The 71,023-nt window shown below is 51.0% G+C and overlaps 1 long non-coding RNA gene across 3 annotated transcripts; it reads left to right on the top strand.

Moving 5' to 3' along the window:
* Nucleotides 1–34,953: 34,953 nt before the first annotated feature.
* LOC139706242 (uncharacterized) lies at nucleotides 34,954–40,260 on the top strand. 3 transcript variants are annotated; one of them, XR_011707873.1, is made up of 3 exons: nucleotides 34,954–35,020; nucleotides 39,285–39,387; nucleotides 39,536–40,260. It is a non-coding gene; the product is annotated as an uncharacterized lncRNA (long non-coding RNA). The 3 variants fall into 3 exon arrangements; XR_011707874.1 differs by lacking the exon at nucleotides 34,954–35,020 and adding an exon at nucleotides 35,027–35,157; XR_011707872.1 differs by lacking the exon at nucleotides 34,954–35,020 and adding an exon at nucleotides 36,818–37,033.
* The last annotated feature ends 30,763 nt before the right edge of the window (nucleotides 40,261–71,023 follow it).

Here is a 71,023-nt window from a genome sequence, read left to right as displayed (position 1 = left end):
CAAGAACTGACCTGATGCTCCTTTCATCCTGTGACTGCAAATCTCTAGAATTTCACTTCATTGTCTCTATCCATGACCATAGGGGAGAAAGAATGGAGGAACATGCACAGTAGATTTCCAATGGGCCAGGTCTGGAATTTTTAAATCTCCATTAAAGAGAACTGGGTCCCTTTATTGCAAGGGAAGCTACGAAGTGTAGTCTCTGTGTATACCCAAGATTTGGGTGGACAGCTAGAAGTCTCTGCCTTGGTTATTGTCAATGTAGGCTTCTGTACCCAACTAATCTATCAATCAGATGAGTGTATGGCAATGTTTTCAGACGTGCAAAATCTAAAAATTATACCTTCCATTGACCTTTTCTTATGAAGATACTAGAGGATATACTCCACCAGAAAGAGAAATTAAATCAAAATAGCATGGGATCCAGAAAACAAGGAACAATAATTGTATATCTAGAGAGCTTTTGATCCATAGTATAGCAAACGTTTGGAGCTCTCTCCAAGAAATAAAGTAGACTGATAAATTTTACAACAGAGTGAGAGTGTGAAAAATTGTAATAAGGTACATTTTGTAGAAAATTGTTGAAAGATTAGATATAGTCAGAACATCAAAGAGAGCTAATTAAATTTTAAAATGAGACAATTACTAAATCTAGCAAAATAAACAATTTTACAATAAAAAATGTAGTCAAAAACACTATGTAGCTCACAGGAAGCAATCTTTACATAATCTTCAAACTGAAAACAGTGATGATATGCTTAATCAAAAATTGAGATGTAATTAGGAGAGGTATGGAGACAGGGTATAAGTAGCTAAACTTCTCATAGTAAGATGTAGAATAATGAGGTTGGACTAAGTTATTCAATGGTAACCACTGTGAAATCAAAATGGCATAGCTAAGAGTAGTTTGTGTCTTACTGACACCACACTCCTCATATTGACCCTCAGAGGTTCTGTTCCATGTGATCATTCAGGGATTCAGCCTGAGGTTTCACCAATCTGCAGCACACCGTCTGAACACAGGCAGAGAGTGACAGGACAGAGAGACCAGAGATGCAGCCATGAGCTTTTAATTTCTTTTACTGACTGAACTTAGAAGTGATGGTCATCATTTCCTCTTACAATTTCACTAGCCAGAAATAGTGACCCTGTTTAACTAGCCAGGGTAGGCCAGGCAATGCATTCTTCCAGGTTCTCTGAAGGGGAAAGGAACTGGTAATATTCATCAGGGGAAGTTTTTAAAACCATGTAAGATGAATAATCATGACCCCATTATATGCATTTTTAAATGTGAATGTGAATACCAGAACATGTAGAAAGCTAAAGCAAAAGTTGAGGCAGGTTTCCAAGTTTGCCCCTAGAGAGGCAGGCAGGTAACTAGCCCTGAGTGTGACATAGGTCACAGAACAATAGACTGAGTGGGTCTAGGAAAGTCTCCTAGCATCGTTTGACTTTTGAAACTGCATTATTGTTTCTTATTAAATTATTTGTAATTTATTTTTTAAGTTGAAAAACATCTTAAACGACTCTGACAAAGGTATTCTCAGTAATCTCATCTGGGATCATCCCTGAGGTCAGTGTTAGAGACTGGTCAGCAGTTTGAGGAAGGTCCTTTCTTGACTGCTTGGTCCTTCCCTGGGTGTCTAACTGCTCCTGATTCCGGAGATATGAATCTGCTTGCAGATCCCAGGTGCTGTCTTACCGCCTCTTCCTCTTTCTCAGACTGTGATTCCTTCTTGCTCCTGTTGACCTTACACTCCTCACTCCAAAGCTTATTCTCCTTGTGAAAACAAATACAAAACACAGATGCAAAGTGCTCTCCTTCTATTGCCCCAGTAGCAAAACCCTACCAGTCCAAGGGTTTTCAGCTTATTCTGATAGCTTCTCTGCAACTTTTTTTTAGAAAAATTTGGTTAAGCCAAGCACGGTGGAGCATGGCTACAATCCCAGTGGCTCGGGAGGCTGAGGCAGGAGGATCTCAAGTTCAAAGCCAGCCTCAGCAATTTAGCAAGGTCCTGAGCAACTCAGTGAGACCCTGTCTCTAAATAAAATATATAAAGGGCTGGGAATGTGGCTCAGTGGTCAAGCACTCCTGGGTTCAATCCCTGGTACCAAAAAGAAACAGAGAATTTTGGTTAAGTTTGGAATTCCACTTAAGAGCACTTCTGTTTACCTTCTCTGCTATTCATATAGCTTTTAGAAGTGTTCTTTTAATATCAACGCATTTCTGGGTACTTCCTTGGCCTATCCAGCCAGGCTTCCCCTCCTCTTTCTTCCCTGTCTTCTCCTTCCCCTTCTTTAATACACTGGCTAGAGGGAGCCTCCATGATGTGCATTTTATCATGGCATTTTTTTCCTTTTTTTTTTTTTCTGTTACTGGAAATTGAACTCAGGGGCACTTGACCACTGAGTCACACCCCCAGCCCTATTTTGTATTCCATTTAGAGACGGAGTCTCCCTGAGTTGCTTAGCACCTTGCTTTTGCTGAGGCTGGCTTGGAACTCGCCATCCTCCCACCTCAGCCTCCTGAGCCACTGGGATCACAGGCATGCACCACGGCGCCCAGCTTCGAGGTGTTCTTAGCAAATCAAGCCAGGCCCCTTCCATCTGCCTCCACCCACTGCATCCCGCTCTCTCCCGGCCCACACCATCTCTGTGCTCCAGCCAGGCCCCTCCACTTGTGGTTGACTCAACCTGCCAGAGACCAGGAATCCTGGGCCTCCTTCATGGCTCCTGCTGGGCTCCCTGCCTGGAATGCCCTTCGTTCCCTGCTGGATGGTCTCCCCGATTTGAAAGACATTGCAGACCCTGGCAGCCTGGAGTAAGGGAAAGAGGCCCATTAGAACGAACAGTGTGAGTTCACACCACTCAGTAATTTGAACCTTGGGAAAGTCACTTAGCTTTTCAGAGCTTCAGTTCTTTTAAGGTTGAAATATTAGGGTTGCTTTGGATTGCCGTTAACATCTCATCCGAGTTCAAAGCTAGTCCTTCCCACCCCACCTTGAAATCACTTTGAACTGTTTTGCTGTTGTTGTTTTTTGGGTTTTGCTTTGTTTTTTTGTAGCACCAGGGCTTGAACTCAGAGGTATTCTATCACTGAGCTGCATCCCCAGCCCTTTTTATTTTTTGAGACTGGCTCTTCCTCAATTGCCCAAGCTGGCCTCAAACTTCCAATCCTTATGCCTCAGCCTCCTCATTGGCCTGTGCTGATGCCCCCAGCAGTGTTTATAGTTTAATGTAGAAAAGGAGGATTCTGGAGCTAGCGTCAAGCAGCCTGGCTTCAAATCCCAGCTCCACCCCTTACTGGCTGCCTGACCTTGAGCAAGATACTAAGTCTCTCTGTGCCTTGATTCCTCGCCATATAAATGGGAGGCAGTAAGAACAGCAATTGTCTCAGGATCGTTGTGAGAATTAAGTGATACATATAGTAAACATGTCATGATATATACAAAATACTCTTTAACAGTTCTAATAAGCTCTTACTAATTATACCATTAGTCTTGTTAAATAAAAATTAGAGGAAGCCGTTCTTCTGGACTAAGCTCCTATATTAGACCCCAGCAGACTAAAGAACAAACAAAGTCACTCACACTTAAAGTTCCACATCACCAAACCAAAACTAAGTTATCTGACTTTCCAGAGAAGTCAGGAAAGAGAAATAACTGCCAAATTTCCCAAAGGGGCTCCTCCCCAACTCCTCATCCCCCGACCCTTTCCCGTGCCAGAGACTGAGCCAGGGCTTGAGCACGCTAGGCAAGCGCTCTGCCACTGAGCTACATCCCCAGCCCTGCTTCAGCCTTCACTAAAATGATCTGAAATAACCTGACGTTAACCACTCAGGTACTTCCTATCCCCTCCTTGCAAGGCAAGTAAACTTGAAACATCCAATGCACTCTTTGCTTCTGTTTTTTTTTTTTTTTTCCCCAGCCCTTCTCTGTCTACAAAAACAAACTCCTCTGTTGTGCGCTCTGCTCATTGAAACACTTATTCTATTTTATGGAGCAAAGTGTTGCCTGATTCTAGAATCACAAAAAAAAAAAAGTCAATTAAGATCTTGCCATTTTGACCGGGTGTGGTGGGGCACACCTGTAATCCCAGCAGCTTGGGAGGCTGAGGCAGGAGGATATGGAGTTCAAAGCCAGCCTCAGCAAATTAGTGAAGTTCTAAGCAACTCAGCAAGAACCTGTCTCTAATAAAGTATTGAAAAAGGGCTGGGGATGTGGCTCAATGGTTAAGCACCTCGGGGTTCGATCCTTGGTACAAAAAAAAAATTGTAATTTTGTAATTTTGTCTTTTGACCAACAGTCAACACTTCCAAACTGAGGTTTGGAGAACAGGGCCATCCTTTTTCCCAATCTCCAGTGCCTGGGACTCTGCTCAGCATTTAGGGGAAACAAATTTTTTTTTCCTAATGGAACAAGGGGATGAATAAGACAAACCTACAATCACATCCGGTGAGTTAGTTTTCAAGAGCTTTGTCCAGGCCCCGTGAACTGTCTTCCCTGTCAGACTGTGGCTCCTTCCCCTCCACACCGGCCTTTCACACAACATTTAGGAGACTCAAAGGTAGAGTTGAGGCAAGGAAAAGGAGGGGACCAGGGCTAGAGCTTGTTTCAAGCTCGATTAGTTCAAGCTTCTTGCTCTGAGATGACCACGGGTGTAAAAGACTATGAATTAAAGAAATTGAGCCTTGGCACATTGACGCATGACTGTAATCTCAGCAGCTCAGGAGGCCGAGACAGGAGGATCGTGAGTTCAAAGCCAGCCTCAGCAACAGCAAGGCCCTAAGCAACTCAGTGAGACCCTGTCTCTAAATAAAATACAAAATAGGGCTGGGGATGTGGCTCAGTGGTGGAGTGCCCCTGAGTTCAATCTCAGGTACCAGAAAGAAAGAAAGGGGCAACTCATGCTACATTGAAAAATAAATTATTAAAAAAAAAAAAAAAAAAAAAAAAGCCAGCCTCAGCAACTTAGTGAGGTCCTAAGCAACTTAGTGAGAACCTGTGTCTAAATTTTAAAAATTCAAAAAGGGCTGGAGTTGTGGCTCAGTGGTTAAGTGCCCGTGGGTTCCATCTCTGGTACCAAAGAAAGAAAGAAGCCAAAGAACATACCATGCTTGTAGGTCTTGGAGCGGGTGAACACGGACTTCTGTGAGGACAAGCTATGGCCTTTCTTTGGGGAGACTTAGCAAATACAAGGAAATGCCCAAAAGGCAGGTCGCTTTTCCCCCAGGCCACTACCTAGAGATGGAGAGGGGGTAGTGGGAGAAAAGCGCCCCTGTACGCCCCGCACCAACCTGGAAAGCACCACTGGTGGTGGTCGTGTAGGTGGGGGGACTTTATTTCCTCCAAATGTTAAAAATCCAGGTAAGAACCAAGGAGGGTGAGTGACAAGGGTAAAAGATAGTAGAACTGGGGGACTGGTGGGCAAGGGCCCCAGGGAAACAAAATGAGGGGACAGGCTCAGGGAAGGCTGGGAATTAGGCGAGTGTCCAACCTGAGCAGGTGCCTGTGCCCGTGCATATCTATTGCAGGTTATTTAATAAAGAGCCGCCAAAGTGAGTGCGATTCCATTGCTGATGCACTAATGCCTGGCAGTTCTGCATCTTAACCTCATTGCTGGGGCTCCAGAGGCCCCCTCCCCACCCCCGCCTCCCCAGCCCAGTGTCCCCCTGCAGCCACTGGGGCGGAGCAACTCATTTTGCTAGAATGTCATCCATTTATCAAAGGACAGGATTAGCCCCCTCCTCCACATTCAGAGGCAGAGGCTTCCTCTTTCTAATTTCGACTGGGCAACAGCTTAGGTTATTAACCTACTGAGATAATCCTCCAGGGTCTCCCTCTCACGCCACGCTGCCTCCCTCCCATGTTTCCCAGCATTCGCTCCCGACTCGCTGGTCCTCTAGGGCTGAGGCACTTAAACTTTTTCCACCTTCAGATCTTTATATGTAGATGAAAGATATCCCGCTCCCCGCTCATATCCTCTGCCAGAGGGGGCTTCAGGGGCATCAATGGGGAGCCAAGGGGCTGAGGAGCGGCCTCCAGGAAGAGGGGGAGACTAGGGTACCCCATTTGAGGAAGAGAATGAGGGGAGGTGGAAGGGGTCTTGAAGCAGGAGTCTGGAGACCAGGGCTCAGGAGCTAGTTCTGTCACTCACTCACCCTTGACCTTGACCCAATCAACCTCGCTTCCCTAGGCCTCAGTTTCCCTGTGTCTGACATGAGAGGGGTAAGCGAACTAGGGTTTTGAGGCCTTAGGAATGTCCAGGGGATAAGTGGACACCCTCCACAATGAGTGAATTGGCTGGTTTAAGATAATAAAGGGAAGGAGACCAAGTCAACCTACAGGTATAAACTGTAAGCTTTCAAATTTTTAAATATCAAGATTTCACCAACTAGATCTGCTGGCTAAACCAGGCCCATGATTGCAGGATTGGAGCAGGACAGCATCTTATAGTGCACCCATCTCCATGAACAGGGCCTGTTGGAAAAGTGCTCCAAGAAGATATATATGACTTGGAGTCAGGAGAATCAGCTCAATAGTCAAAACTAAAACAAAAACAAAACAAACAGCAACAACAAACACCCAGGATAAGAAATGTTTCTCTAAAATTCAAGAGTACTTCTTTTTCTTCAAGGACAGGCATCCCTGTCTTCCTGTCTTTCCCTATTTTCTGGTTAGCTGTTGCTGCATAACAAGTCACCCTAAAATGTAGTGGCTTACAACAAGAAGAGTATATTTTACTCAGGAACCTGCACTTAGAGCAGGGCTCTACAAGGACAGTGCCTCTGTTCATAGCACCTGGGTCTCAGCTGGGAGGATTCATGTGCCTGGAAGCTGGAAGCTATGCAGTGCCGCATCTGGCTTTTACCAGCTCCACACAGACAATTGTCAAACATGCAGAAAATCAAGTTACACACTGGTTTGAAATCAGCCCTCATGGGCTTAGTTACACCCATAAATCAATAAATGTTATAAACAAGGGCACTTTATTCGGAGAGCACGTCTACCAGCATGTCACTCTTGGCCAGACTTCTCTCTCTCCCCTCCTCCTCCAAGGCATAGTTAGCTTGGGCTTTCTCACAACATGGCGGTCTTGAGGTGGTTAGGCTTCTTACAGGGCGCTAGCCTTCCCCCAGAGCGAGTGCTCCAGAAGAAATAGAAGCTACACACCATCCAGAAATCCCACCGCATTCTCCAAAGGATATGAAATCAGTATGCTGAAGAGATACCTGTACTCCCCACATTGACTGCAGCACTAATCACAAGAGCCAAGTTATGGAAGCAAATTCAGTGTCCATCTGAGGATAAACGGATACAGAAAATGTGGCGTATGTACATAATGGAATACTATTCAGTCACAAAAAGGATGAAATCCTGTCACTTGCATCAACATGGAGAAACCTGAAGAACATTATGTTAAGAGAAATGAGCCAAGCACAGAAAGACAAATACTGCTTGTTTTCACTCTAAAAAAAAAGTTGATCTCATGGAATTCAAGAGTGAAACTTATATTTTTTCCCGAGAATGAGGGAGGGAAGGACAGGAAGGGGTTGGTCCATGGGTACAATGACCAGGTCTGATTGCACACTTGTAATCCCAGTCACTCAGGAGGTTGAAGCAGGAGGATCGCAAGTAAGAGACCAGCCTGGACAACTTCACAAGACCCTGTCTCAACATAAAATTAAAGGGGGTGGGGACGTAGCGCAGATATAGACTGCCCTGAGTTCAATTCCCACTACCAAAATAAAGGGGTAGGAGTGATAACAAGGTTACAGTTAAATAGGAGATGTTCTACTGCACATTTGCATGACTGAAGTTAACAATAATGTAGCATATATTTCAAAAAAGCCAGAAGAAAGGATGTTGAATGATGTGACTGTTGAATGATGTGACTAAAATGAAATGATAAATGTTTAAAGTGATAGATAAGCTAGGTACCCTGATTTGATCGTTATACAACACATACAGATATCAAAATATCTTCATGTATCCCACAAATATGTTCAATTATTATGTGTCAATCAAAAACTTAATGAAATAAAAATACTACGTGGTAGGGCTGGGGTTGTGGCTCAGTGGCAGAGCACTTGCCTAGCATGCCTGAGGCACTAGGTTCTGTCCTCAACACCACATAAAAATAAATAAAGATAAAAAAAAAAAACTCACTATGTGGCTCCTTATGACTTAGCCCCTGAAACTCCCCAAATGTCATATCTCTCACATTCTGTTGGTTACATGAATCACCAAGACCAACCCAGATTGAAGGAAAGGCATGAGACTTCACCTTTGGGAGGAGTAGCAGAGAACAGGAGGCCATCTGCAGTCTTCCCTTAGCATAGTGATGTAGCAGAAGTGACCCAACAAGATGGCAGGAGATTCAAGCCCTCTTCCTGCTCGACTCCTTCCCTCGTGTGTGCCTGAAGCATTTAACACTCAGACCTCCTTTTCTGCATGTGGGGAAGGAAGGAGGCTAGGAAGGAAGGGAGAGAGCAGGAAGGGCTGCATCAGTCACCTGGATCCTACCTACTTCTCAGGGTTATCCTTAGGAGCAAGTGAGGTCATTTAAAAGTGCCTGTATGTAACTTAGTGATGTAGGATACAAGAAGCTGGACACCCAAGGAATTTTCAGGAAGCAAATTTATTGACTGCAGAGTCCAGAGAGGCTATCGCCTAACATTCCCTGGACCAAGAATCTGGAAATTCTTTGAACTTTATATCCACTGGGAAGAGGGGCTTGAAGGTTTACATGACAAGTGCTTTTTGTCCTATATATTTTTTAGACTAGACAGAGGTTTTTATATGTGGGTTTTTTTTTTCTGCAAACCTGGCATTTACAAAGAGTACCAACCACAATGCCCTCTGAAGAGACTTTTGTTTTGCTGACATCCTATATAAAAAGCTTTCTGACAGAAGAGGAACTTCTATGTTACAAATATGGTGGGGTTTCTGCTTAATTATGAGCATCTGCTGGGTGGGGGGTCTCTGGCCTGCTTCATTAGCACCGTCCAGATTCAAGGCTGTGTGGCAATGGTTGTTCAGGTGTGTGCTTTAACTATTGTGCCCACAGGATTCATAACTCAAGCCAGGAAATTTGCAGAGTGAAAAGGAATGCTACTGCTAAGGACACAACAAGTGTTGTCAGGACTGAGCCTGGCCTCCAGTTTGCCTGGTCACCAGCTGTAAGAAATATGCCCGACTTCAGAGAAGAAAGTGAGCGATATGAACAGGATCCAGTTACCTGGTGGAGAGCAGCCAATGGCGGGGGGGGAGGGGGGGGTGAAATAAGGAAAGATCCTGGGAAGAATTTAGCCAGTCAGAGATCGAGCTGACAATCTTCAAAGGAATAAGACAGACTCTAAATAGATATATCAAGAAGAAAAAAAAAAAGGAAAGCAAAATTTTTTTTGGTCCTCTGGTTCAAATCACTTTCATTCCCAATGTCAAGGAGCGCTGGGGTCCTTCCTCCACTCTCACCTCTATCTGGTCATCTGTCCACTGTGCTCCCTCTTCCTGAGAATTCCATCAAGAATGCAGGCCTCCTATCATCCCCCACCCCCAAACCCTTTGGTGGCTCTTCTCACCTACACAGGTTACCTTCACCTCCAAACACGGTGCAAGGTCACCTTAGTCTGGTCCTCCTCCCACCGGTCTCTCCAGCCTCCTCTTGAGCTCCCATTGACCTCACACTTTATTTATATTCCAGAAATTCCAAGAAATCTGTATCTCCTGGAATGTGGTGAGAGGGTTTCTACCATGTGCCTGGCTTTTGGCCATCCTGTCATCCTGGAATGTTCTTCCCCCTTGACCTTGCTACCCCAACTCTCCTTGTGATTATGGCCACCACTCAGGGGTCATTCCTTAAGGAGGCCTTTCCAGATGCCTATGGCCAGGGTCAACACACTCCCTGATGCTCACTGAACATCCTGGCTATGTCTCTGGCCTTGGAACACTGGGAAGGTTAAGGGCACAGAATGCCTAGTTTCAAACTCAATTGCTCTTGGTAGGTTCCTTAATCTATGCCTCAATTTCCCAATGTGTAAGCTGTATTTTCACAGGGGCTGTTATGAAGATTAACTATGCTAATATTATTACACACTTAAGACAGTATTTTTCTTGGAATTGTTCGGAAAATTAACTATGCTAATATAATACACATATCACTTAATACAGTGATCACTTGATACAGAAATAGCAATTGTCAATAAATAACAATTACCAATAAATAGCTTTGTCATCTCCTGAGGTGGCCTGCTTCTGGCTTCCCCAAAGGCAAAGCCTGGGTCTACTATGTCCCTATTCCTGGAGGTGCCTAAAAAGAGTTGGTGGAAATGACCTGAGCTTAGAAGCTCTTGCAGGATTTCAGGGAGATTCTCTGCTCCAAAGAGGAAATCTTACAAGTCAGAGGTAGACCATCAGAATAAGGAGAGTTTGAAACTTCACTCCCAGCTGGTGAGGGGGGTGACTTTACCTTGAGGACAGTGGCTTATCCTCTCTCTGCTCCTTCTCCTTCCAGATCTCTAGGAAAACTCACCCAGCCCCACCCTTCCCTGCTGCCCTAGGCATTTCTCCCACTCTCTACCCTTCTTTCCCAGGGAGCTCCCTTCTAGGAAGGGGACAGACAGCTTTGTCACTCAACCTCCAGAACCACACACGTGCCTAACCACAGAAAATTTAATAAACCACCTTGCATTTGTAGCTGTAAGCCAGGGATGGGAGGGTCACCCTTCAATTTCGACTTCCCTTTCTCTGGCTTCTAAATACACCCAAATGAAGATTTTTAGGAACAAACCAAGTTATACATAAAACATTTAAAATTCCTAAACTGACAAAGTGATTTAGCTTTGTAAAGGGCACTTGAAGTCTAAGTATTACGCATGCTTCAAATTTTCCTCAAATTTCCACTTGAAAAAAAAAAAAGGAATTTGAAGAGCTCCAGAATTCCCAGACATTTTCCTACTTAAGCTGACCCAGGAGAGACAGGCTGCATCCATGAGGCCGTCTGTCCCATAAAGAGTATCTTGGAACTGAAAAGGCAAAGGAGACATGTCCTTTGTGTCCAGGCACCAGCCTCTCTGGCCACCTTCGTCTCTTTCCGCCTCTGCTGACCTTTATGAGGAGAAGGGGGTATATGCAGCTGGGGTGGCCTCTGCAGCGTCAAGCTCCCGGAAGGCCAAACATCTGGGCAGCTGGAAGACTCTAGTTTCTCCAGCCCTTCTCCATTCCAAAGTGGACACTGACACCCTTCTCTCCACAGACCTCTTGGCAAATGCCCAACCATCTTCTGAAGAGATCACGCTCAGAAAAGTGCACCATGAGTCAAGGAAGTCCAGGAGAAAAGCCAGCCGGGCCACCAGGGTCCTTTCAGAACAGCTTTAAATAACAGCATCACCAGCTCCTGACAGCTCTTGAGTCCAGGGGTGGATCCAGAGCAAGACAGGGTGAAGTGCTGGTCTTTGTCTCAAAATAGATGACAGGATGTGCTCAGAACTGTACCAGCAGAGCCAGGCTCAGTGAGGCACTCCTGTAATCCCAGCAACTCTGGAGGCTGAGGCAGAAGGATCACAAATTGGAGGCCAGCCTGGGCAATTCAGTGAGACTCTGTCTCAAAAATTAAAAAAGATGGGAAAGCCAGGCTTGGTGGTGCACACTTGTAATCCCAGCAGCTTGGGAGGCTGAGGCAAGAGGATGGTGGGTTCAGACAGCCTTAGCAACTTAACAAGGCCCTACACAACTTCTGCAGACCCTGGTTTCTAAATAAAATATTTTTAAAAAGTTCCAGGAATGTGGCTCAGTGGTTAAGTGCCCCTGGTTAAGTGGGTTCAATCCCTGGTACAAAAGTCAATAAATAAGCAAATAAATAAATAAATATACAAAATAGAAAGGGCTGGAAATATAGCTAAATTGTAGAGCGCCCTTGAGTGTACACACACACACACACACACACACACACACACACCTGAATCATCAGGAATTTGAGCTTAAAGTTCCTGGTAGTCAATTAGTAGACACCTTAGTCCATTTAAGCTGCTACAATCAAATGCCTTAGCTTTAAAATTTTGTAATTTATACACAGAACTTTTATTGCTCACAGATCTGGAGACTAGAAAGTCCAAGATCAAGGCATTGACAGATTTGGTGTCTGGTTAGGGCTTGTCCTCTGCTTCAAAGATTTAGCACCTTCTTGCTTTATCCTCACATGACTGATGGGGTGGAAGAACAGGCTGGTTCCCTCAGTCCTCTTTATAAGGGCACTAATCTCATTCATGAGAGCTCCACCCTCATGATCTAAGCACCTGCCTAAGGTCCACACTGGGGATTAAGTTCCAACATTTGAATCTGGGGGATACTGACCTTTGATCATGGCACTGGGTGAAATGAGGACCACGAGAGTAGGGGCAGATGCTTATCTAGTAGAAACCCGCTGTAATGGGAGCAGAGAAGCCGTAGGATCCTATAGTCTCTTGGTCCTGGGCTTGAATCCTGGCTTTCCTACTTATCAGTTATGGGACAAATATTTTTTAAAAAATGAAAGCAATTTTTTTTCTCTTCTGGTTCAAATTATTTTCATTCCCTTGAGTAAATTACCTATCTTCTCTAAGCCTCAGCATCCTTATCTGTAAAATGGGTGTGGTGATAATCATCATGCCCACACCCTGGGTGTCTATGAGTACTAAATCCAAATGGGTTTAATACAGAGCTTGACATACACTAACTGCTCCTTAAATATTACAATATTACAACCACTGTGGTTATTCCCAAGATTTGGGATCCCTTGGACCAGACTCTAAGCCAGCACCTACCTACCTGCCTCTCCATCCTGTTGAGAGCCACAGCCGAAGGGGCCCCAGCAAACTTCCAGCTGCCAGCAAACTTCCAGCTGCCGGCTGATGATTGGCTCACAGCGGCCCCAGCAACATCTAGCTGATTAGCTCCTCTGTGGTGATGCTCATTGGGCTGTTTCCCTGCCCTTTCAGACCACGGAGCTGCTCATTGGGGGACTTTTTTGGCTCTGCCCACGTGACCCAGCCAATCGGCCTCAAGAGCAGGAGGATTGTGGGAGGTGGGGAGAAGCTGGTGTGGGAGAGGCTTGTGAAAAGCCGGTGGTGGCAGTTGAGGCTCTGAGGGTTTTTCCTGAGAGGCTGTTTTGTTTGGCGTGTGTGGTTCTAAAAATAAAGTTAGTTTCTTTTGACAAGTGGCTCCTGATTGTGCCCAGCCAGACTGCGGCACCATCCTACCACCTCATCTCCATCACCCAGTTAGGAGTCCAGATCCTTCCCATCCAACAAACATCTCAAGAAACTCATGTGAGTCCTCCAACTGGCCACTCCCAGCTCTATCTTGGAGCCCAGGTTTCACCATTTACCTGTGTCCATTCTGTCTCTTTGCCCCTTCCAATCCCAGTGAAGATGCTGACCAGGACCCCAAAGACCTCTAGGCAACTCCCCAACTCCAAAAAAGGGCTCCAGCAAGTCACAGCAGTAATGAGATGGAAGATTTGGGCTAATCCTGAACCAAATGAGGGTCTAATTCCTGCTGTAAAAATCTGTCAGCTGCTAGTTAACAGTTCCTCTGGCCCTGGGCTTGGGGGTGGGGAGGTGGCCTCTGCTTGCAGAAGCAGTTGGGCCTGTACCTAGGGTGTTGTTTTTCTCCCTGTTCCTTGTTTTTTTCATTTTTGGAATGTGAATATAAACTTTATGGATGGGGCCTGGTCTCTGTTCACACCGGGTGCTAATAACCCACAGCTGAAATCAGGGGCGCAGAGGAAAACGGGGAGGTGCCTCAGCCCAGAGGGCTACAGGAACCAGGAGGGGCAGTGAAGGGGCTGGAGAAAGGGACCAGGAGGATATTTAATATTGAATTTGCTTTTTTTTTTTTTTTTTAATGTGGAAACTTTTAGACACAAACCGGCCCCTGTGTTTAAGTCATTAAAACATCTTTAAGCATTTTCTGGTTTGAGTTTGCTCTGCAGCCGTCCTGGTTCCTGGAATGTATTTTATTTTTCTTTTAAGTTGGTGAAAGCAGAAGGAGATGGGGGTGGGGTGGCAGGGGGGAAAAGTGCATTTCCAACAGATTTTTCTTTTTCTTGTTCCTGGGGTGGGGAGGAGGGCGGAGAAGGAAAGAACAGGGCTCCCAGTGTCTGATCCTTAATCCCCAGGAATCCCGCTCAGTCTTTTAGGACCGATGCACTTGCTGACACAATCTGCCTTCTCCGGGCCTCGCAGGGAATCGTTACAAGCTGGGGTAAAGTCACCCCAGCCTTGGGGGAGGGCGAGGACCGGCCTACAGGGCAGGGCGCGGCGGACGCGGTAAGAGGCAGACCTGGGTCTCAGGGTCCGCTGCGCGGTGCCACCAAAAGACCCCGCCTCCTCCACGCCCCAGCGCACAGCGAAGCTCTGGTGGCGGAACCTCACGCACTTCCGCTGGACATCCAGGCGGAGTGTCTGCCTGGGCCGGTTCACACTGGGCACGGACGGTGACTAATGCGGCCACTCTGAGGATAGGACACCATGTGAACGTGGCGGCAAGGGCTGAAGGGGAGGTCACTACGCCTTGGCCAGTGGTGGGGGTGGGGGGAATCAGTGGCGGCTTCCTTGATCTCAGGACCTAGAACCAGCAGCTGCAGCGCCCCCCCCCCTCCGCCCCAGTGCTAACAGAGGAGGCCCGGATCCGGATTCTTGGGTCATTACTGTCTGGGCCAAAACTCAAAAAGAGGCAGGCAGAAATTGGCCTCTGAGATCCGTGCAAAAGCTGCTTTTGCGGAGCCGCTGGAGCGGGAAGAAGGGTAGGGACTTAAGTGGGCCACGTCTCAAAAGTGGAGCCGTTGCCCCGCACTACTCTCGACTGGAAGATTGGCACCCCCAGGATGGCGCTCCACCCGAGCACGCAAGGGGTGTCCGAAAGTGCCGATGTGGAGTGATCCCGTTAGAACTTTCTCTCCCCGCCCCTGTCCCAGCTGCTGCCCCAACTCTTCCCTCCGGGAACCCTGGTCCCTTCGCTTCTACACTAAGTAATGTGGAGGTCCAAACACCTTTGGGAGAGGGAGGGAGGCGCAGTTTTCCCAAAGAGGTTCTTTTTCACAAGATTGAAACAATAGAATGGAGATGCCCCTAAGAGGTGAGGAAGGGGTGACAGGCTGGAAGGGGTCCCGGGAAGCTCCAGGTATTGCTGGGAAGTTTCCTCTCCACACACAGAGCACACTGTGTGTCCAAAGGAAACTTCATTCAGAAACTTTGGGAAAGCGCTCTCCTAAACCATTGCTTCCCGGGGTGGCTAGGAGGTGGTTAGGAGGAGATGGTGGAGGAGACACCTCCCTACTGCAGGCTTGCATGACTTTCAGGTGGGCCAGACGCTGGCTGGCACAAGGGTGGGAGAAGATCTAGAGGCAGAGGGGAGACGCCAGAGTCTGCCTGGCACTATGCTAGGGGTGGAAGAACGAATTGGGGTCCTGGAGGAGCTTGCAGCCCCCAGGCAGGGACTGAAGTCACCTATAAGTGAAGATGAAGCTGTTGCCCTGGAACCTCACTGCCTGGAGACCTCGATTCCAACCCTATGTGGTGACTGGGACTTAGCTGTGGCCTTATCAGGACCTAACTCTTGCAAGAATTTATAGGTCAGAAAACCAAGATTCCACCTGCTGGGTACCATGGCACCAATGCAAACAGTGTGTCCTCACTCCCACACTGTGCAGGTCCAGTGTCTGCAACAAGGCCTTGGGGCATGGATACCATGTGTCCTGAAGGCCCAGAACCCACGCTTTTCTTAATTCTCCTGCAAAAAGCGTGTGTGGGGTGGCTTCCATCGGGAAGAAGCTTTACCCCCTGCAAGCCCCCTCCATCTGGCCTTCACACTGCTGGAGCTGGGGGTCAAGGGGGAGACCTCACACCTGCAGGGAGATACAATGAACCTGAGTCCTGTCCACAGTACACAGTGGGTCCCCTGTGCGGGCTGTGGGGATCTCATGGGCGCTTTTCCCAGGACCCAGAGCCCCGGGCCCACTGTTAACCTCAAAGGCTCCCAGAAAAGGCGGCCCAACGGGTCCCCGGTCCCCTGCGCAGAACACAGACAGCCTGCCTTCCGACGAGGCTCTCTCCCGCAAACGGGCGGGCCCTGGCAGTAATTTGGCTCTGAAAATTGGTGCCACAGAAGCAGCTGAGAGCTGGCAAGGCCGGCGCCCCCGCGGTCAGCGGCTGTCAGTCGGCATTAAGAAATGCAAAGCCGAGCCACCGCGCAGCCGCGTCGCCCCTCGGCCCCCCCCCCCCCCGCACGTAATTGGTGTCAACTGTTTGATTGCGATAATTGCTACTGTCTCGGGAGGTGGCATCCAGGCCCCAGTGGGACGGAGCGTGCTGCTCGCCCTCGAGGGCCTTTCAGACCCTAGGTTCTACCGCAGAGGGCTCCGGAGACCTCGGCCTTCGGGCTCAGGGGACTCGCCATTCTTCCTCCCTGTCCCTGAGAGAGAGGAAGGAATGGGGGAGCCAGAAAGGCTGTCCCCTTGCCCCCTCCAACAGCCATAACTTCTTTTTAAAAAAAAAATATTTATTCTTAAGTTTTAGGTGGACACAGTATCTTTATTTTACACTTATGTGGTGCTGAGGATCGAACCCAGTGCCTCGTGCATGCTAGGAGAGCACTCTACCACTGAGCCACAACCCCAGCCCCCTTACCTTCTTATGGAAGGAGGAGAAACAGGCAGGTTTAGGCCTGCATGCTTTACCCCAAGTCCCACATTTCCCACCCCTTAATAGTCACAGTTGCAATTATCTTCGTGGCCATTATCTCAGCTGATCCTCACCACAGCCTCTGAAGTCAGTTTTATTAAATCCTACTTCACAGGTAAGAAACCGAGGTTGGGGTAGGAGCCTTTGAGGGTACATGCCTCCTGTTATGTACCTAGTGAGAGGCAGAGCCAGGCGTGAGAGTTAGAACTCAATTCCCCAAAGCCCTACCTTCACTTCAGGCCCCAGAGGAGGAGTCCTGGCAGTGACACCCTGAGAGTGGGGTGCTTGAGCCCGCGGGCATAATGCCATCTGGGGGTAGCCCTACTATCATTTCTTAAGAGTTTGGAAAAAAGAAAATGATTGCGCTGGGGATATAGATCAGTTGGTAGAGTGCTTGCCTTGTATGCGCAAGGCCCTGGGTTTAATCCCCAGCACCAAAAAAAAAAAAAAGAGGGGGGTAGGTGGGGGTAATGCTCATCCAGGCCAGCGTAGGAGCACTCTGGGTTCCCAGACAGTATTTCTTGAATTTGAGCTGGACAAACCTTTATTGTAGGGGCTGCCCTGTGCATTAGAGGATATTTAGCAGCATCCTGACCTCCACTCACTAGATTTATCGCATGCTCACGCCTCTTCCCCAAGAGGGAAAGCCAAAACTCCTCCTAGAAATTGCCAAACATCCTAGAAAAGGAGGGAGACAAACCACATGCAGTTGAGAACTGCTGGTCCCAGGCCAGGGAACAGTGGCCCAGGCCTATAATCCCAGCTACTCAGGACGCTGAGGCAGGAGGATCATAAGTTGGAGGCCAACCTCAGCACTTAGCAAGACTCTGTCAACAATAAATTAAAAAAAAAAAAAAAAAGAACTAGGGATGTAGCTAGGTGGTAGAGTGTCCTGGGTTCAATTCCCAGTCGGACAGGGGAGGGACAGCTGGGCCCCTGTAGGAGCCAGGTGTCCTGAATCTGGCAAATAAGTGCAGCCCAACTCATTCAAAGAAAAATTTCCACATCACTTGCTACATATAAGAAAAATGCTAGATACAGAATAAGTAAGTCGAAGTCACTGCTTTCAAGAGAAAATAAGGTTTAAAGTCAGGATTTTATTTCTATTTCATTTTATTTGTGTATTTATTTACTTATTTTTGAGGCGAGGTCTTATTATGTTGCCCAGGTTGGAGTCCTCTTGCCTTAGCCAGGACTACAGGTGTGTGTCACTGCCTCCAGGTTAAGACACAGTTTGGGTTGCCATGTCAGAGGCAGTACAGAAGTTAAGGGGGCCAAAGCAGAGCTCCTACAGCAAACTGAGTGGTCTAGGAGGGCTTCCCGGAGGAGGCAGTGCTTAAGCCAAAGGATGAATAATAGATGTCCTTTACACATAAAGAATGACAGTGATTAAAATGCATTGCTATTTACCTGTGCTTTCTTAACTTACCTGGAACAGGAAGGGTTGGGAGCTTAAACTTCTAGAATATGGAAGTGCAAAAGATGCAAAATCCAAATGGAGAACGAGGGTCGTGTCACCATATACCAGCAATCTTGTGTCAGCGTTAGTATACTTGTCCTTAGAAAAACAAATCGCAACACGTGTGCTGTGTTCACAGTCATTACTGCAGTTATGGTTGAGTTTCCAGAACAGGTAGGTGAGCTTCTCCACAGCACATCTCTGTTGCTTCTCCTGTAATGAAGGTCACACACTCCATGATGGTCCATCTACAGAGCTCTCCTGGATACAGGCAGGAACAGGGGGATGCACCAGAGCAACTCAGCTGTGCTCTGTTTTGAGAGTGAGTCTGTAACAAATCTTCGAATGGTGAGAACTGGCTTCAGTTAGCACTTGTGTCAACTTTTCTGTAGATCTACACATCCCTGCCTTCAAACAGCAGATTCAAGAATAAACAATGACGCCCTATGATGACAAAGATAAAGTTACAGACCCAAGCTGTCATGCTCTACGCAAGTCATTCTCTAAAACTTGCACATTCATTCATGTGCTTCCTGCCCCATGGACAAATTAATCCAATTTTTCTAGTATCAATCAATAACTTTTGTCTTTTTTTTGTACTTTAGCATTTATTTTCTTATTTACTGCTATGATTATGCAGAGTTGTACAAAAGAACATTTTCACTATTTGGCTTTCTTTTCTGGTTATTTAGTTGTCTATTTTCTCATATGAGGGGCTCTTAGAAGTGATTCCCTTGAGATGTCTAATACATGAGTACCCTACTGGTCTAGGGGGAATGTCAGATCCAGAATGCCCCGGAGGCCACCCCTTCCCAGCCTCTATGACTGCCCACAAGACTGGCAGCCTGCCTTACCCCGGGGCCAGCAGATAGCCCAGCCCTCAGCATGGACTGTGCTCCCTCCCAGATGCCCTGCTGGGCTCTCTCCCGTACGTCCCTCCCACAGCAGCCCCCACCAGCCCCCGCCAGCCCCCACTCTTCCCTTCCTGTCTTTTCAGCCCAGTTTCTGGGGTGACTGAGTAGGGAAGATCTCAGAGAAGTGTGACCTCAGGATTGTCATACTTGAACAAAGGCCCCTCCCCGCAGGATCCAAGAAAGCTGTTCAGATTTTCAACATATTGGGGAAATGGAGGCCCAATCATCCAGCTAGTCCATTGGTCAGGGTAGAACTGGAATTTAGAGCCAGGCATGGTGACACATACCTGTGATCATAGCCACTCAAGAGGCCGAGGCAGGAGGATTGCAAGTTTGAGACCAGCCTGGGCAACTTAGCAAGACCCTGGCATGCATGAGCCCTGGGTTCAAACCCCAGTAACACACACACACAGCGGGAACTCAGTATTCCCAGGCTCCAGGCCTAAGTCATTTGACAATAGTCAACCCTAAACTAACAAGGACAGGTCAATGGTAGAACTTCTGTCTTCAGATGCAGGCCTCCTGGGTGAACTTTCTGACTGGGAGGACTGTCCTAGGGCCCTGCTCCAAACTCCTTAGACTTGGGCCTGCTTATGGTGCTCCTCTCAGAACAGAAGAAGGGGCTGATGACATTTGTTTTTGTTTTGTTCTTTTTAGATATACATGACTGTAAGGAGTATTTTGACATATTGTATAGATATTGGGTATAACTTATTCTAATTAAGATCCCATTCTTGTGGTTGTACATGATGTGAAGTTACACTGGTCATGTGTTCAAATATGAACATAGGAAACTGACGTCCAATTCATTCTACTGTCTTTCCTGTTCCCAACCCCCTCCCTACCCTTCATTACCCCTTGTCTAATCCAATGAACTTCTATTCCGTTGTGTATATATACTACATTTGCTTTATCCATTCATCTGTTGAGGCACCTAGGTTGGTTCCATAGCTTAGCTATTGTGAATTGAGCTGCTATAAACATTGATGTGGTTGTGTCCCTGTAGTGTGTTGATTTTAATCCTTTGTATATGACCAAGGAGAGGGTCAAATGGTGGTTCCATGCCAAGTTTTCTGAGGAATATCCACATACTGCTTTCTATAATGGTTGCACCAATTTGCAGCCCCACCAGCAGTGTATGAGTGAACCTTTTCTCCCACATCCTTACCAACATTTATTGTTACTTGTATTCTTGATAATTATGATGGCTTTTTAAAAAATACCATTAACTCATCAAACACAAATGGGCCCTACTATGTGCCTGGCCTTGGTGCTAGACCCTGAGGACACAGAAATAAGTCAAGGTCACTATCTTCAAGGAAACAAAGCCTCAAGACGCGTTGTATGGAAGACAGAGTGATAAAGGAGCTGGAGCAGAGCTCCTGCTGCAGGCTGGGCAGTCTAGGAGGGCTTCCCAGAGGAGGTGGTGCTTGAGCTAGAAGGATGACTGATAAGTGGCTGGTGAAGAGGGGTGGCAGTGCGGGTATGTTCAGAAGAGAATCCTACTCAAGGTGGCAGCTTCCCCTGGGGACCTGTGGGGACCCCACCATGTCAGGCCAGTTCTGCCCTCCCCATCCGAATCCAGCTCGGGACTCACCTCCAGGCAGCCCACCTTGGTTTTTCTGATGCTCCTGGGGTCCTTGTGCTGCCACCCACAGGACTGGACTCCTAGGCGTTATGTTTCTGCCCTCAGTGCAGGGTGGAGCCCTGAGCTCAGGTGACCTTCCCCTCTTTCTCTCCCTCCTCTCCCTCCTCCTTTGTTCTTCTTCCCCTTCCTTCTTCCTGCTTGGCCTTGTCATCCCGTCTCTCTCCTGTTCCCCAGTGTATCCTGGGAGCAGAGTCTGATACGTGATGGAATTCTCTAGAACAGGTTTCAGGTGCCCTGCGGCCCAGAGGGATCAGCCTTTCCCTGGGGAGCCGGGGTTAGTATCCAGCGAGACCATGGCCTACCACTGAGCAGGGGTGTGCAGCTGAGGGACAGAGACAGTGTGGCCCGAATGGCGAGGCTGCCCTTCCATTCTGGGGGAAAAGGCAGATCCAGGGACCCTGGAAGGGAAGGACCTTGCGCTCGGTGGCGTCTCGAGCTCCACTTCTAGGAAGCCCCTCCCCCAGCCGCCTCCCAGTTCGCCGGCTGCCGAGGCGGCTGCTCCCATTTCCACCAGCAGCGGATCCATTAATAGCATCAATTTTATTTGCACCAGTCCCTGCGCCCTCCCCGCTCCCCAGGGGCGCCCGATCCAGAATGCCAGGCCCTGCTTCCTTTTCTCCTGGAACACGCTGACTCCCTCCCTCGGCGCCAGGGGAGTTGGCAGGATAATAACCTGCGAGAGGAAAACTCTCTCCTCCCTGCCTTCTAATCTCCAGCCCTCACCAAATTAGAAAAGGCATCAGAAGCCCATCGGGCGGACTGCCGGCAGGGAAGGCACGCCATTAACCCCGCGGCCTCCTGCGGGCCAGGCAGCCAGGGAGGAAGTTGCAGGTACCCCCATCCTCTCCAGCCCCCTGCCTCTCTGCAGCAACCACCGCCACCTCTATGTCCCCATGTCTGCTCCCATCCATTGGCATGGACTCTCCTACCCTAGTGTCCTCCTCCGCCTCTTCCCTCATCCCCCACTCCCATCCTTATCAACCTTCCCAAGCCCCTGTCAGTTGCATGGATTCCTAGAATAACCAGGGGACCCTTGGCCTCCAAACCAAGTCCTGAGGCCCAGGGAAGGGACTGTTGCTATCCTGTTCTTCCTTGAGGACGGAGCTCAGCTGGCTCTTCATTTGTCCACTCAGCAAAGATGGACCGAGCTTCTGCCCACTTCGGGCTCTGTTCTAGGCTCTGGGGACACAGTGGACAGAACAAAGCCCCACGCTGGTGGGGCCCACAAGCTACCTCTTCCAGGAGGTTGCATCTCCTGGAATCCGCCCCGGAAGCACAAGGAAGGGTCGCCTTCTCTGTCCACACCAGCTGAGCACACACTGACATCAGGGCCCCATCTTGCTCAACTCTGCACCCTGAGCTCCCCGTTCAGGGCAGGATCGGATTAGATATTCAACCTGTCTCCACTGAACAGTCACAGCTGACACTGTGCAGCCCTTGCTGTGTGTCCTGCACGAGTGCTAAGACATACTGTCACCATTCCTATTTTAGAGGAGGAAACTGAGTCCCAGAGAGGTTAAGTGACTCGTCCAAGTTTTCCAATCAGCAAGTGATTCAACCCCAGGCTGTCTGGTTCAGAGACCAAGCTCTTAACGACTCACCAGGAGGATGTTGGGCTTCTCTGTCACCTGTCCCCATGCCCTAAGGGCAGGAGGTTCCTCCTTCCACCTGATATCAACCTCAGTAACCAGAACACCACCTTGTGCTGTCTTTTCTACCTCTAAGGAGATGAAGTGTGCAGATAGCAGCACCTGACCACTGTAAGGTCATCTCACCAAGCCCAGGACACACCTCAACCCCTAGAGAAAGCACCCAGGAAATGTTGGTAGGTGGACCGATTCTCTTGGGTGATGTAGCCAAGCCAGGACAGAGCTCAGTCTTGGTCCTTCTACAGCTCACTTTGTGACCTGGGACGAGCCAGCCCCCTCTCTGAGCCTCAGCCTCTCCGTGTAGTTCCAGGAGTTGGACTAGATGGTCTTTAGGTTACTGTCCTCTGAGGAATTCTAGCTTTGATTTCAAATTACAAAAGAAAATACTCAGAGCATCAGGCAGATGGTCCTTCCCAGCCGAGACAGGTAATAAGGTGAAGAGTGTCTACACAAGGGCCCAGGGAAGACACCACACCTTCAGGAAGGGACTAGAAAACCTCCAGAAAGTATCTTTCCATGGAATCCGGGAGAGGGGAGCAGGGAATGGGAATAGCCCTGAGCCCTACTCTGTGCCTGGCCCGTCAGCACGTGTTCTCAACACTCAGCTTTCCCAAAGTAAATGTTCCCACGTCCACTTTATTTTTATTTTTGGAAGTCCCAGGGATTGAACCCAGGAGTACTTTACCAGTGAGCCACATCCCCCCATTCCTTTTATTTTTATTTTAACAGAGTATCACTAACTAAGTTGCTGAGGTTGGCCTCCAACTTGGGATCCTCCTGCCTCAGCCTCCCAGGTCACTAACAGTGTGCCACTGTCCCAGGCCTGGCAGGCCTACTTTGCAAGTGAAGACACTGAGACTTCTCCCTAAGGTCACAGAACATGTGACTATCTGGGGGGGTGGGGTGGGGCAGGCATGTCTGACTCCTGGCTCTGCCCGGGTCATAGAGCCACCTGTCCCAGCTGCCCTGGTGTGCAGGCGCCTGGACCTACCTGTGTCCTCTCTCTAGAACACCCAGGTGCACATGAAGAGGTAGAGAGGGTATGGACAAGGACATTGTGCTCACGTTACTTCTCTGCCTGGATGTATCGCACACTATCAAGAGCCACATCAGAGTGTGTGTGTGTGTGTGTGTGTGTGTGTATGAGAGAGAGAGAGAGAGAGAGAGAGAGAGAGAGAGAGAATATACAAGCGAGATGGGGGCAGGATGAGATTGGGAAATCAGAAGAAAAAGAAAGGAGTAGTCGAAGGGCAGAGGGAGGGTGTTAATATGCAGCATAAGAACGGGGACAATAATAACAATAATAATAACAAGGGTAACACAAACCTTGGGCTTTTTTTTTTCCCCAAGCTGAATGCGAGCTGGATCAGGGCTGAGGGGATTAATCTCTTAAAAAATAAGTGCCGCGTGAGGAGACAGGCAGTGATTAAGGCTTTAACTGATCAGTCTGCATCTGACAGTGAACCAGCTATTATCTTAACGGAATCAAACGAACATTCAAAGCCGTGCTCAGCCCCAAACATGAAAGGAGATGTCATCTGCTGGCAGCTGGCAAGCCGCAGGGGGAGCCCAAGGGGAGAGAGCAATGGAGGGAGAGGAGAGGAGAGAGGGAGAGAGGAGAGAGTCGTGGTGAGGGAGAGGGGAAGAAGAAGAAAAGAGAGGAGGCACCCGGAGAGGTTTCGCAGAGGCTCCGCTGCCCCCCTTACACACACACACACACACACACACACACACACATACACACACACACACACACAGCACCCCCAGATCGCAGGTCCTAAGGCAGGTGACAAATCGTGGTACTCCTCAGCTCTGAAGCCTTCAGTGGCTCCCCACTTCCCAGAGGATGAAGACAGGACACGGAAGGCCCAGGCTCGGGGATGGGGCCTGGAGACTCCTGCCGAAACTCATCCCCTGCGGAGCCCAGACCCGGACTCCTGCCCCTTTCTTTTCTCTTTTACTTTGGTTCAGTAAATACTTTTTAAATAAAGGAAAAGGAATAAGAGGAAAAAAACAAGTTGAAAGGGGAGAGGGGCGCTTTTTCTAGGCCTTGAAACTCATTTCCCACTTAATTATCCCCAGAACCCAGCAACAAATGTCTCCATTCTTGGTCAGATTGTCAGAGGGTTAGGGTGGACCTGCAGGCCCCACGGTTTGTAAGAGGCAGAGCTGGGATTTGAACCCAGGCCTCTCCAACTGCAATCTCCCTGCTCTTCTCACCAGATAAGGGAACCAGGAAGAGCCAGGGCAACCAGAAGAGAGTCCTGAGGGGCTGTCACTCTCCCGCCTGTGGCTCCTTGTGGAATGGACAGCCCTCCCTTCTCACCCCACTCTTCCAAAGCGGGCCACTGGGGGACTCTGGAATCTGCTTGCCCCAGGCCCCTAGACTCTGGGCTGGGCACAGTAAGTGTCAAAGGAGGGAATGAAGGAAGGGTGTGGTCCAGGGCAGGTCCCTCAGGGGCTGACGGACAGAGCTACCTGGTCTAGGGCCCAGCCAGCCCCACTCCTAGGGGGGCTCTGACCACAGGGTGGCCTGGGACAGGAAGGGTGAATCCTCACTGTCAGAGGGGACTCCAGGCCTGAGGCTACCTAAGAGAGAAATAGTGAAAAAGGAGAGAGGGGGGGGGAGAGAGAGAGAGAGAGAGAGAGAGAGAGAAGGGACTTCCCTGAAGAGTAGACGCATGGACTCCCATAGGCCCCATGGCGGACAGTTCATCTGCTAATGAGGAACTGACCCTCAAGCCCGTGTCCCTTCTCTTACTGAGGCTCTCACTCACTTGCCAGACAGCTGTTTCTCAAAGAAAATAGACGTATGGTCCCCCTCTTTCCTCTTTGTCACACTCGTGGGTTCCTTCTCCCTCATGCACACACACACGCACACACACACAGACACTGTCACAAACACAATCTCACACACTGTTTCTCACACACACATTTTCTCTCTCTCTCTCTCTCTCTCACACACACACACACACACACACACACACACACACACAGAGCCAGCGCTGGGCCCTTGCTCACAGTCGGCCACTCTGGGCCACAGCTAAGTCCCCAGCATTGTTCTTTTGGGTCTGGGAACACTAGGTGGGATCCCGTCACCCCTGGGGGGGCACAGCCCTGTGCTTCCTGGTGTCTGCCCCTCCCCAGACTAAGCCTTCAAGTGTGGCCCAGCAGGGAAGAGGCCAGGGCAGAAGCTGCGGCCAGCCATGGTAGGGCAAATGGGCAGGAGAGCGGGGTCCCCCTGGAGCCTGAGGCAACCCTCTCTCCCTTCCCTTCCCTCTGCCTCCACCCTGGTTCAGGACATGCCCATTTCATACCTCCGTCACCTTCTCCCTGTCTTTCCTCCACCAGCACCCGCCTGCCGGGGGCGCTTTCTAAAACACAGCCCAGATGGCCTCCCACCCTGAGGCCGTCGACAGCACCCCTGTGCCTGCAAGGCTCAAGTCCAAACTGCTCGAGCGGGTCTCAAGTGCTCCCTGGGCCTGCGCTGCCCCTGCCCCTCTGCCTTAGGTCCCACGGTGCTGCCCCCACCCCCAGGGACATCCCCCCCTGTGCAAAGTCATTCTCACTCTGAGTCTGAGCACAACACATGTGTGTTTGTGCTTTACACCTGCAGTCACTGGTCCCATCCATCTGTCCCTCCTTCCACGCGTCCCAAGCCCCCCTCTCTTTAGAGATTATGAGGCTAACTCAACTCTACTGAGTAATTAGCACATACACGTTCATCATATTCTGGTCCCTCTATAGGTAAGAAGTCATTTACTCTTCACCCAAGACTGATGAGATACATTGTATGGAAAGGAAACTGAGCCTGGCGGTCACTGGTCACCCAAGCCAGTAATCCCAGCAGCTTGGGAGGCTGAGGCAGGAGGATAATGAATTCAAAGCCAGACTCAGCAAAAGCAAGGCACTAAGCAACTCAGTGAGATCCTGTCTCTAACTAAAATACAAAATAGGGCTGGGGATGTGGCTCAGTGATCGAGTGCCCCTGAGTTCATTCCCTGGTACCAAACCAAACAAAACAAAACTGGGCCAAAAAGAGGCTAAACAACTTGCTAAAGCTACATAGGTCTATCCAGACAGTGACAGAACTAAGATTTGAAAACAGCTTGATTCCAGAATCTATACTCTAACCATTTTACTACCCTGCCCCTCAAAGATGCTTCTCTCTCCTCAAAGCCCTTGCTAGACTCCCCAGCCCCCACCTCCAATCTCTGTCCTTCAGCTTCTTCAAGTCTGTGTTATCTGAACCTCTCATGGGCTCCTTAATTACGCAATGCCTTGAATCAGTACTTTGATCTCTGCGTGTGTTAATTTTATCCCATGAACTAGATTATTTATTATCAGGAGTATAAACTGTTTGCCATCAGTCACCCCCATCACCACCACCCGTTACCTAGCATAGTGCTAGACAGATGGGTTAAAAATAAAATCACAACAGCTAACGTGGGAATGCTAACTATGGGGCAGGCCCTGGTCTAACTACTTACCATGATTGATATCTTTATTCCTCACAGATGAGAACACAGATGGAATATTGGAATACTCCAATGTCACACAGGCTGGCTACATGCCTGTAATCCCAGCAGCTCAGGAGGCTGAAGCAGGAGGATCACAAATTCAAGGGCAGTCTGGGAAACTTAGTAAGGCACTATGCAACTTAACGAGATTCTGTCTCAAAATTAAATATATATATATATTTTTTTTTAAAGGACTGGAGATGTAGCTCAGTGGTAGACGGACCGTGAGCTCAATTTCCAGCACTGCCGAGAGAGAGAGAGAGAGAGAGAGAGAGAGAGAGAGAGAGAGAGGACAATTTTTCATTCCCCCATTGAGATGTGGAGTTCATTTCCTTTCCCTTTGAATCTTTAACCAATAGAATGCATGGATGGGAACATGTGCACTTCTGAGGCTAAGCCTTAGGAAGACCTGGAAGTTTCCACCTGTTTGCCTCTGGGGACCCTCTGAGCTGCCCTGGAAGAAGTCTGGCTAGCCAGTGGGAAAGATAACCTTGGGGGAGAGGTGGGGCTGTGGGTGCCTGCAGAGCAAGAGACCCACCTACTCCAGCTTCTTGGTCAGTCCTGCTGATGACCACAGCCCTGGCCCCTACCTGGCTGTAACTGCCATAGAGACCAGCAGAAGAACCACCCAGCTGAGCTCAGCCAGTCACATGTGTGGGGAGACACCTGGGGGTTCGAAAGATGATGGGTGTTTTATTGAACAGTAGTAGAAAACTAAAACCAGTAGGTCCTGTTATTATTCCCTCTGTTTCCAAGGAGGGGATAGATGGAAGGTCATAATGGCTGCATGATGACTTACCCAAGGTCACGCAGCTCTGGAAATGGGTGCAGGATCCTCTGCCACTTGGAGCATGGGGGAGGTGAACTGTTCCCACAGGACACCCTCAATGACCAAAAGCAAGAGGTCCTTGTGGGCGGGGTGTCCAGAAACCACCCCTGATGAGCAGTGCAGCCCACTTCGCTCTGGAACTTCTATTTCCTGCCATGCACACAGCAGGAAGAGGATCGAAGCTGCTTCCCAGCTGTACACTGGGAGGACAGGGAAGGGGTCATAGTGGACAGGGTGGGACAAAAAGCACGAGTCAGATCTCCCATGGATCTCATTTCTCCTGTAGATGCCCACAGGAGCTTTTCTTTGAAAACTGTGTTCTAGTTTGAAAACCACCGGACGGGCATTCTAGGATTCCACAAACAAGTGATGGAATAAACGGATAGGTGGGATCACACTGCTTGGTTTCTGTCTCGGCAGCAGTGATGTGGAGTGGACTGGAGGGAAGGAGTCCACGGGGCACAGCAACCTGGGATGCAGTTCCTGAACCTCACAGCAGAAGAGTGGGGGGGGGGGGGGGGTTGCAAAAGAAAACCACAGGGACCAGAAAGATTGGAGAAGGGTGGCCTGGGTGGAGGGTGGCTGGGGCAGCAGCCTGGGTGCAGCACTCACCTAAGCAGCCACTGTGGCCTCAAGGGTGAAGCTCCCAATCCTGGAACATCAGGCCTGGTTTCAATGCCAGCTCTGTCCTTGACGAGGTCTGGACAGATGGCACTATGTTTAAACTCTGTATACGAGTCTCTGTATTTTTATCTATAAAATAGAACTGACAGTACCTCTGTCATACAGTTGGCCTGGGGCAAATGAGATAAATCAAGGAAAAATACATCCCCGTGGTTTGCACTTAGTGAGCGCTGGCTGAGTGGTAGCTCTGGGGACCACTGTGGAAGACCGGAGTGACGTGGCTTAGCCAAAGCTCCAGGAACGTGGCTAACCCTGGAGGTCCCCAAACATTTCCTCCCTGTGCCCCCATGTGACACAGGGCATATGCACTTGGGGAAGGCAGGTGGGAGGAGTAGAGCAGAGTTTGGGGAGATGGGGCTTGGGGTGTCATGCAGGGAGGAAGTAGGGATCTAACAGGTGCCCAGCTCCTGCTGGGCCTCCCAGGACCTGGGACCTGAGCCTTAGTCTGCAGAGGAGAAAGGGCAAGGGCTGGGTAAGCAGAACCATCAGGAGAGGGTTAATGAGTTCATTCAGTCCCTTGAAAAGTCTGGAGATGAACCTGACAGGGTCAAGTGCCATTCTACACCAGATCCACCAGGAGAGAAGTCAGCGTTTGGATAGTGAGGTCCCCCAGGGCAAGGCAGATACGATCCAGGAAGGGCTCGACAGCTCATGGAAAGTGAGGCCAGGCCCACCGGTGACACAAGACAGAGCTCTCAGGTAGAGACAGCATTCTGAAGTGGCCACAGCCCGGTAATTGGCTGCCACCAACTAGTTGTGACCATGGGCAAGCTGCTGGACTTGCCCATGCTGAGTGCTGTGGTGTAGGTCATGGTTCCCAATCTCGGGTGCTTGCAATCTAGCTGAAGAGACAGACATTCAGAAAAGGTTTGCTGACACTGCAGGTGGCTGATGACACACCCCCTTGTAACAGGAGGTCAGAGCCCTGAGCTGGAGCTAAGGAGAATATCAATGCGGGTTCTCAGCATCTGGGTTTGGAGAGATTAGAGGGCAGGCAATCAGAGGAAAGAGAGTGTGGAGACAGGGATACAGATGGCCTGTCCCCATTCTCCTCCCACAGTAGGAAGCAGGGTTGTGGGGTGGGAGTTAGAGTTGGGGGATCCTTGGGCATCAGGCAACTTGAATGGAAACAGAGAAATCTGAAGCTCTGGCTTCCTCTATTCCTTCCAGGGTGAGGCAGGGGCAAGGGGCACAGAGGTGAGTCAGGAGGACACTGGGCCTCACAGGTGCCTCTGCAGAGACTGTGTCCACTCTGATAGCCCCTACCAGCTGCCCCAGCATCCCTGAGTCCCCAGGGTCAGGCCATTACAGGCGAGATTTATCACAGGCAGGTGTGCTCCAAGACGGTATATTATCCAGGATTATGAACTGTAACAGGATAATCTCTCTAATGTAATTCAAGCTCTCGACATGGCTTATGGCTCCTTAATGTACCTCAGACTGAAGAATTACAGGAACATTCTCCCTCCAGCTCCCCATGTCCCCTCCCTCCCTTCCCTGTCAACCCCTAAATGATTTAGGCAATTGCCTGAAGCCAGATCTTGGCATTTAGTCATAATTCAGTGCAGTTCAGTAAACATGACGGGTCAGGAACCTTCCTGCCTACCTCTCTCCCACAAAAGCCTCTCTCCAGCTCACCACAAGGGACAGGCTGGATGCAGGACAATCCATGACCCTCAGGACCCTGGGACTCATCCCAAGATACCCTCTTGGCACCAAGGCCTGGGCAACCAGGTTAGGCCTTGGGGGTCCCCCATCCTGTATGATATCTCCCTGACTTTCATTGCCCTCTAGACTAAGAAAACAACCCCAGAACCACAGAAAAATGGCAGAGCCAAAGGGACTTCAGGATTCTGAGATCTAAGTCAGTGAATCGACCTTATTAGCTCATGCAACTCCCGTGGACGGTTCTTTCATAATAGTTGATAATGTTTATTGAGCACTTACTAGGCACCAGGCATTTTTTTTTTAAATACTTAGTGTCATTCATTCATGTTATGCTTCCAACAATTTTAAGTAGGTGCTATTATTCCCATTTTACTGATAAGAAAACAGTGGCTCAGAGAGGTGAAGTCGAGGCCACAAATCTATGAAATTGTCACCTGGCACATGAACCCAGGAATCTGACTCTGGAGCCTGCGTTGCCACCGTCTGCTCTATATGGTGCAGTCTTGGTGTCTAAAGGTCAGCGCTGGAATCCAGATCCTGGTGTCCTCCAGTCCCAGCCAGGATTTCCTCCATCTACTGAGCACCTGCTGATGCATCAAGGAAACTGGAGAGCAGGATCTTCTTCCTAGACAGCATGGGTATATTTTCACGGTGGCCCTTGCATAGGGTCATCAGAATCCAGGCTTTCCATCAGCCAGCCACTGAGAAAGTGAGGAGCTCTTTCCTCTGGCCACCCAGCACTGCACTCCTCTTCTGCTGCTGCAATCTCTGCGCCCAGGCCTCACCTTCCCCATGACCTTAAACAGGAGCCAGGGGCTCCTCCGACTACCAGAATCCAAAGAAGGCAAGAGAAATCTCCCCCATGGTAGGAGGCCACCTCCGGTTGGGAAAAGTCCTTCTAAAATCAGCTCAATAAAAATAAGGCAGTCATTGGTCTTTCCCGAAGGCTCTTCCTGACCTTGGGCAAGTCACTTGGTGACTTGAACTTTGATGATTCATTGTTTTCATCTCTAAAATGGACTAATAGCAGCAAGACCTAAATTAGAAAATGAAGTTTGTTTTTTTTTTTTTTTTTTTTTAAGTAGTCCCTACTTGCAACTATAATAGTCCCTCCCACACACCCCTCCAGTTGAGCGGGTCATTTTGGATCTCAGCAGGATTTATTTGAGTCCCATCTTCTCCCCTATATCCATACCTAGTAAGAACAGAAAGCCCGGGTGAATTGTCTATCTCTGATCTCTGACTCTGACACAGATTAGATCCAAAGTTATACTGGTCACCCCGGATGCAGAGACTCTGACATTTGGGAATCTGCCCTGGGAGAGAAGGCTGTGCATTCAGAGGCCCTCAAGGGATACTGGGATCGACATTATTCGTTCCTTGACTTGTGTCAATGCATATAACACCTGGTGCCACAGAGCGAGCTCCAGCGGAGGAGTGTGTAGACAACCTGGTTCTGATCCTGCACCTCCCTTTCCCTGAACTCTGTTTCCTCATCTAGGTTCGTCCAGGGAAGGGCCCCAGGTTCTGTCTACACACTCTGTTGGAGCTGCTCTGTGGCTCAGGTGTTATATGCATTGACACAAGTCAAGGACGAATAATCCATCCCTCTTCGGGGCCTCTTCCTTCTCCCTTTCTGTGGTCAAGGACCAGGGCTTTTCTTGCCCAGAACTCCGCTGAGACCTGTTATTTCTGGAAGTGCCACCAGGGGGAGCCTTCTTTTGGCTGTGTGGGGTCAGGGAGGAAGACAGCTCAAGTGAAGGCTGGGGAGTTTTCCAGTCCCAAGGGGTCCCACCAAGACCCAGACTGAAATAGGAGATTGGAGGACCTTGGGGGGATCTTTGGGAGACAAATAAGCTACAAAGAGCACACTCTAAGCTCTTGAAGGACTGAGACCTTGCCTTATGTGTTAATTCTTGTCTCGTGCATGGTGGGGTTATCTCATTTGATATTCAGTCTTATTCATGAGTCATATAGGGCAGGTGGGATTGCCTGTCACTTATAGTTGGGAGAACTGAGGGGCATCCAACCTAGGACAGATGTGCTGATGGCCCAAGTCTCTTAACTGCTGGCCCCGGTCTTGCTCTGTGCATCCTGGCCTCTCCCAGGGTCTTGGCCCAGGCTGGTGCATCAGAGACTTTCACAGACACTTCACAAATGAATGAGCCCTGTGGACAAGGCTGCAGCCTCCCTGGGGTAAGCCTTCTCTGCTCTGTGCTGCTCTGCAGGTGCACAAAGCTAAGGGACACGTAAGCCCCATAGTCTAGCCTTCCCTCATCTCTTACTATAGACTCACTCTCAAGACAGAGGGAGACGTTCACTGGGTCCTATTTCCCTGTAAGGCCCAGGCAGGGCAAGTGATGAGCGAATTCCTTCAACAGAAGTGAGTGCCTTGTTGTGGGAAGTCCTGCTCTAGGGCAGAGACTGTTTTTTGGAGGGGGATGGGATACTGGGGATTGAACTCAGGGGCACTTGACCACTGAACCACATCCCAGCCCTATTTTATATTTTATTTAGAGACAGGGTCCCACTGATTTGCTTAGCACCTCATTTTTGCTGAGGCTGGCTTTGAACTCCCAATTCTCCTGCCTCAGCCTCCTGAACCACTAGGATAACAGGCATGGGCAACCACCCCTGGCTAAAACTGAGACTCATTTCAAAGCCTCCGTCTCTATAGAATCTGCAATCTAGGAGAAAGAGATAGGCAAGATATGCAGCATGCCAGACAGCAAAAAATGCTACTGGGAGGCTGGGACTGGTGGTGCACACCTGTTATCCCAGTGACTTGGGAGGCTGAGGCAGAAGGATCACAAGTTAGAGACCAGTCTCAGCAATTTAATGAGGCCCTAAGCAACTTAGACCTTGTCTTAAAATTTTAAAAGAAATTTAAAAAGACCTAGGGATTTAGTTTCATGCTCAAGCATCTCTGGGTTCAATCCCCAGTATCCAAAAAGCTACTGGGCCAGGCAGGGGCCTCACATCTGTAATTCCAAAGACTCAGAAGGCTGAGTTGAGAGGATCAGATCAGAAGTTTGAAGCCAGCTTCAGCAACTTAGTAAGACCCTGTCTTGGAAGAAAAAAATAAAAAGACCAGGGGATGTAACTCAGTGGTAAGGAGCCATTTGTTCAATTCCCAGTAACCCTTTCCCCAAATACTTGGGAAAAAGAAAGCAGGGCAAAGGAAATGGACCACCTGTGTGGGTAACAGGTGGGGTGTTGGTCAGACAAAACTTCAAAGCAGGATGGGCAGCACATTAGGGTGCTGGGGAAGCATTATTTCAAGCAGAGGGGACAGCAGTTCAAAGGCCCTGAGGCTTTGAGATCCAGTGTGTGGATCTGCCTGTGCAACAGTGAGGGGGCAATGAGGCTAGAGCAGAATGTGGGTGGCCGGGTAGGAGGAAGGACAGGGAGGTGATGAGATCAGTAGGGTCTGGTAAGGAACTGTTCCTGAGTGAGATGTACAGTCACTGGAGGATTCTAAACACATAAGAGGGACAAGATCTGACTTTTGTTTTAAAATGAAAACTCTGGGCGCTCTGTTCAGGATGGACTAAGAAAAAAGAGGTGCGGAAGGGACCAAGTTAGGTGTTGCAATGTCTCAGCAAGAAAAGATGGTGGCTTGGAACAGTGAGCTCAGTGGAGTGTGGTGAAGAAAAGCAGCTTCTACACATATTTGGAAGGCAAAATAAGGTTTGCTAAGCATTCAGATGAGTTATGGCAGGAAAAAAAGTTGAGAGTAACCCCCAAGATTTTCTTCTGGAATAACTGGGAAGACAAGTTATCCTTTCCTGAAATGAAGGAGACTGATGGGTGCAGGACTGGGGGTGGGGGATTTGGGGGCCGGACAAGGGTTTGAAATTTTGAAGTCATGCAAGCTGAATTTGAGGTGCCTACTATGTGTTCAGGTGGAAAAAGGAAACTGGACTTAAAGGAGGGCAGGTCAGCAGAAATTAATGGTCGAGCTAAGAGAGCAAAACCGAAGCCTCCTGTCTTCCCACTCCCAATAGAGCCCTTTCCATAGTAAGAAGAGCACTCTTTCTTGTGTTGGAGAAGTTAAATACCTGCGCTCAAAACCTAGGGCGCAAGAGGAAATACGGTAACCCCCGCGCATCGACCCGGGCTTGCCCAGCGCCAGGGCTAGAGGAGGTCGGAGCAGAGGGGCTGCGCCCGCTCGGAGGAGGCTGGCTATCTTGGGGAATTTGGGCGAGCCCCGAGGGGGCCAAAACCTCCGCAGTCATCCTGGGCGGAGCGAGAGCTGCTTGAGATTCGGGGCGGATCTCCACCGAGGTCTGGGTTTTTTCTCTCGGCAGCGGTCTTGACTCGTTTCCTGGAGCCACCGTCAGATATTTATTTAACCTCGCAGTTCAGCCTCCTGGGGGCCAGCAGAGAGGGATGGAGGCAGGGTGGAGAAGGCTGGTGGAGAAGGGGGGAGGGGAGAGAATCCTTTTCCTCCCCGCTTGCCTAATACGTGTAGTCCCTCCTGGGGCACCCAGACATCCGGGGGTCAGCCAGCCCCTTGGATCCCAAGTGTCAGCGTGAGGAGCCAGGAACCACGGAAGCCCACCCCGTCGATTTTAGAACGAAGAAACCGAAGCGAGGAGTACTTTGCCCAGGACAACAGCGAGTCCTGGGTAGTGCCAAACTCCCGGTCTCGGGAGCCCCCCATTCCTTGTCTGCCAAATGAGCATTGGGGGCCGCGTGGTGCCAAGGCAGTGGGGTGACTTCAGATCTGCGCCAGCCAGCCTTGCGATGGGGCTCAACACTTCACCTCTCTGTTCCTCAGTTTCCTAGTCTGTACGAAAGTCTCGCCCTGCCTCCTTGTCTGGTTGCTGGACCAAAGAAAAGTAACAGCTGCCAGTTGACAAACCCCAGTGAGCCTGGCACTGTCCCCAGTGCTGCTGCGCACCGGGCCTACCGGTGTCCTCCGAGGTTTGTAAACCTCCGCGGCTTCCCCAGCCTGGGAGGACGGGGCGGTTAGAGTGAGAGCTGGAAGGTGGAAGCCAGAATCCCAGGACAGAAAGGAACCCCCCACCACACGGCGGCAGTGCCCGCCCCCGGGCTCAGGGGTCAGTGAGGGGGCCACTGGAGGAGGGGTGGCAGGGGGGAGCGGAAGTCCCTGCTAGGAGGCCCCACTTCCCCTCCCCCCGGCCGGCCCCGGGGCAGGTGAAGAGGGGACCGGGCTCCGCTCCAGGTGGTGGGGCAGCGACGGGGGTGGGGAAAGGCCCGGCAACAATGGCACTTTTCTTTGGGACTGTTTGGTTCGAGCGGGTGGGCGGAGGGGGAGGAGGCGGCGGGGCGCGGGGAGGGGGCTGGTCAGCGGCATCTGGCTGCACACCTGCTCCTGCTTAACCCTGTGCGTGCTGGGGCGGGGCGCGCGGCGGCCGCGACTCTCCAACTACCCAACAGGAGTCCAGGGCCGCAGGACAGCCAGCCCAGGGGTCCCCTGGCCGGGCCTGGCGGCCTCAGGGTACCGAAGAGTGGGGATCCCTAGCGGGAGCGTGCTCCCAGTGCCCCTGGCTGTGCCTCTCACCCTGCCCTGGCCCCTTGGAGATGGCGCGGGCTTTCCAATCCGCCTCCAGTACTTCAGCTCCGTCCAGGCAGAAGAGGGAAGCCAGGGGTGGCTCGGGGCCTCGGCGCGGACTCCCCACCGCCCTCGGGCCGTTCCGGGAAGCCGGCCTTCCGGAGGCGGCGCGGCGGCCACGGCCATGCCAAGGGCGCGAGGCGCGGGCCAGGCCCAGCGGGCGGCCGCCAGGCGGGGGAGCTAGCGCCGGGCGCGCCTCTCGCGCTAAACGCTTCCAGGCGCCTCGCTGCAGGTGAGCCCCGCGCGCAGCGCACCCCGCCCCGGGCCGCGCCGACGCCCCCTGCCGGTGGGGCGCCCAGACGGCTCAGCCCCGCGCTGCACCTGCGAGCTCTGGGACCCCCGCCCGCCGGCCGGCGCTGTCCTCCACCCTCACCCAAGGGCAGGCGCGCTGGCCCGTCGCACAATCGCAGCTTGTTTGTGGGCGGAGGAGCCGCGCCGGGTGCGGCGGCCCTGCGCCAGCCCACTGATCCCATAAAATATTATTTGTGTTTAAAAATTCCAGTAATTGGCTATGCAGCCGCTTTTTCCGAGCCCCGTGCCAAACGCAGTAAAAATCGCAGTCCGGCTGGGGTTATTTTCATCATGCAAATTCCCATTTCTGTAAACAGGGTTAAAACGCCTGGAAGAGGCCGGGCTGGGACTAGAGAAGAAAAGCAGAGGGATGTGTTCTCAAACTCTGAAGATGGTCAGAAGGGTCTCTATTACTGTGATTTTTTGCCTGGATAATTGGGGAGAGTTATTCAGATAATTCCCCAGTCGCTTTCCCTTGAAGACCAGTGCCTGAATCCCATTTCCTTAACTTTCTCCTTCTCTTGACCCATTTGAACAACTTACATCATTAAATCATGGAATTCTAACTTTTATCTCCTTTTTATGTTACGAGAGAAAACTGAAACCAGAGAAGGGAGACACTTGCCTAAGGTCACACAGCAAGTTAGTGTTAAAAGTCAGGGCAACACATAGACTGCCTGACTGCCCAGCTGACAGACCTCTGAAGGGCTTGGAAGAAGAGGAGGCTAGAGCAGGTGGCCAGCGCAGGTAGTGGAGAAGCCAAGGCCTGCTGATTGTGGGCATAATAACTGGGGGAAGACTCCTCCCTCTCCAAACATCCCCACTTCCTGTCCCTGGCTTGGAAAGGGGGAGGAGGGAGTCCCTGCCAGGCCCTTGGAAACCCTGAGTAATGGACAGGGGAGCCTCTGCCCTGCTCCACCCAGTGATGGCTGCTGTCTGCGGTAAGGAGCCTCTGAGAGGGGGAACCACACACGTGGGAGAGAGGGAGGGAATTTTTTCTTTTTTTTAAGCAGAGACAGAAGAGGAGCCCAGATTCTGAAGCTGGAAGGAGAGTTGGGGCTCAGAAAAGAGTAAATAATGCTAAATTATTTGTCATACTGTATGTTCCCTAATTTATTATTGCTACATTGTCTTGAATGCTTATTATGTGCCAGGCACTCCTGTTGCAATCTGTCTCATTTATCTCTTGAAGCCTAGGAGGTAGTTACTAATGTTATGCCCACTTTCCTGATGGAGATACTGAGGCTTCGGGAGATGAAGTCACCTGCTCAAAGTAGCCAATAAGGAAATCCCTTTCCCTGGGGATTTCTGTGAATAGGAGATCTGTTGACTCAACAACCCCAAGTGTTCTATCAACCAAGCATCCTCCTGTCTCACCCCACTTCTCCTTGTTAGTCATTGGGGCATGTTACTTTTTTCCCCTGGATATTCCCCCACCCAGCTTCTTCAAACCCTAGAACCTTCCATTCCAGAGGCTGAGGGATTCCTGGATAGACCCTCTGTGATGCTGTGTTTAGACCACTTCTCAGGGTGGTACAGAAAAGTGGGGTGTGGAGTTTAATGCAAAAAAACCACCACCACAACAAACTCCTTTTCCAAAAGTATTTATATACTTTGTAGTGCCTCCTCCAAGGGCATCCAAAACCATAAACACACTCCCCAAAACAGGGGCGCAGGTTGTGGTTACATAAAAGAAAGGTATTTCTAGGAGTTCAGGGTTATTTTACAGCTGAGCTGCCTGTCACTACCAGTATGTGGACACAGGCCCGAAGCTCCCTCTCCAGTAGTGATGGCAAACGGATTCCAACTCCCCCCTTAGCTTTCTTGCTCAGAAATCAATTCTAACCCAGAACTCCAGATACACTGCTATACAAACAGAGGGCCTCACTGCAGTCCAGTGGAATTCAGGTGGTGTAGAAGTGTTTTGTCGATCTCTGAATGGAAATGCTCTCAAGGTAGAGAACATCGGGGAAGGAAGAGGACCCTCAGCTGGGCCAGGTTCGGGGGGGAGCTTCTGGGATGGGGAGAAATATACTTCAGGGTGGAGTCCTTGTTGAGAAGGTGAAAAGAAAAGAAAAAAGAGTGTCTGGAGGACTCTATCATGAGAAGTGTAAAAGCAAGCTGGTACCAGAATCCCAAAGGCCTGGCCAGCATCCTGAGAGATCCCACTCCTGCTTAGGGCTCCTCTCAGCCCTCTCCCTCTGGGTCTCCTATCTTCAGCCTTACTTCGGCTCAAGGGGAGTCTCCACCTCCCAGCACTGCATAGAGAGTCACCTCCAGGGCCTGGACTTGAGTTTTGGGATCCTAACACCCTCCTGCCCAAAGCTGTCATGAGAATTAAGAAGTGGGTAACAGCCTAACCCCTCAGAGAAGGAGAGGGTTCCCCCCGATGAGCTCAGGGTTCTGATTGTGAGAGCCTCTGTGTCACAGAGGAGACTTGGGTACGGTGAATTCCCGGAGAGTTCACCCAGGCCAGGTTATGTGAAAACACAATAGCTCCTTGGTGTGTGTGACCTACGTGGATGATGTCACAATGGTTTTAAGGTGTGGCTGGTATCTTTCAGCTCAGTTATTTTTGGACCTTGAAGGACCAAGAGGCAAAACCTCTTTCCTCACAATCCCCTCCCCTTGTCCCACTCCACTCCAGAAAGGGTAGGATAGAATGGTGGGGGTGGGGCCTGTGACCTTTCTTCCACTCAGCAATGAATTTGGACCTCCTCTCAAGGAGGGACATGATCAGAGATGACCATAGTCCCAACCTGTAAGGAAACACCAGTGAGAAAGATATATAGAAGCCAGGTGTGGGTGGCACACACCTGTTATCCTAATGACTCAGGGGGCTGAGGCAGTAGGATCACAAGTTCAAGGCTAATCTGGGAACTTAGTGAGACCCTTTCTCAAAAAATAAAAAGGGCTGGGGATGTAGCTCAGTGGTAGAGCACCCCTGGGTTCAATCAAGTACCACCAATAAGAACAGTGGTACAGAAAGCATACCTTACATACCAGGTACAAACTATGTGGTCGCCGCCATCAGAGAGGAGCAAGGGGCTAAGGGGACCTAAGCAAAGAATTTTTCAAGGTGAAGAATGGTCCAGGCTTTGAATAACTGGTAGAATTTTTATCAGGCAGAGAGGGGAGTGGCAGAGAGGGGGTGGTGGGAACAGTATTGAAGCAGGCTGGAATAGAAAGATCTACAGCAGGAGTCTGGGATGAGGCGGGTAGCTGGGAGATGGGGGCCCTGTCTCCTCCCCAAAAATCTCAGGATCTCTTCTCAATCGCTGTCCTGGTCTGAGGTCCCCCCTTGTCTCACTTTTTTTTAAGAGAAAAGAAGTGGGTACTCCAACTTCAAATCTGTGTCCAAGATCTCACCAGAGGACATTTGGCACAATGAAGAGGAGGAGGAAGAGGAAGAGGAAGAAATGGGGTATGTGGGCCTCTGCCTTGTCTGCTGTCTCTATCACTGGCTCCTGACCAGTACCCAGCTCTCCTCTCTGTCCACTTCATGCCCATCTCTACGGCTCCTCCATCTCCTTCTGCTCCCTGATCCCGAGCTTCCTTCCCTTTTTGCTCAGGATCAAGACACTCCTCTCAGTGCCCAGGCAGGAGTCGGTGTGGGGGCTGGTGGCCTGGCCCGAGCCTCTCTGGAGCAGACTCCTTGGTGGGAAGACCTGAATTTCTCCCTGCCCCCGCTCCCTGGGCCCTGTGAGTGCAACCTGGGGGCAAAGGTGACCCTCACCCCCCAGCCCTCCCTGGCCTCCAGCTCCACCCTTCAAACCTTGCCCTACTTGTCATCCAAGTTGGAACCCACTTCTCTGGGGGACCAGCCTCAGAAAGAGCCTTCTCCGTCAGCTTCCCACAAGACCCCCAAGATCAGGAGGAGGCATCACCACAAGGCCAGGCGCCAGGCCTCCCCTAAGAAATCCACTGCCTCACAGGCCCTGCAGCGACAGCTAGCCCCAATGTCAGTGTGGCCTCCGATTAGTATCAAAGCCCCCGCCAAGGGTTCAGCTCTCCAAAGTGGCCATGCACCCTTTGCCAAAGAGTTCTCACACTCCTCAGGTACTGGTGACTACCCCTTGCCCCAGCTTTCTCCCAAATAAATATTTTTGTTAGATCAGCAATGGTCTATGACTTCTTTCTGTCCCCAGATAGAGGAAAGACCATTCCTGGCACTTTCACATGCATTCTTATTTCATTTCATCTTCGAGATAATCAAAAAAAGGTTGAAAACATGTCTGATTTTGTAGATGAGGAAACTAAAATTCAGAGGAGTAGAGTTACTTTCCAAGGTGGCACAGGAAAGATCTGACCTCACGTCTGAGTCTGAAGCCTGTGTCCCTTCCTCAGAGCTCCAAGATATCATTCTGGAGGCAGGCCCATGATAATACACTGGACAGGGCCAAGGAACTTGCAAGATCTTGCAGTTCCATCAGTTGAACCCACCTTAGCAGGTCAGTTTTCCTTTGAAGAGTTGGGGCCAACTGTCCCCCTGTCCCCACACTGAAACTTCATCCCCTCTCCATAGCATGCTCCTCCCCCAAAAGTTCCTGCCCAAGACCTGTACCATGCATGAATTCCATCCTCTCCTTCAAAATTCAGTACATATGTGTGCTTTGTGACAAACTGGAAATCTAAACATTCACTGGATATTAAAGACTATTTTGGCAGGGTGTGGTGGTGCACACCTGTAATCCCAGCAGCTCAAGAGGCTGAGGCAGGAGGAGCGTGAGTTCAAAGCCAGCCTCAGCAATTTAGTGAGGCCCTGAGCAACTCAGTGAGACCCTGTTTCTAAATAAAATATAAAAAAGAGCTGGGGATGTGTCTCCATGGTTAAGCATCCCTGGCTTCAATCCCTGATACCAAAATAAATAAAGTCAATTACAAAATAATAGACTTTTCTTTAGGATGTTTTAGGTTTACATAAAATTTGAGAGAATAGCACAGAGAGTTCCCATGTACCCCCTGTACCCAGTCTTCCCCATTATTGGCATCTTTCATTATTAGTATGGCAGCCTTGTTACAATAGAGGAACCAGTATGGACACATTATTATTATTAACTAAAGCCCCTGAGTAACTCAGTTTGTCTTAGTTTATACCTAATGCCCTTTTGCTGTGTCTGGATTCCATCTAGGAGACCACATTGCTTTTGGTTTCACATCTCCTTAGGCTCCTGTTGGTTGTGACTGTTTCTTAAGACATGCCTTGTTTTTTTTTTTTTTATGACCTTGGCAATTTCGAGGTGTGCTGGTCAGGTATTTCCTAAAGTGTGTCCCTCTATTGGGATTTGGTGTTTTTCTAATGATTCAACTAGGGTGGTGGGTTGGAGGAAGGAGGATCACAGAGGCCAAGTGTCATTTTTATCATGTCACTTAATAGGGTGGATGCTGTCCACGTGATTTATGACAGTTGATCTTGACCTTGATCCCCTGGCTGAGGTAGAGTTTGTCAGTTCCTCCACTGGAAAGCCATGGTCCCCTCATCCCTGCCGCATTCTTTGGGGGGATGTCACCATGCACAGTCCACATATGCACAGTGGGGTGCTGTCCCCACCTCCTGTGGCAGAAGAGTCTACATAAATCATTCGGATTTCTTCTTCTCAGAGAGTTCTCCTTTCTCCCCATTTATTGATTTATTCAATTATTTATATCAGTTTGGATTCAGGGATATTTATCTTCTTCTTTGGATCATAACTTAATATTTATTTTGTTGCTCAAATTGTTCTAGCTTTGGCTATTGGGAGTAATTTCATTTGGCTCCTGTGTCCCTTGACATGTCCCCAGTGATTTGAGTTACTTGATTTTGCTTTTATTTTATATTTTATATTTATTTTACAATTTGGGGATTGAGGGGGCTGGGGATATGGCTCATGTGGTAGAGTGCTTGCCTCATATGAAAAAGGCCCTGGGTTCAATTCCCAGCACCACTGGAAAAAAAAAAAAATGGAAGATTGAACCCAGGCTACATTTCAGCCCTTTTTATTTTTTATTTTAAGACAGGGTTTCACTAAGTTGCTGAGGCTGGCCTCAAATTTGTGGTCCCCCTGCCTCAGCCTCCCTAGTTGCTGGGATTACAAGCATGAGCCATTGTGTCCTGCTGCCATTATTTTGGTGGGTGAGGTACTAGGGATTGAACTCAGGGGCACTCAACCACTGAGCCCCATCCCCAGCCCTATTTTGCATTTTATCTAGAGACAGGGTCTCACTGAGTTACTTAGCGCCTCAATTTTGCTGAAGCTAGTTTTTAACTCACATTCCTCCTGCCTCAGCCTCCTGAGTGCTGGGATTACAAGCATGCACCACCGCACCTGGCTGTTTTTTTAAAAGAGTCTATCTCTGCTCACTGCCAGCCAGAGGACAGGGCATCTCCTCATAGCCGGGAACCTCACAGAACTTCCTATCTGGGGGTGCTGGACATGGGAGAGGGAGAAACAGCTCCACCCAAGGGCTCAAGGGCCAGATCCTATGCCAGGCATTTCCACAGATGCAGATTCAAGCTGCTTCTCCTCATGACTGTCCTAGGAAATAGGCATGGGCTCCCACCTGAGTTGACAGATGAGGAAACTGAGCTAAGAGAGGCAGAAAACGCCCACTCACCCTGCGGCTCCCATCAGGCCGATGGGAGCCCCTCTGAGCGCATCCTGAGGAGGCTGCCCCCTTACCGCCTCTCCTGCCGCCTCACTCCATCCTGCGAACTGTTGGATTCAGCCGGTCCCCAGGACCAGCCAGGTGCTACAGCTGCCCCTCTGTACCTGCATCCCCGCAGCACATGCTCCTCAGGACCCCCGGTGGGACCCCTCTTAATGAGGGCTGTGCTCTGCTGCAATTTCCAGCTTCTGCCTGCTGGAGCAGTGGTCTCTCACCTCTTGTTTCTGCAGCTCAACACCAATCCGTTCCTCGACCTCTTTCTGGCTTCTCTGACTCCAACATTCTCACATCCTCATCTGTCTGTGTGTCCATCCCTCCAAGTCCACACTGCACCTCTGTGTGTGGCCTGGGTGGGGGTACTCTACCACTGAACAAGGGTCTGGCAAAATTGCTGAAGCTGGTCTGGAATTTGCGATCCTCCTGCCTCAGCCTCCCCAGTCACCGGGATTCCAGCCTGGCCTGTCTCTCCCTCTCAGTCTGTCGCTGGTCTGCTCTGTCGTCGTCCACCGCTATCTTTGCCTTCTTCTTCTCCTTGGTTCTTCCTTTCCGACCCTGTTTGATGCTGACTGTGCGAGTCCCTCTGGTCTCTCTCTTGATTCTGGGATTTGCCTCTGCCCATGGCTTTCTCATGACTCAGCAGAAGGCACTGTGACATCTGGGGGCTGTGGCACATGCCTGTCATCCCAGCAACTCAGGCGGCTGAGGCAGGAGGATCCCAAGTTCAAGACCAGCCTTAGCAACTTAGTGAGACCCTGTCTCAAAAAATAAAAAGGGTTGGGAGTATAGCTCAGTGATAAAGCTCCCCTGGGTCCCCATTCCAAAAAAAAAAAAAAAAAGGTTCCCAGCCAGAAACCTACTTCAGTTCACCTCCAGTTGGCTCAAATGAAGAGACTTAAAGAAAGGCTTGTTTCTAGAGTTGAGGAGGAACTGGAGATGGCCAGGCCCTGGACGTTAACCCCCTGGAGGCCACCCCACCCAGACAGGGCCAGGGAAGCACAGGTGCTTTGTCGGTCAGGGAAGGCTGGAGCCCTGCAGCCACCCCTGGGGCTCAGTCCTCTGCCCTCCAGCCCCCAGGCTCATGCCATTGGCCACATCCACAGGAAGCAGAGAAGAGTGAGGAACAGGCCCAACGGGTAAGGGATACACAAGGTAACCAGCCCTGAGCCGGGGACCTCCAGGGCAGGCCCCACGCCTGTCCTGGGCCCTGCAGAGCACCTGTCCCTGAGCAGCTAAGAAGCCTCAGCCCTCTCCTTCCTGTCAAGGCACACATTTTTCCAGAACTCAGTGAGAAGACGCTACAACCCCTGGTCCCTTCTGCTCCCAGGCAATCCCTGCTTTGCCGCTATTTTAGTTAGGATTAGGTGTTTGCAAGTGTCAGAAAAAACAATGTAGCAGTTATTTATAAATATAAAAGTTTATTTCTCTCACATTCAGAAACCCCATCTAATAAGCCAGGCAAAGGGGCACACACCTGTGATCCCAGCAATTTAGGAGATTGAGGGAGGAGGATCTCAAGTTCAAGGCCAGCCTTGGTAGCTTAGGCAGATAAAAAGACTGGGGGGTGTATCTTAGTGCTGGAGAACCCCTGGATTCAACCCCCAGTGCCAAAAAAGAAAGAAAGAAAGAGAGGGAGGGAGGGAAGATCCCATATATAGGAAGCTCCAAGTTGGGTAGGTAGATTCCAAGTTTTCAGAATTCCAGGCTCCTCCTTTTCTTCAGTACATGGTTTCCTGTACCTCATGATGCAATAGCACTGCTCCAGTTCCAGCCCTCACACCTATATTACCTAGTCAATAGCGAAAAGAAACCTTAGCAGGGCTGAGAAGAATGAAGGAACTTTGGAATGTGCAGAGGGGAGTAACAGGAGGGGAGGGGTGTGGGGATGGGAAGGACAGACATTATTACCCTATATACAGGTATGATTACACAGCTGGTGTGACTCTGCACCATGTTCAGCAAGAGGAAGAAGTTGTGCTCCATGTGTACAATGTGTCAAAATGCATTCTTCTGTCATGTATAATTAATTAGAACAAATTAAAACACTTAAAAAAAAAAGAAAGAAACCTTAAAAGATTCTCTTTGCATTCAGTGTTATCTAGAAGCTCCACACTCCCACTGACAGGTGATCTTGGGTCAGAACCCTGTCTCATGACCAGGCAGAACCGCTGAGGACTCAGGAAGACCTAGTTTTATTCCAAGGGAGAACCTGCGCGGTGACAGACTGCATCATTCCATTACTAAGAGGATGACAGTGGATAGAGGGATGGAACTAACAGTTCCTGCCACAACTGCCACAGTCGGGCGTTGTAGGATCCCAGGTGTTGACGGAGCAGGGGAAGAGGGTACAGCAGCCAAGTGTTTAAAGCAAAAGAAGAGACCCAGTTTGACCTCTGACCCTCCCTTCCCGGGGAGCCTCCCCAGGAGGTCTGCCCAGCAGCTTCAGTTAGGCTGAGCTTCCTTCCTGCTGCTGCGACCGCTGGGACACACACTACAAAAACCACCTCGAGGTGGCCAAGACCTCCAGCTCTTTTTCTGTGCTTCCTCTCTCCTCTCCTCAGCAGCGTTTGACACCCTGTAGCCTTCTTCCCTCCAAAAGCTGCCCTACCTTCTCCTGGCCTCTCCCCCGCACCCCACCTGCCCCTTCCTCCGTTGCGATTGCTGGCTCCAGCTCAGTCACCCTCCTCTCCCTTCTCCATGCGCCCCTTTCTCAGGTGGTCTCATCCAGGACCGTGGATTTAAAGACCCTCTACTGCTTAAGACATTAAAAATTGACCTCCCGCGCTGCTCTTCATTTCTCCAGCTGTTCACCACCTGTCCCCACAGACATCTCAAATGTGAGAGGACCCACAGAGTTGCAGCCTTCCTCCCCCAGCTCCTCCTCAAGCTCCTCCCCCAGGTCTTCCCCCTCAGGAAGTGGCACCCACATCTGCCTCAACTCCCCAGCCCCAAGCCTAGGTGCCCCTTTGATTCCTCCCTTCTCATCACCCTCATCTCCAACCCATCAATCAGCCAGCCCTGCTGGATCAAATCCATCTTTTTTTTTGGGGGGGTGGGGGGTACTTGGGATTGAACCCAGGAACGCCTAATCACTGAGCCACATCCCCAGCCCTTTTTTATATTTTATTTAGAGACAGGGTCTCGCTAAGTTGCTTAGGTTCTTACTGAGTTGCTGAGGCTGGCTTTGAACCTGCAATCTTCCTGCCTCAGCCTCCCCAGCCCCTGGGATTACAGGTGTGCACCACCATGCTCAACACAATAAATGCTCATTATTCAAATGTGTTTTCTGTATCTTTCAAGATGATCATGTGGTCTTTCTTTCTTTTTAATAAAGCTATTTTCATTTCAGCTTCACCTCCTACCATTGGTATAGGGTGCTTACCCATTAACCTACACCCCCTATCCTTTTTGTAATTTTTATTTTTATTTTTTTTTTTTTTTGAGGCAGGGTCTTACTGAGTTGCTCAGGGCCTCACTAAGTTGCTGAAGCTGGCTTTTGAATTTATGATCCTCCTGCCTCAGCCTCTAGAGCTGTGGGGATCACAGCATGTGCCACCATGCCTGGGGCTCCTCAGGTTCATTTCTTTTGTTGGTTGTTTTTTCTTTTCTCAGTCCTACAAACAAGCTAAAATCTTTCTCACCTGATCATCTCTGAACCTTATGTCCCTTCTGACTATAACTCTTTCCCCTAGCTCCTTCTCATCCTCTAGGTTTAATCCACTGTCACCCTCTCAGGTGGCCACCCAGCTAAACCCTTTGTAAATTGTCTTCGTTTTCCTTAGACTCACTTGCAATTGTTTTATGTGTCCAGTGACTTTCTTTGGGTCTGTGTCCCTTGGCTAGCACGTGAGCCCCATTAGGGCAGGAAATGTGGCCTTAGCACAATTGGCCAGCATAGGCTGCCATAGAAAGTATTCAAAACTGTACTGGAGCCCATCACGGTGGCTCCCAGCGGCTCAGGAGGCTGAGACAGGAGGATCACGAGTTCAAAGCCAGCCTCAGCAACTTAGTGAGGCCCTAAGCAACTCAGTGAGTCCCTGTCTCTAAATAAAATATTTTAAAAGGGCTGGGGATGTGGCTCAATGGTTAAGCACCCCTGGGTTTAATCCCCCTTACCAAAAACAAACAACAAACAAACAAAAAAAAATTGTACTGATTAATAAATGAATCTTGGGCTGGGAATATAGCTCAGCTGGTAGAGTACTTGCCTTCCAGTACAAGGCCCTGGGTTCAATCCCCAGCACCCAAAAAAGAAAAATTAATAATAAATGAATCTTCTATCTCCATCACGCCTAACCCAGTGCCAAGAAAGCCACTGGAACCATTTAGTTGCCATCTCCACCCATGCCCAAAATGCCAGCCCCAGGGGTTCCTCTGGGGTTGTTCTAGGTGGGCCCCCCTCCTCTCTCCCACAGGCACACCCACAGCCTGCACACAAAGGAGCCCACACACCAGGAAGCATCCTTGATGAAGGGCCTACTGTGTGCTGGGCATAGTGTCCTCACAACCACACCAGAAGATAGAGTAGCAAGATTATTCCCAAGGTCACACCTTTGAAAAGCAAAGCTGGGATTCCAATCCAGGGCAGTCTGGACTTCCTTAAACTACGCCAGCTCTCTAGGTGGGGACAAGAGAAGGGTTTTAAGCCCTCCCTCCTGAGCATGCTCACCCCACCCTTGGTACCCCATCTTGCCTTTCAGCCCTGGGGTTCAGCCAAGAACGGGTGGTAAGAAAGCCTGAAAGGTGTTAAGGAAGAATCCTGAAGGGCAGAAAATCTGGGAGGGAAAGGGTAAAATGTTGTGCATGGGAGGGTGGAGGGTTGGCTGTAGCAGAGCTCTGGCTTTAGGGTGGTGTGAAGGAGAAAGTGGGCAGAGGGGCTGCTGGGAGATGAAACTATCCCAAATGCTGAGCTGCGCTCAAGAGGCATTTTCCCCTTTGGCAGGGGAGAGAGGTGGCCGGTCCCCTTTCCTGACCTGCCTACCACATTCCTCACTGCCACCTGATAGGACTCACTAGTGGGAAAGAGGGGAGGGGGGGCTCGTTGGTGCCCCCCAGGGACAAAGGGAGGCCTGCCTAGGGATACGGTTCTATAAATCTCTGGGAGAAAAGAGAGGCCAGGAGGGCCCCAAGGGAGAGGGAAGCAGAGAGGCACAGTGAAGGTCAGGGGCAAGAGGGAGCCGAAGGACCTGGCCCTGGTCTCACAGATGCAGGGGAGAGCAGGACGGGACCTGAGTGGGGGCTCTCAGGACCCTCGGCCCCTTCCTCCCTCCTGCTTCACCAGTCTGGGCCCTTCCCCCACTCCGACCCCCAGCCCTGTCCATCTGGGAAGCGGAGCGGGAAGGAGCCCTGTCACCGTGAGACTTCTTCCTACTGCTGGCTTTTTGCAGCCACTTTCTAATCCACAGCCTCCGGCCCCCAACTTGATAGGGATTCTCCCCTCTCCTTAGGCCTCAGGCCTGCAGGGCAGGGGCAGTAGGAGAAAAGGAGGTGGGGGAGTTGGGTGCCCTCCTCCTACTGGGAACCGCTGAGGGTCAGCTGGGGCTGGCGGCAGACCCTGGAGAGAAGCAGTGAAAACCAAGCACACAAGGTCAAAGGGCAAGGTCAGGCTGGTGCCGGGCACCCCACCCCCTCTGCTAGACCCCTCCCCTTCCCACGTGTGGCTTTGCTCCCTCCTCTTCTTGCACTGACCCGCACTGGGCTCAGAAAACCTGGCTCACATCCCGATCTTGCCTCCCAGTCAGTAGCTGTGTGGCCAGCTCCTTAGCTGCTCAAAGCCTGTTTCTGTTTCTCAAAAAATCACAGCCATCGGGGCCTGGCTGACCTCGGGATGTATTAGCGAAGACCCTGTGACAGATGTCTGGGATGCCGAAAGCGTCTCCAGACATTCTCTCCAGGTCTGGGAATCCGGGCGAGCTCCCTGGAGGAGGCGGCGGGGCGCATGGAGGGCCGGCAGGGGTCGCCGCTAGCGCGCGGCCCATCTGGAGCCCGCGGCGCTGGGGAGGGGACCGCCGTCCTGCGGAGGACAATGCACCGTCTGTGCGCCGATACCACCCTCTCCTAACGCGCTTCCCCCCAGCCCTTGCTCCTCCCAGGCCCGAGGCAAAGGCCGCGCGACGTGGGGCCGCGTCTCCGCACCCGCGAGGCCCCTGCGGGCGCACCCAGGGCGGGCTAGGCTCCCCCTGGGGGGCCGGGGCCAGGAATGGGCGCGTCAACTGGGGCAAATTAACACGTAGCAAAACACCCCAGCACCTGGAGAAACAGGAGCCGGGCTGGGGGAGGGCGGCCGGGCCTTGGAAGTCCGAGCCCGAAAGGAGCGATAATTCACCCGAGCGCCCAGCGGCCTCCCGCCGCCCCCGCCCCCGCGCCCGGCCTCTGGTTTCAAAGGCGGACAAACAGCACACTGTGCGGCTCCGCGGCTCCCGCGCTAAATCTTCCTGTCTTCAAGTTCTTGTAACTTGAGCCGCCGGAGCTGACCCTCCCCGGAGGCCTGGAGGGCACAGGGAGACCGGGGAGGGGAGGAGGGAGGCCAAGAGGGAGGAGAGGAGGGGCGGCCAGGGGTGGTCACCGGTGCCCCGGCCTCGCCCCCAGCCATCCTGCGGGCCTGGGCCGTCCTACCTCGGCGGGGGCCCAGTTTGGAGGGGTTTCCCTCGGGGGCGGATGTTGCTTTAAAGGAAGCCTTTGCTTTCTCTCAAACCACTGCTTTGGAATGAGCTTGTGATTCTAGATGCTTCTGAGTTAGAGCAGGGTGTGAGGATGTGTGCGAAGAGGGACCGGGAAGGCTCGGCACGTGGGAAAGTCATTTTCGTGCTTGTGTTGGGAGCAGACACTGCAGGCCTCCTGGTCCCCCGATGCCACCTGGGAAATGAAGCCACCAGGGAGGAGTTTCCCATTGCCAGACCGGATTGAGCTGCTGCCAAGAAGCCTTGCCCACACTTCTAACTGCTGCGGATACCACCATAGCCATTTGCAGGAAGGCACTGAGCTTAGGGCATGAGCCCCAACCCCTCCAAGGCAACCTCACCTTGGGATCTGGCACAGTCCCCTTGGGGATTTGCAGGGGGGACCTCTCCTGTCCTGGCCTGCTTCAAGGCCCCGGGGTGAAGTGGAATCTCAAAGCCCTCAGGAACTCAGGCCTCCAGGGAGGGCCGAGGACATTTAATTCAGGAGCCCAGTGAATGGGGAAAGGAGTCAGTCTCACTGGTGGAGACCAATAAGGTGAAGGTCAAGGATACGGCTCTAATCGGAATGAGTCAGAGTGAGGCTGAGGGTAAAGACAGGGTTATAGCCATGGTCATAGAAGTGGCAGGCTTGTGAGGGGTGCACATAGAGATGGAACTGGGACTCAAAGTCTGGAAATGGGTGGGACCAGGCATGGCCAGAATGAACCAAGTTCATTCATCCCGTTAGTACACAATAGATAGTAACTGAAGACTTCCCACGCACCAGGCTTTGTTCTGGAAATAAAATGGAGCCATGCAGAAAACACAAAAATGTATCCCTCAGGGGACACAGTCCAGTGGTGGGGACAGATATTAAAATAAATAGGTGAGCAAGGCACACCTGTAATCCCAGCTACTTGGAGGTTGAGGCAGGAGGATTCCAAGTTCAAGTCCAGCCTGAGCAACTTCGCAAGACCCTGTCTCAGAATAAAAAAAAATAAAAAGAGCTGGGGATGCAGCTCAGTAGTAGAGCATCCCTGGGGATCAACCCCTAGACCTCAAAATTAACTAATTAATTAATATATACGTCATATGTGAGATGGTGATCAATGCCATCTGGACAAAGCTGGGCTCGGAAGTGATTACAATTTTAGATATGGCCTCACAGAGATGGTGACAGTAGATATCTTGGTGAAGAGCCTTCTCAGAAGAGGGAACAGTAAGTTTCTCTCCTTCCAACCCTTGAAAAGCTGTGAGTCCACCAGCCCTGCATGTTGTGTTCCAGAAACTGAGGTGAGGGTGAGGGAGAGTGGAGAGAGGAGGCCCCTGTGGTGATGGGGTAGTGGGCTGAGAGCTGGGGTGAGGGTTGGAGCGGGGGGGGGGGGGGGGGGGGACCCCTACCAGCTTTTGCCTTCTCCCTAAGTAAAGGGAAAACCAAATGCCTGTTGGAAGAGGAGCACTTGGAGAAAAGGGGTAGGGGTGGGCCACCTGGGGCTGGCAAAGCAGATCCACCTGGAGCACGGCTGGCCAGGAGGTGCCCATGGACCTCTCCCTGTCTCACCAGGGTCGCCCCCCTCCAAAGTAAGAGACATCATTTCACTGAGCGAGTCTTTGAGAACTTTGTCAACCACCCACCCACCCCCACTTGTTTGCTAATAAAAAGATTGGGGGGGGGCCTGTCTGCTTCCCCCCTGCCTTCCCCAGCGTCCTTCCCTCCCTCTCCCCTGCCGGCTCTCTCTCCCTTTCTCTCCCCAGAGCTGATGCAGTTAATTGGAGCGTCTTGAAAGTGCACATTAACACGCGCAGAGCCAAGGAGACGTCTTGGCAGCGAAATATCATTATCACTTCTTGAGCTCCAGCCAAAATCCCCTCGCGGTCAAAACACAATTCTTTAAACTAAACAATTAAAGATTTGTGCGAGTGTGGCTGCCATGAGGGATCAGGCTGGGAGCACGGCCCCTGCCAGTGTCAGCAGAAGTTAGCAACCTGCTCCCCGCTCCCCGCCAGGTGACGGGCCTGGAAGGAGGCAGCACAGCAGAGGCTGGCTGCCAGGAACAGTCTGCCCCTGTCTCCAATCAGGACAGCCATGGGTTTGAGTCCCCAGAGGACACACAGAAGACCCTCCCACCCGCATCAGGAGATGCAGTTCAACATCTACCTCCAAGTTGCTCTGGATTTTGACAGCCCAGGGCCTCCCAGAAGCTGGAGAATTCCAACCTGCAAGTCCCTTTTAATCCTCTGTTCCTACCAGCCTGTTCCCTGGAATAAGAATCACTGGGATGCAAGCACCCGGCACCGCTGAGTTGTCTGCATTCCACTCTAGAATTCCTGGGGAAGGATCAGGATCTCAAAGTCACAGGCTAAGGTCCCCTGATGGCTGGTTCACAGTGCTGTCCACTCCTGAAGAGCCCTGTCCCCTCTTCCTAGAGCTGGGGCTCCAGCTGGGCTGCAAGCTGCACACAGTCTGCGTCTGGAGCAGAGATGGCCCCCTTCCATCCCTGCCCCTCACATGGAGTTTCCACCCTGCTCAGACCTCAGGAAGGGCCTTCATAGGGTCATGGGGCAAATTTGGGCTACAAGTCCACCAGAGTTAATGTGAGGATCCCAAGCAAGTCCCTGCCTCTCTCTGGGCCTGGGCCTCAGATCTCATATCCATGCATGTTTTAGGTTTGATATTGAAGATTCCTTTCAGTTCAAAAGCACTATAGGTCTGCAGCTGTATTGCAAGGGCTGTGTTTGTGTTTGGGCAAACCTTCTCCTTCCAACCCTTGAAAAGCTGCTTTTGGGACTGGTGCGGTGGCATATGCCTATAACCCCAGTGGCTTGGGAGGCTGAGGCAGGAGGATTGTAAGTCCAAAGCCAGCCTCAGCAATTTAGCAAGGCCCTAAGCAATTCGGCAAGACTCTGTCTCTAAATAAAATACAAAAAAGGGCTGGGGATGTGGCTCGGTGGTTAAGCACCCCTGGTTCAATCCCTGGTACCAAAAAAAGAAAAAGAAAAAGTGGGTTTGTGAGGTGCTTTTCTGCAAACCAGTTTGCACTGAGACATTTGTCATGTCCTAGACGAGGGACATTGAGGAGACTGAGGAAGTGTCCCCCACTACCACTGAGCTACACCCCTGGATCTTTTTAAAAATTTGAGACAGGGTCTTGCCTAAATTGCCCAGGCCAGCCTCGAACTTGTGATCCTTCTACCTCAACCTCCTGAGTAGCTGGGATTACAGGTGGGCACCGATGTGCCCAACTAGAGTATCTCTCTTTCTCTTTCTTTCTTTTTTTTTTTGTTTGTGGTTGTTGTTGTTTCTTTTTTGATACTGGGGCGTGAACCCAGGGGCACCTTGCTACTTAGCTACATCCCATCCCCCATCCTTTTTATTTTTAGACAGGGTCTCACTAAGTTGCTGAGGCTGAACTTTAACTTTTGATTCCTCTCCTCAGTCTCCAGAGCTGCTGGGATCAAAGGCCTGCGCCACCATGTCTGACTACAATATCTTTCTTGAGCCATGAAGGAAGCAGGAGCAAAGCCAGACAGCCCAGGTGCAGCCCCAGCTCCTAGGGAGCAGGTCTCCGCAATTCCATGCTCCTGAGTAGAACTGACCCGCCTTGTATTAAATCTGGGGTGACCCAGTGCAATGTGGCAAAAGTGACACTGTGTGACTTCCTAGGCTCGGATAGAAAATAATTTGCAATTTCTGCATGGGCCCCTTGACACGTTCACTGTCAGGCACCATGTAAGTCACCCATTACCCTCAGCCTACCACGCGGTAAGGCAGCCCAAGCTAGCCACGTAGAGGGACCAAAAGGAAACAGAAAAAGAGACACTTGGCCACGAGCCCAGCTGTTGCCTCCACCCCAGTGAGCTGCTAGATACAGGAGGGAAGCAGACAGTGGGTGCATCACACCCTCTCCTACCTTCTGGTGATTCCAGGCCCAGTGGCCATGTGGGCCACATGAGAGACCCTGAGTAAGAACCACACAGCTGAGTCCAGTCAACCCACAGAACTGAGAGAGATTCTAAAATTTTTTTTTAAGCCACAAAGTTTTGGTGTGGTTTGTTCCACAACAGAGGACCTTAGAGTCAGGGAGAGTCAGAGTTAGAAGGAACTTTGATGATCCTAATTTGAATCTAATCCAATGAGATCATGGCCTTACACTCTCTGTGCCCTGCTCTCCCCCGATCTCATCTTCTACCACTGTTCTCCTCCCTTCCACTGCTCTGAGCTCTCCGACCTCCTCATTATTCCTCCAATATGTCAACTAGGCTTCTGCCTCAGGGCCTTTGCACTTGCTATTTCCTCTGCTGGGAGAGTTTCCTTCTTTATTTTCTCACAAATCATCCCTTTATTTTATCCAGTCCCTACTCAAATGCACCCCTTAGGAGGGCCTTTCCTAAAACCAATACTCCCCAGTTGCTCCAATACCCCTGGACCTCCCCTGTCCCACTCTGTGTCCTCAGGTTGCTCATTGCTACCTGACATTTTACACACATTTATCTGTGCATTTGTTGGTTGCCTTTCCTCTTCTCACTGGAACATAAGCTCCATGAAGGCCGAAGTTCTGTCTTCTTGGTCGACCACTGAATTCCAAGGCCTAGAACAGTGCTGTCCACATAGTAGGTCTCAATCAATATTTGTAGAATAAATGAGCCCCTCTCCTCTCCAGAGAAGGGAACTGAGGCCTAGATATGGGCGGGGGCTTGCCAGGGTGGCAGGTCTGCCTAGCCCCACCCAACCCAGACTCTCCTGCCCAGTTGCCACCTGGACCCCTCTCTTGACTCCTATGGCACAGCCGTGGCCGCCTCCCTCTGTCACTCAGGCAAGCCAATAGCCCTCAGCTCTTCCAGTTATTTCTGTCAAACAGTATTTACAATAAACTTTGTTTGAACTTTTGTCTAAGTGATAATAATAATAACACGATAATTATACGGAATATAACGTACAGCCAGCTGTATTTAATTAAAGCTGTAATTTCACTAAGGGTTTCTGGATACAGAGTAAACCGCAAGAGCCGTACCACCCGTCCCCTACATGGGGATCACATCTGCACAGGAGTGGTGGCTGCAGCAGAGGCCCCAGAAGCCAGAGGCCGCCCTCAGGGCCCAGCTGCTGAGTGGGGCACTTCCATCTTGGGTCCATGGGGAGGGTGGGGCTGAGGTGGCCTCGGGCCAAAGACCAAGTCTGGAAACTCTCAGAACATGTGCTGAATTTCTCCTGAACTTTGCTGGCTCATGGGAAAGTGGCCGCTTTCAAGACTCTGAAATACGGGGCTGAGGGGCGGAGAGGACGCCAAACAGGAGCAAGAAAGGGCCTGCTGCCCTGCAGACCAGCGGCCTGGAGAGTGAGAAGGGACGGGATTAGTGCCAACCGAGGGGAGGCCAGGCCAGGCCAGGCCAGGCACAGGTCAATGTGTATCACATCCTGGGCACTCTTCCAGGCCCCAGGGTTAAGGAGACATGGACTTTGCCTGGCTGGGTTTGGTTGAACAAGGAGATGGCTTTATATATTAAGCAAACAGGGCTTCAGGGTGGGATGCCCAGTGGCTGAGAGTCCCTCGGGGAACGGGGTATTCAGGTTTGAATCTTGGCTGTAGCCTCTCAGAAGGGCATGCCGTAGGACCTCCCTGCGCCTCACTTTTATCACCTGTCAAATGGGTACAACAGTAGCATCCTCAGAGAGTTAGTATGAGTGGGAAGAGGGTGCTGAGTCCGTGGAGAAAGCCAATGACTATTTCTGAGAGCACAGGAAGCAAGGGGATTGTTTTGACCTGGAAATGGGGTGACTGACCATCCTGGCTAGGATGTGGGACTACTCGTGTTAACATCAAGACAGTCACAGGACAACTGGGACAGTGGGTTGGTTACCTTACCTGGAAAGTCCGAGCCAGGTCTCAGACAGAGGGGCATCCTGGCAGGGACATTCTAAGGATGAGAGGGACTTAGCTGCAAAGGAGGGAGACACACATGGAAAGTATGGAACCTGAATTCAGGGTGCAGATTAGTAGTGACCCTGGGCTAGTCACACCCCCTCTCTGCAGCCTCAGAGGGGTGGACTGCTTGCTCTCTAAGGCTGCTTGCAGGTTGGCAATCAGAGCAGACCTGCTGCAGGAAAGTCCTGGTGGGGGACTTCACAGACCTGTCCCCAGCATGCACACCTGCATACACAAGCTCAAACATAGGCACACACCTGTGCAGATGAGCACACACAAAACAGCAAGGCAAGGAGGAGGAGTTCAGCCCTTCAGGAGAGAAACTTGCTGCATAAAAAATGCCCTCCTGCCAGGCTCAGGGGCGCAGGCCGGTAATCCCAGCAGCCACGGAGGCTGAGGCAGGAGGATCACAAGTTCAGAGCCAGTCTCAGCAACTTACCAAGACTCTATCTCAAAATAAAACATAAAAAGGGCTGAGGGTGTGGCTCACTGGTTAAACACTCTTGGATTCAATCCCTGGCACCCCAAATAAATAAAATAAAATAGAATGCCCTCCACGAGGCTCGCTCAGGGCTGGAGCAGGAGGGTTGAACAGAGAGGTGGTTTTCGTTGTCTGAAGAGATCGGCTGCTAGTGGTGGGACCACGTGAGAAGGTGTCTAAAGAGATGCAGAAATATTCCTGGGTAATAAAACATCCCCTTTTCAGTGTCAAAGTTAATGTTCCAGGCCTCGGGTAAAAGTCGCTTCTTATCAGCCAGCGCTCTCCCCAGAGAGGGTGGGCGGCAGGCAGAAGGAGGAGACCAGCTTGGGCTCCCCCACCCTCACAGCAGGGGTGCCGGGTGGGGAAGACCAAGCTCCTGGAGAGGCTGAGCTCCCCTGGAGACCCTGCCCACCGTCTGTGGACAGGGGTACAACCACCCAACCATCTGCACCTCATGGTGCCTCAGGAGTGCTGTCCACCTCCCTCTGTCGAAGTTTCCAGATACCATTTACTCTGCCCTCACCCCTCCTCCCTGGCTGCTTTCTCCTTCCTCTGCTCCCCCAGAGTGCCCTTTCCACCCCTCTGGCCCCATCCCTTCTGTGGCTGTGTGTCTGTCTGTCTGTCCTGCTGGGGTTCTGCCCCAGAGACGGGGACAGGAAGCAGGAGGCCTCACCTGCCATCACTCCCTCACACCCCATGCAACTCTGCACCGAGAGGTGTGGGCGGGCAGCGGCCTTGGCCCAGGCCTGGACAGCCTGCTCCTGCCCAGAGATGCCACCAGCAGCTCCGCAGCATGCCAGGGCCCCAACCCAGGCATGTGCCGCCGGCACAGCTCAGTGCCTCTGACAGGCCTCTAGTTTAAATATAGAGTTGCGTACGCAAGATGGGGCTAATTTTAGCAGGAATGTGCTGGAAACTTTGAGGGCTCTGTTCTCTAGCTGTCTCCCCTGTGCTCATCGCACGGGGCCGGAAGTAAACCTGCCAGTCCCCCCTTCCTCACCTTCCCTCTTCCCCCTCCCAGCCACCCTCTCCACTGATGCTGGCCCTGTGCCTCAGCTCTGCAGAGATCTGGCTCAGGGGCGAGAGCCCACCCAGCTGCCAGAGTCTCCGAATCCCTCAGGCCCCATCCCCGGCCTCCCGAGTCTCTGCAGCAAGGCTGATGCCTGCCGGCCTTGGGGAATTGATGAGCCCAGCAGCTGGCCTTCAGGCCACCCTGCCCTATGGCGGGTCCTGTTGGGGGAATATGCCTACCTGCTGCACAGGGTGACCAGCCTGCCATGTGCCGAGAAGTCACTGCCAGCTAGGTGCAGTGGGAGGTGACACTCACCCACAGCCCGAGGTAGGCAGGAGTCTCATCCCCACAGTACAGACCAGGGCACCGAAGCCCAGGAAAGTTCAAGGACTTGGCCAAGGTCATTCACCAACACACTGTTAGTCACCACGTACTTTGTCTTTCACAGGGGTGCATTTGCCTTTTACATGAGTACCGAGGGGGAAGGAGGACATGCTTAGCCCAAGGACTGAGTCTGTGACAGTGGATTTCAAGCAATGCCTCTGGAGGAGCCTAGATGTTTGGGGTAGGAACAGGGAAGCCCTTTAACCTCATTTAACGTTCCTGCCTCCTGTTATCCCACCCTCCTGTATTGACTTTTGTTCCTATCCTCTGCTGTCAAGTGGCATCTATGGAGCACCTACTGTGTGCTCAGCACTCTTGCAGGTGGCTGGCTGAAAAAATGGAGGAGGCACAGGGCCACAGGGCAGGGCGGGGCTCTGAGGTCCTGGGGGATACGTTGGTGACAGGCAAGAACTAGAGTAGACAATTATCCTCCTTGGAAGGGCTGATAACAGGACAGAGAGGAAAGAAAAAGTTGACACCCCAAAGCCGCCCGCCCCCCCAGCTCCGGAAGGCATCAACTCTTCCCGGGCTGCTCTGACTGCTCTCCCCAGCAGCTCCCCACACCCGGCCTGTCTCCCCACGGGGCTGCACAACAGCCAGGCTGCGTGGTCGTCGTGTTGAGTGTGAGGACGTTTCCGTAATGAGGATTAGAATAGTAACGAGGGGGATGACATGCTGCAGTGAGAGCAGCACATCCCCGGGGGAGGGACGCCCACTGCGGGGTGGGGGTGGGGGGGACCCTGACAGAGGCCACCACGGGAGCCAGTCCAGGAGCTGCCGTCCCTCTGGGGGGCGCAGCTGGACCGGGGCCTGCAGGCCAGCCTGGCAGGAGATGGGTTGGCCCTGCTGCCCCCCTTCACCAGCTCCATGGCGCTAAATTCCTTCTATTGTACAATGTAATTCGCTTTTCCATTTTTCTTGCTGTCTCTTGGGCGAAATGTAATCTCCATGTTTATCTCTTGGGGTTTCTCCAGGAACTAGAGCAATGCCTGATGCACAGTAGGTGTTCAAGAAAGATTTGCCCATGAACAAATAATTTTGGACTTTTACGAGCTTCGTGGACTCTTTGCGCCCATGGATCATATATGGGTTTCCACGTGGCTTAAGCCTGGGTCTGTGCCTACCTGTGCAAGGATGTTTCTGAGGTGTGTGTGTGTGTCTGTAGGTGACGTGTGTGCTTTCAGCCTGGTCACTGAGTCCTGTCGCACACAAGCCGTCTCCTCGTGGGAGCATGTGGATGAGCTGTGGGGCAGGGTGGGTGGCATCTACCTGCTCAGGCAGGGTGCCCCGTGTCCAGCTTGAAGATTCCCCACTCGTGCCTCATCCCCATCAGGCTTCTGGGACAAAGTCTGCCAAGGCTGTACCCATGTCAAATGGTGCCCCCTTGGTGTCTGATCACTGCTTCCGTTTCTGGAACAAAGGCTGCCATCTGCAGGAGTGGGCACCATGCTGGAGGGGCCTTCCCCAGCAGGTTGGCACACAACAAGGCTCATAGGAAGTGACAAGAATGGCCCATGTGCAGCTGGGGTTGTAGCTTGGTGGTAGAGCACTTGCCTAGCAGGTATGAGGCACTGGGTTCAAGCCTTAGCACCCGATAAAAATCAATTAATCAATTAATTAAATTAAAGTATTGTGTCCATCTACAACTAAGAAAAGAAAAGGAAAAAAAAAAAAAAAAAAAGAATGGTCCGTGCTTTGGAGAGCGCCTGCTACTCAGCAGGCATCATTCAAAGTGACTCACCATTCTCAGTAGTCCTCCTGGAGATGTGAATTGGTACAAATGAGGAAATCGAGGCACTGGGGGATATAAATAACTTGTCCAAGGTCACACAAGTAGTAAGTCATGGACATAGGTGCCAGCTCCCACAGTCACCCTAGCACCCCCTCCTCAGGCCCAAGTCCTCCTCTTCCTGTTGCTGGAGGACTTCACCCAGCTGAGACAGGGAGGTGGGTCCCCTCCTTCACCCTGTACCCACCACTTCCCCTTCGCAGAAGAAGGAAGAGGGATTACAAGAAAGAGCTGTCTGCTGTCATCCCTGACTTTTCCATGACACTCTCTGCACAGGGTACAATTGCATCCCCCCCAAATACCTTCAAGTTCTAATCTCCAGTCCCTGTGCATGTGACCTTATTTGGAAATAGGGTCTTGGCAGATGGAATCAAGTTAGGATGAGGTCATACTGGATTAGGGCTGGTGCCCTCATAACAAGAGGGAAACTTAGTCATGGCCCCGGAAACACACATTAAAAGGACCCATCTGCAAACCAGGGTAAACCACAGTCCTCAGGAGCTGGGAATCACGGTGGTCTCAGGCTTCTGAGCTCAGAACCGGGGGAGGATACACACCCAGGTGTGTGTGTATATGTGTGCCCTCTGTTGTTTTGAGATATCACATCTGTTGTGTCCCCCACGTTGGCCCTAGGAAACTAACACCCCCCTCCCTCCCCAGTGCAGAGGGCAGGTGTGTGCCCGTACACACACACAGACACACACACAGACACACACACACACACACACAGACACACACAATCCCTTGGACTCACACTCTGCTGGGGGGAACCTCACTGAGCAGGTGCCCCCTCCACTCCTCCTCCACAAGTGGCCTGCTCACAGGCACCCAAGCCAGCAGGGCCCTACTTCCATGCACATCAACAGATGGCCTTTTCCTGATCTGAACCCACTAGGAACTCTCAGCAGAAGCCTCCCTGAGGACAGAGTTCTGGACCTGCTGCTCCTCCTTCCCTCCTTCTGTCCACTTCCCAGCCCCTGGTCTCCTGATGCCTCTCTCTCTGTACCCTTCTTCCTCTTTCTACCCCTCCCTCCCTCCCTCCTTCCTTCCTTCCCATCTCCCTCTCTGCCTCTTTTTCCTTCCCTTTGAGTAAGCACAGCCCTGTGGGGAGGCCCTGCCAGGATCCCAAAGAGCTGTGCCTTGCCACCTGTTGCTATGGAGAAGGGCCTTTATCACAAACACTGGGTAAACATCTGCTGCTGGGAGCCCCTTTCTGCCGGCAGGGGTTTATTTGGAGAAAGTCAATAAGGAAAAATAAACATTCCCGGCCCTGCGTATGTGCAGTCTTGGGACCAGCGCACTGCAGCCTCTCAGGTCTCCAGCTCCACAGAGGCCTGGGCAGGCGAGCCTACCCCACTCCTGATTCCAGAATCCTTTCTCTAGAGTGGGGGTGGGGGTCAAAGTGGCCACTGGCCCCAGGCCTGGCTGAGGGTCAGAGGCTGAGACCTCCACTTCTTCCTTTTAGGCCAGGGTATGATGAAACAGGCCTGCCATCCTGCCCCTTCCAGATCATTCTGCCTGTGCTGTCTTTAGAGGGGAAGTTTACTCTCAGCTTCCCCCCAAACACTGGGATTCCTGGGGAGAGTCAAGGTCAATTTGGCTTAATTAGGATCCTGTTTTGTTTTTGTTTCTGGTACTGGGGATTGAACCTACAGGCACTTACCACTGAGCTACATCCTCAGCCCTTTGTATTATTTTTTATTTCAAGACAGGGTCTTGCTAAGTTGCTAAGTTGCTGAGGCTGGCCGGGAATTTATGACCCTCCAGCCTCAACCTCTCCGGTTGCTGGGATGACAGGTGCACACCACTGTGCCCAGCAGGGTCCCCTCTTCTTTTAGCAGTTTAGCTTAGCAGTTGAACTCCATGTGTTACATGTTTAATGATACAGCAAGCCCCTCATGCAGCACATTTACTTTAACAGCGATGACTATTCTGCGCCTGCCCCCATGGTGCTTGCAGACTGGTGGTGAAGTCAGACAGCCTACAATGACGATATAGTTAGATATTTACAGGATGGTGAAAGGCAATGGAGGTGAGCAGGGTGCCAGGAGATGTCTGAAGCACCCCATGTCGTGCTCTATTACATGCATTATCTCAGTTAACCTCCAGAACACATCCATGAGGTGGCAATATTTATATTCCCATTTTACAGATGGGAAAATGACTTACATAGAGCAAATCAGGTATTAAGTTGGAGACTTGGGATGGAAACCCAATATTGCTGGAGGTGAAAATGCCAGGCTCCAAAGCCCTGTCATGATTCTGTCAGGCTTGCAACAGAAAGACACAGTCCCTCCCTTCAGAAAGCTCATGGAAAAAGCCCTCCTGAACTGCTCCCCTCTCAGGTGTGGACCCGCAGTGACAGGGACGGCTGATGGGGAAGCATGGTGGCAATCTAAAGACATCGGTGAAGACGGAGGGATGGAGCCCAAAGCAGAGACTGAATGGAATATTAAAGCCAGGGGTCTCTCAGGGAGTCCAGCTGGGGACAGGCTGGCTGCTGGGGTTGGGGTCTCATTGGGAGCAAGAAGACTGTTTTGGAGAAGGGATAGGAAGCCCAAGCCTTGCCTCCCCCTTGGGACCCCCCACACACACACCAGCCTGGCTCCTGGCAGCAGCCTCATGCTCTCTCCTGCATGGCCCCGCGGCCCCCAGCCACGATCTGCTTCTTCCTGCTGGCCCACAGGATCCTCCAAGAATGCAAATCAAGTCATGTCAAGAGCCCTGCTCTGGACCACTTCCACAGAGAAAGGCAACTGCAGGCCGGGTCTCGCCTCTTCCTCTTTCCCCTGTGCACTAGTCCCCTGGGTTTCCCGGAAGGCATTGGGCCCTCCCGCTGCCCCTGGCTTTCACCCACTCCTCTCTCCACTGGGAAATCCTTCGGTGGGGGGGCATTCATTCACAAACTCTTAATACGCACCTACTGTGTGCCTAGCACTGTTCTGAGCCCTGGGAACAAGACAGGATAAGAGACTGAAGATCATTGTCCTCCACAATACAAAGAAGTAAAATAGATAGGGCAGCGGGGGCTGTGGACTCTATGGAGGAAATTCAGGCAAGGAAAGCGGAGAGGAAGCCTTGAGGTCACCATGATGATGCTGTGAACTGGAGAATCAGTGTGGGTGTCAGCAGAGAGTGACATGATCTCTCCTAAGTTTTATGAGGGTCTCCCTAACTGTGTCTTACAAAGAGACTGAAGGGGGACAGGGTGGGAACAGGGAGAGCTGCAGGCCATATTCTTCAAAGCTCAGTAGGGACTCCTCATCTGGGTGAGGATGCTGTGCCCTGACCCCCTGGGACACCCTTGGCTTCCTTGTGCCATAGCTCTGGCCACACCTTCCTGGGGCTATTTACATTTCCTTCTACCTCTCTGCACTGTGATCTCTGCTGCTCTGACCCAGTACCCGCCCTGAAGCAGACTCTCAATTCGCTGGTAGAATGCATTAGGAATGAAAGTGTAGGTTACTGTTGGGTGCTGGGGAGGCACTTCACTGAGACCTGGAGGGGAAGGCAGTGCAGGCAGCCTGTTTGAAAGATGAGGAAAGAGAACTCTGGGCCACCGGTGCAGCTCAGGTGTGTGATCTGGAACAGGCTCTTCCTCACAGTCTGTCGGGGTCTCAGTCCCAGGTATTCACTTTGTCCATTCCCCACACCTGCCAGGGAATTCCTCTGGGTAACCAGGATTGAGAGGCACCTCCTCCTGGCCTCACCCAGCTCCACTGGCCCAGGTTCCTTTAAGGGCCTTTTCCTGCGGGTCTCCAGGCCTGGCATGGCCCCATCCTGACTCCCTTCTGATGCCTGCCCACCTTCCTTCCCAAGGCTGTGAGGAGGACAGGAGCCCCATGGAGCAGTGATCTGCATATCAGGAGCAAGGGAATTAACATTCCCAGGCTGTAATTATACCTTCCACCCAGTGACACCTAAGGAAGCATCTTTTTATAAAAGCAGGTAAATTGAAGGCTTATGGGATTGCGGGGGAATGGGTATATTTTTAGCTCATTCCCCAACCACCTCCAATTGTCAGAACCCTGGTTATTACTCTGGCATCTAGCATCAGCGGCCTGAACTCAGGTAGGGGGCCTCCGGGTGGAGTTGAGGAGTCATTGAGGAGGAAATCTGGGAGGCATTAAGGACTTTGTTGGGCCAGGTGAGAATTCAGGAAAGAAGCCTGGAGAAACTCCCTGATAGGGGTATTGTGGGAAAGTGTTATTGATGAACAGGTGGAGAGTACATTGAAAAAACTGTATGTAGGGGCTGGGGATATAGCTCAGTTGGTAGAGTGCTTGCCTCACATGTACAAGGCCCTGGGTTCCATCCCCAGCACCAAAAAATAAAGTAAAAAATAACTGTATGTAGCAATAGTAATAATAGTAACAATATCTGACCCTTATATGGTCTATGTTCAGTGACAGCCAGTGTTCTAATCAATCTTCACAACAATCATATGAAGTATGCATTGCTGTTATCCCCATTTTGCAGATGAGAAAAACAAGGCATAGAAACTCATACAGAGTTCAACATTAGAGATACATTTATGCCTCTATACACATATACAAGTTTGCTGACTGTAAGGGCAAATGAATGAATTCCCTCACTCTGTATTCCCCCAGATGTTTACAAAGAAGTCTAAAGCTTGGCCAATCAGAAAGCCCTGAAGAGTTAGGAAGTCCCTCCCCTTTGGGGTGGGCCCTCTGATCCCACTTCCTGTCCCCACTAAGACCCTAACATTGTACTCAGTGCAAAGTCAGCCATCTTGGTTGGTGGTCATTCCCACCATGTTTAAGCACAGAACACTGGAGCAAGAGACTGTGATGAGATCCTTGAGTTGCTAACTGACAGAGTCCCTTGAGCTTGCGGGATCTTCTGAACATTTAGAGAACTTTCTGGAAGAGCGGATCTGTTGATATTGGAGAAAACCTAGCCAGAAAGGAGTAGAAGGAAGAAATGGTGTCTCCACAGTGTTGTCCAAGGGGTAGCTGCTACCTAGCAGCACCCCTTCTCCAAGCAAGGACATCAGCATAGCAAAGGCACAAAGAGAGAGAGGCAGGGGGAAAATGTGATTTTTAATGCAAGCCTCCGTAATCAGCTATTTGTGATGGAATTTTATCTGTCCTGGTCTCTAAGGGACGAGAAGCGGGAGTGAGGGAAGAGGGGTCAGAAATTAGTATGCAGAAATATCTGATCAGCCAAAGTAATTTTCTTTAATAATCGTATTCATACTGCCTGCTCTCTGCTCACTAGAAGAATTAAGTATTTAATAGTAATATATTTCATCTGGCAGTGGTTCCGTTTCGTTAGGAACCGTGATGCCTCGTTGGGGTAGGGGGTGGGTGGAGGTCTTGATGGGGGGAGACAGGTAGGAGGTGTCAAAGCAAAAAGAAATAGATAAATGAGCAGGAGGGAAGTGGGTACAGGTGGGCAGGAAAGGAACTAGAGAGAAGCTGTGTGCCAGGGTAAGCCCATTGTCCCTCTTAGATGCCATTTAAGTACCTTTACTGCTCAAGCTGTCCCACTCTGTTTTCTGGCTGTAGTTGATGAAGCCCAGCATCCCTTACTTCTTTTTTATTTTATTTTATTTTTTGGTACCAAGGATTGAACTCAGGGCACTCCACCGTGGAGCCATACACCCAGCCCTATTTTGTATTTTATTTAGAGACAGGGTCTCACTGAGTTGCTTAGCACCTTGTTTTTGCTGAGGCTGGCTTTGAACTCTCGATCCTCCTGCCTCAGCCTCCAGAGCCACTGGGATTACAGGCACGTGCCACTTCGGGGCCAGAGTCCCCTACCTATGATGCAGTTCCTCGATCTCTATCCCTAACCCCTAATAATAGGTTCTCCTTTCTCACTGGTGGCTTGTCCGTAGCTCCAGCGCTAAGATCCTCTCCCAAAGACTCTCAGAGGAACTGGGTGGCCAGTCATTCACAGGGTGGCATTACACAGGGAACTCTTTGGGCTCTAACTCCCATACCCAAGCTTCCAGAGCTCTCTGGGTGTATTCCTGGGGCTTCCTCCATGCATCTCCCAGGCTGGGAGTGAGCATGCAGTCCTGGCTTGTGCCAGAGCTGGTACAGAGAAAAGCAGCAGCCTGTGCTGGCTGGAGAAGTTGACAGCTGCTTCTCCACCCCGGGGCTGCAGGAGCAATGTGCTTTAGCTATTACATGATTTTAATAGTTAAAAAGCAGGCCCAGCACGTGCCAAGGACATAATTGATGACACCAGCACTTGGGAACCCAGCCTCCACGGGAGGTACTTGAAGAGGCTCTTTGCCTCCTCTGCCAAGCTCCCTGAGCTCAGCTGCCCAGTGGAAAACATCAGTGAGAAACGAGCAACCACATTTGCCCGACGAGACAGAGACAGAGAGGGCCAAGCTGCAGATGGCGGGGTTCAGCTTCTGCTGCTCTCTAAAGAGCAAGCTCCGCAGACTGATGTGCAGCGATGCTGGCATTTCCAGGCGCCTGCCAGGCTGGAATTAAACACCTGTCCATTAAACTGACAGCCCCAGGAAGGAATGAGAGGGAGAGGAGGGAGCCGGGGAGAGCCCAACCACAGGCTGCTCAGCCCCTGCAGGAGGCAATGTGCCTGGCTTAGAGAAAAGGGCCAGAGTGGAAGCAGCCTGGGTTCCCACTTGCTGGTTTCTGAGGCAGAGTGTAGACAGGCTGAGAGCAGAGTAGTATTAACCTGGACATGGGGGACGAGAAGGATCATGCAACAGATACTATCAGGAGGCTGGACCAAGGAGGAGCTGGGAGACAAAGGCTCATTTGCTCAAAATTCCAAGGACTGTCACACCGTGGCAGCTTCCCTGCCCTCCCCCACCATATGATCTCAGTCTGCTCTGAATCCTTTGCGCAAGTACCAGACACTAGGCAAGCCGTCCTGCAGTGCCCTGAGACACCTCTTGGGCTGTCGTTGAACATTTCAACAGGCCTATCTTAACTCCCCAGTCCCAAAGTGGGCAGCTAGCCAAGAGGAAGCTTGTCTTCTCATCGATGGTCCCAACAACACTCATGCCAGTTAGTTAGTAAATAGCCATTGCCTCTGACCAGTCAAAGGCCAATCTCCTGCCATCCTAGCCACTGGCCTGGGACTTGCTGGACCTCCCTGTGATTCGACAAGTAAACTTGAGCACCCGGCCCAGCAGGGGGCCTCAGGACCCTGCTCCATTGCTGTGACCAGTATCCATTCTAAATGGTCAGTAGATGGCCTTGTTATTTTATCCAACAGTCCTGGGTGGGCAGATGAACAGAGGCCAGGACTGATCATGAGATCCGGTGAATTTAGGGAAGGAAGTAGGTAGGGGCAGTAAGGCTGAATAGCTTGTCAGGTGGCCAGCTTTGGGGTTTTCACGTTCACCATGACCTTGGTCTATTTGGATGAACTCTTTCTCAATTTGCTCACCTCTTGGCAGGAACAATATCTGCCCTGCCCACATGGAATCTGTCCCTCATTCCCCTGGTCATTCTTCTTTGCTGGGTGCAGGCCTGTTTCTCTAACAGATCATGAGACCTTTGAAAACAAAGATGCGGCATAGAACATCTTTATATGGAGGAGCGTGCTTTGTGAACGGTTGCTGAAGGGGTAGATGGATGCAGGAATAATGAAGGACAGAATGAAAACAGGAGTGGATTTGAAGGGTCTGATTGGAGGGAGAAGTCCAGGTGGGGGAACTTACTACCTGCAAGGGAACAGGTGAGGGACACCTGAGAAGGGTGATGACACATATCTGAGGCATCTTCTTTCACTTTAACCAGCCCCTCATGTGCCACCCACCTGCCCTGGTGATGCCAGATTGTCAGGCACACCAGGCCAGCACATGTTGGTGGTGGGCAGCACACCCCTGTTGGCTCTGGGTGGATCCTGGCATTACCCATCCTCATGGGTACAGCCCTGCAGCCTCTGAGAACTCCAGTCTGACACTTGGGAAGGAGAAGGGGAAGAAGGAACTAGAAAGGTTCAAGAAGATCATCAAAGCTAAGGAAGCTCAGGAGCACATGGGCTTTGAGCTCTAACCCTGGCCCCTGCAGTCCAGTCTGCCACTAATCATGACCCCCTTAGATGCCAAACCGAGCTCTGCTCTGCTGGCCACTCCCTCCCAGGCTCCATACTCCCTCGTATCCACTGGGAGGACAGGGCTTTGACTCCAAATCCTATCTCAGCCCCACACTGTGGCTCGCCCTGCTTGATCTCATGCTGCTTCCAGCTCAACCCCACACCACTGAGCACTTGCTTCTCTCCCATCCTCTCTGATTCTCTGTTCTCCTGAGTGTGTGCTGCATGTGAGGGTGATCTCTCATGACACCTGTCACCCACTGACTGCCAGGGTTGTTACAGCTGATCCTGATCTGTCTGGCAAGGCCATTACTGTCCTTTTCTTCAGGACTTCCGGCAAGAAGGAACCTGCTGCCCATAGGGGGTGGGGAGCAGCTTGCTGGGCCTCAGTCACCCCAGCCCTGGCAGAAATCACATGGATGAGAACCAGACTGGCCTGGGCTGTCATCCATTACCTGAGTAATAAATAAATAAATTCCCTGAGTGACTTGTTTAAGCTCTCTGAACCTCGCATCAGCCCTGCCCCCTTTAAAGGGTTGTTTTGAGGATTTGAAAACAGGGGTATAAAAGCTCTTTATAGACTAAAGTGATACACAAGCGTTAGCATTATTACTAGTGCCATTATTAGGTTCCTTATTGGTTTGGGTGCAGCTAACAAAGCAGGAGGGGCAAGGGCTGGCGGGATCCCTGGAGTTCCTGCCATGGAGCAGACTGGTAGCATGCCGACTTCTAGCTGGGCGGATTCCCCACCATCTGTGTTCTGCAGCCTTCTGAAACTTCTCTAGCCCATCTTGCCCCCCAGAGCCCAGCCTGAGCCCCTTCAGGCATCGTGTTGGCACAGCTGGTCCTGACATTCAGCTGTCCACGGTCCCCAGTCATCCTCAGCCTCCTCTGTCTACATCTCAGCAACTCAAGCAGACTGAAGATTTCCCGTGGCAGGGGCTGCTTCCCTCATTCCTGGTGTGTCTCCCTAGCACTTAGCATGGGGGCGGGGAGGGGGAGGGTGTGAAGTGTGCAGGAAAAAAGGAGGAAGGAAGGAAGGAAGGAGGGAGAGAGACCAGCACTGGAGGTGGATCCCTGGATCAACCACTCTCACCCATCTGAGTGCCTCAACTTCTTGGTGCCTCAGTCTCCCCATCTGCTGATGACCCTTCCAGCACCTTCTGCAAGAGTGAAACCGAGACTCTCAGACCCTATTTCTAGTCAACCACTTCCTCCAACAAACCAATCCACACAGGGAGCCAGCCCCCAGGGCTCCATTTCTGGACCCCCAGGGTCCTCCATGACCTTCCCCTCCTCACTACCTGCCACCCATATCCTTACAGGGGCACCCAGCTAGCTCCAAGCCTGTGTTTGTGAGCTCACAAGGAACCTCGGGACACGGGCCTTTCTCTCTGCCGTAATGAAACCCTTTAATCATATTCAAATAGGTTACTGTTCAGGGGGAAAATAGAAATATGGATTTGATAGCAATAAATTTCCCTGGCTGGCTAAGCCCAGTTCTTAATTGTCCTGTCCCAGGGCTCGCACATTTCATTGTTCGTTAGGTGCTTAAGTCCCCACTCTCATTTTGTGGCGGTGACATTACCGTTGATGGCTCTAATACTCTCATAATTTGAAAGGGGATTTGCATGATAGAACGCAGAGTATTAAAAGAAAAAGAAAAAAGGGAGAGAGAAAAATGGGGGGGCAAGATGGGAGGAGGAGCTCGGAAGGGAAGGGGGGCAGCACGCAAGGGAGGGGGCGGATGAGGAACTCAATCCAGCTTTCACTTTAAAAAAGTCACTTTCTTCAAAGTCAAATCATTGTTTTCATTAAAGTAAAAAAAAAAAAAAAAAAAAGGGAAGAAAGAAAAAAGCCGAGGCTGCACATTGGGCTGACTGGGCACTGGTCTTCTCCTTATTGTTCCTAATGGTTATTAATTATTATTATCCGGCTGTGCAGGGCTCTGTGGACGTGATGTCCCCAGTGTCCTTGGGGTGGGGGGGCGTCAGGGGAGGGGCTGAATCTGCATGGGGAGATTTGCTCCTGGGTCACAGGAGGATGCAGATGCCCACCTTGAAGCCAGGTTTCAGGGAGGTAGAGGGGAAAGGGGATGCTTTCCTAGAAAGCAAGCCTCTAAGGACTCTAAGCCTTCTGGGTCATGGTCACCTCTTCCTGGGCTACCTAGAAGCCTCTTTCCAAAGCCAGTGACTGGGGCTTCAACAAACACGATGAACACAAGGTAATTTGGGTCACAGGTTGGGGGGTCACAAGTGCTTCTCCTCAAGTCCAGACCTGGAAAGCCTCCCACAAGTTTGGTTGGATTTCCAAAAGAAACCCCCACACACCCCACTGAGCCGTGGGGTGAGTGGTGGGGGTCAGTAAATGCTGTGACCAAGCTGCCCTTTGTTCCTGGCTGGGGGTGGGGAAATATTTCCCCTTTGGCTTTGCACTTTCTACCCAGGGTCAGAAATTCTAGACATTACTGCAGCCCTGGGGGTTTTGGGGGCTTGAGAAATGGCTAGTCCAGCTTTCTTAGAGGTGATGGGTCTGTGTTCCAGTCAGGACCATTTCCAGGGAATCATGAATTTCCTCAGACCATGAAGAGTATGTAGGGCTTGGTCTCCTTGGATGGGTGACATGAACGTGCCCAGAAGTGCTGCAGGGAGCAAGTGGATCATGGCACAGGTGTCAGACTTTGAAGAACATCCCCTGTGTGCAACCCCCAACCCGCTGCACCCCTTGTTTTGTCACTTTGTAATCTTTACTCCTCTGACTCCGCCCCTTGCCCTCTTCTCCCTGGGACACTGGAGAGCCCCACAGAGTATAGTGGCAAAGCCAGCTTGGTCTATCTCACACCTGCGTCCTGCCCCATGCTCTTGCCCCTCCTAGCCAAGCCTCACCCCCTTCTACTTCCCAGGGACTCTTTTCTGGATTAGGTGTTTGTTGTTGTCTTTGTTTTTGTTTTTGTATTGGGCCCAGGGGTGCTTTACCACTGAGCTACATTCCAAGACCTTTTTATTTTTTATTTTTTATTTTGAGACAGGGTCTCACTAAGTTGCTTTAGGGCCTGGCCAAATGGCTGAGGTGAGCCTTGAATCTGTGATCCTCCTGCCTCAGCCTCCTGAGTTGCTGGAATTACAGGTGTGCACCATAATGCCCAACCTGGATTAGACAAATTATGGGATTGAAATAAAAGCTGTCTGCAGAGAGTCTTTTCAGGCTTCTCCCTCTTCAAGACCTGCGGTTGGATTCTGGCACAATGAAAGCACCCTCCTCAGTTCACTGGCCCCCAGGTGCCCCTCAGCCTTGTAGTCATCCTTTCAGTCAGCCAGCCCCCTCAGCCACCCCTCCCTTGACTGCCACTCCTGCTGTGCTCAGGGGCACCCCGGCCCCTCCCAGGCTCCTAAGGGATGGGTCTGGAATGGACCTCTCCAGAGGGAGCTGCCATTGCTCAGCCTTCTGCAACTGCAAAAATCTAGTATTTTTTAAGGAGCTGCAGTGCAGGGTGAGGGGGAAGGAGTGAAGGAACAGCGGGAGGTGACAGGGAAGGAATCTACACCATCGCAGGAAAACTAGTCTATCCTAGACTGTAAAATGCTAACATTCCTCATTGTCTTTTCCTGTAAGGATCCTGACAGAGGATGGACGAGTGGCAGGTCCCCTGGATTCTATAGGGATCCGGGTGTAGGATGGATCCAGGGGGGAGGGGAAAGCCCACCCTCCCCCCACAGTCAGGAGTGATGGAATGCTACTGACCCTGCTTTGCCAGGATCCATAACAATTTAGATATGAACCCTGTTCAGAGGGGCAGTTGGAAGCTACAGGGAAACTAAACTTGCCCCCCTTTACCCCACCCTCAAGACCCCCAAGGAGAAGCTGTCTCCAGGAAAGGGGGAGAAAAAAAAAGACAGAGAGACAAAGTGATTCTTAAATATTTTCCTTCTCTGCAGTCACTCAGGGAGGAGGGGTGAGGGGCGACGGAGGCTGGCAGGGGGGACAAAGGGGGCTTAATAGGCTCCAGTGACAGCACAGTGTCCACATTGGGAAAAGATTAATGACGAAAATTAATCGCCTGACCTTTCTTTCCAGGAGCTGGAGGTGAGGCGGGCCATTAAAGCCTCTTATGTTGTAATTA

Source organism: Marmota flaviventris, chromosome 6 (genome assembly GCF_047511675.1).
Source record: "Marmota flaviventris isolate mMarFla1 chromosome 6, mMarFla1.hap1, whole genome shotgun sequence".
In the NCBI taxonomy this organism is placed as follows: Eukaryota; Metazoa; Chordata; class Mammalia; order Rodentia; family Sciuridae; genus Marmota; species Marmota flaviventris.
The sequence above is the reverse complement of the archived record's forward strand: the minus strand, read 5'-3'. Positions and strand labels throughout refer to the sequence as shown.